Source organism: Photinus pyralis, unplaced genomic scaffold (genome assembly GCF_008802855.1).
Source record: "Photinus pyralis isolate 1611_PpyrPB1 unplaced genomic scaffold, Ppyr1.3 Ppyr1.4_LG2, whole genome shotgun sequence".
Classification (NCBI taxonomy): Eukaryota; Metazoa; Arthropoda; class Insecta; order Coleoptera; family Lampyridae; genus Photinus; species Photinus pyralis.
In genome coordinates, this window is record NW_022170403.1 from 5617752 (window position 1) to 5677895 (window position 60144).

General features: G+C 35.4%; 3 protein-coding genes across 11 annotated transcripts; all 3 read left to right on the forward strand.

Annotated features, from left to right (window-relative positions):
- Positions 1-18850: 18850 nt before the first annotated feature.
- On the forward strand, positions 18851-33007 carry LOC116162845 (girdin). Of its 2 annotated transcripts, none has more exons than XM_031476570.1 (15): positions 18851-18969; positions 19019-19193; positions 19248-19457; positions 21189-21398; positions 21449-21693; positions 21745-21826; positions 21877-22182; positions 22229-22978; positions 24824-25459; positions 25515-25802; positions 25849-26049; positions 26098-26336; positions 26384-26459; positions 28094-28325; positions 28379-33007. In XM_031476570.1, exons 2-15 carry the CDS (start codon positions 19137-19139, stop codon positions 28672-28674), a joined length of 3828 nt encoding a protein of 1275 aa, XP_031332430.1. In that variant the 5' UTR covers positions 18851-18969; positions 19019-19136; the 3' UTR covers positions 28675-33007. The 2 variants fall into 2 exon arrangements, with proteins under 2 accessions (XP_031332430.1, XP_031332431.1); XM_031476571.1 differs by having other exon boundaries at positions 18968-19072; positions 19124-19193.
- A 403-nt stretch (positions 33008-33410) lies between these two features.
- On the forward strand, positions 33411-34677 carry LOC116165089 (methylmalonic aciduria and homocystinuria type D homolog, mitochondrial). Of its 2 annotated transcripts, XM_031479383.1 has the most exons (6): positions 33411-33612; positions 33667-33722; positions 33772-33926; positions 33973-34167; positions 34221-34443; positions 34495-34677. In XM_031479383.1, exons 1-6 carry the CDS (start codon positions 33590-33592, stop codon positions 34557-34559), a joined length of 717 nt encoding a protein of 238 aa, XP_031335243.1. In that variant the 5' UTR covers positions 33411-33589; the 3' UTR covers positions 34560-34677. The 2 variants fall into 2 exon arrangements, with proteins under 2 accessions (XP_031335243.1, XP_031335242.1); XM_031479382.1 differs by having other exon boundaries at positions 33411-33722.
- A 1717-nt stretch (positions 34678-36394) lies between these two features.
- On the forward strand, positions 36395-54533 carry LOC116165088 (protein polybromo-1). 7 transcript variants are annotated; one of them, XM_031479374.1, is made up of 23 exons: positions 36395-36672; positions 36722-37032; positions 39781-40225; positions 40271-40450; positions 40497-40790; positions 44565-44660; positions 45026-45190; positions 45271-45587; positions 45639-45771; positions 45818-46191; positions 46238-46905; positions 46956-47185; positions 47233-47399; positions 49711-49883; positions 49936-50108; positions 50571-50639; positions 51980-52135; positions 52824-53105; positions 53299-53576; positions 53687-53754; positions 53946-54005; positions 54074-54179; positions 54228-54533. In XM_031479374.1, exons 1-23 carry the CDS (start codon positions 36550-36552, stop codon positions 54448-54450), a joined length of 5091 nt encoding a protein of 1696 aa, XP_031335234.1. In that variant the 5' UTR covers positions 36395-36549; the 3' UTR covers positions 54451-54533. The 7 variants fall into 7 exon arrangements, with proteins under 7 accessions (XP_031335234.1, XP_031335237.1, XP_031335235.1 ...); XM_031479377.1 differs by having other exon boundaries at positions 44565-44627; XM_031479375.1 differs by having other exon boundaries at positions 40500-40790.
- The last annotated feature ends 5611 nt before the right edge of the window (positions 54534-60144 follow it).

The following is a 60144-nucleotide window of genomic DNA, read 5'->3' on the forward strand; positions in this document are numbered from 1 at the left end:
TATACTATTTTTTTCACTACTAGCGTCTGATGACATGATTATTAACCTTTTTTCCACTTGTAAAGTAGGCTTTCTCGGCATTTGTTCAAAGTGGTTAATAATTTTTTATTATTAACTAGTAGTCAATAATGAGAACTGTCACGCTGTCACTTTTAGAAAACACAACCCGAAATTTCGCTCAATGAACGTTTAGACAAGTTCTCTAAAACGAATAATTGCCACCATTCGCAATTTCCAGAGAAATTACATACCTAAAATTATCACATTTTGAAAAAATTCGAACGAAATTACTCTTTGAAAATATCTCAATGACAGAACAAAATACGGCCTGTTTGACTTGTACTTCCACGTACTTGATTGACATGTTAAATTAAGAAACAAACAATTCTGTCCAACCGTTAACTCTCTTATCAATATAATATGTTAATTTAGAGGATTTCAAGTGCTAGTAGTGAAAAAAATAGTATATATACCACGGTAGAGAAGTCTATTATTGCCTTCGCACCTTACACCCCTCGGCGCAAGCGCCTCGAGATGTAATCTTGGTGCTCAGGCAATAATAGTTGACTTCTCTACCTTGATATATAATATACTATTTTATAAATTGCGACATTTTTCGTACGACGTTTGTAAGGAATTACGTCGTAGACAAGTTAAACGATTTGTGATACGATTTGTCGTATAAGCTGTACGACAAATCGTACCGTCTGTAGGGCGTTTTAGACATATTCCAAAGTTACTGATGGTACGAAACCTAATCAATAATAAATCAATTTATCATTATTTTAAATTGCACAAAACTCAATTTCATTTTTTGTTGATACATTTTACAGATAAAATCAAGGACGTTAAAACGTAACATATTCCGCGTACCTTATAGTATAGTATAGTATGATAATGTGTATGTATAGTATAATTTATGTAGGTATCAATCCGAATATTAGTAAACAACAATTTACAAAGAAGTTTACCTTGCGATTGGGACGCGCAAATACTTCTTTCTATATGAAATGGTACCTACCTACATATTTCTACCTCTTCAATGCATTTGCATTTGATTAGCATTTGTGTGTGTGTTTATGTAATACTGAACTAGAAAGTGAATATTCTATTAATTATGCTTCGTTTTTCTCTTATAATTTATATGTAGCAAGCAGGCACAAGCTGAATAATTCATTCTACATAATGTATCGATTGGTTTTCTGTGACCCTTACGAGTATCCACAACCAATTAAAAAAAAATGTATCAAAGAGTAATTCCCTCTGGTAAAAAAAAGGAAAAACATACCGAAGCTAACGAATTCAAACCATGCAATTGTCGTCCACCCCATAAAATTCAAACGCTACTTGACGGTATTTCAAAAAAATAAATTCGAAATTTTCGACGGACTATCATGCAAAGAACGCAGAACTAAGTTTGAAATTGGGACAAACTGGATTTCTTTAGGTATATTATGAGACAAGAGTCCACCACACATATTGTGTAGGATAAGACTTTTGATACCTACCTATTTCATAGCGGTACATCTAAACATGGCAACGCACACGCAAGTTGTGCAATGGTACTTACGTAAGCTGTTCTATTGAACTTTAGTTAAATGAGTAATCTAAAACCATAAAATAGACAGAACGCATTTTCCTAGTTTCAAATTATTGATATGGTTCAAATAAATAATGAATCCATTACCATAACCATTCCAGTCTATTGTCCTTAACATTAAGTATACTATAAATTGTCATCAATATTTAATTTTATGCTGTGCCAGTTGATGATTTTTGTAACTTGGCGCTATCTCTTGATAAGTTTTCATTTCATAGTTTTTACGATCATAAAGTATGCCTCAAATTTATGCATATAAGTATATAGGGAAAATTTCCTGGTCCATGCAGCGTAAGCGCTTAGCCAACTGCTACTGGACCACTGAAGGGATCTTGAATGAGCTCAAAATGACCACACCAAAAAAAAGCCATACATTAATAAAGGTAATGTAAATAGTATATTAAGATACAAGTGTATAATCAAGTCTTTAAAGCACGCGCAACGAGTTTAAGGGCACGACGCAAAGCGGAGTGCCTTTAATGTTGCAAGTGCTTTAAAGACCAATTATACACGTGTATCTTATAGTATTTTTTATTATACCTGCAGTATAATTTAAAAATAGGAAATTCAATGAAGTCATATTGACGTTATACTCGAATACATGTCTAATTAGGTGGGCTGGGTGTTCGTAATTTCACGATTGCCATGGAAATGTCACTTGACGTTTGCTTATAAAAATCGTCGTCTTTGTGAATAAAACGATTTTCGTTGAAAAAGATAATACACCGTCCATTAAATCGCTTATTGTAAAATCTAAACAAACGTTGGTAGGTGTAAAATCTCAATCCAGTAAAGCCTATTATCAAGCATATGAAAAGTTGTTTCCAAGGATGAATAGGAAGTTACTTACGAATAAAGTCTTAAATGCATCGATAATGCTGGCATATATGAAGGAAATGTCAAAGGTATTTAAATCTTCTATCTTTTGGTGCATTCATTCAAAACTTCACTTATTGCTGGGACTAAAAAGTGGAACAGATTTGGAAGCATTACGCGCGTTTGTAAAAGCTTCAACCAAAAGATAGGTACAAGCCAAAGAAATATTCTGCATTTACAGAAAGCGACTTAGGAAGATTTTTTATTTCACCCAGATGACAGTTTCAAAAGTCATGCTTGAAGTATCGTTACTTAGCAACTTTAAAGCACGTGTGTTTTAAAGGCCTTTTTTCTATTTCGATGTGGAAACAATACAGAAACCGTACTTGATTGGCCCTGTTTGCGTGCGTTTCTAGACAGAAATGATGCTGAAAGAAATAGAAACGTATTATTTTTTTTATTTTGTTGGATTGGTACCCCTCGCTTTTCTGCCGTCAACGGTATCCGTCAAATCAAAACTAAACATAACCTGTAAAGTGTACATAACGTACGAGGAACTTGACCGATTGTATTAATTCCGATTAATTTTGAATATATACTCCAAAGGGTAGAACTTTTTTATATTTACTTAGCGTAGTAAAATATGCCGCCAGTACATTCTTGCTTACTTTTTGAACTCCCTTCTCGGCTAGCCAGTTTTCAAAAATGTTGTACTCCTCGTACTTTACTTTCGATTTTACAGGCAGTAAATTTAACGTCGCTTCATTGGCAATCTCTTGGATCTCTGGTGAGGTACAAGAGACGTGTTTGTCATCTGTATTAATCATAACTGCCGCAAAATGGAATTATGACCAAATAATTAAAAGTTTGAAGTTTGAAAATACAGGAATCAGGTTAGCCAACGTGAAAATAAATTAACTGTGTCTATTACCAACCTACACTGAATGATAGTTTAAAATTACCTAACAACGCCTAAAGGCAATATTGTATTTATAATTTGTACCTATAATTTATTATTTAAAATAAAGTCGAAATAGAAAAAATAGTATAAAGCACACGTGTCATTTGTCTACTTGTCGCACTCGGCTTTTGCCGCATTCGCCGCTACGCGGCTTATGCGGCAAACTACCTCGTGCGACAATCTTCGTCAAATGACACTTGTACTTTAATATACTATTTTCGCACGCATTTGAGTGTTTAAAACGGAGATTGTGATTCAGGTATAATAAAAAAGCCTATTACAGAACTCCGGCCTACATAAGCGTTTAGTTTATACACAATTCATACATATGTGTGAACGTGAATGGTAAGTACCTCGGTAAGTACCACCATATGATAAATAACACTGCAATGCAATATTCGTTAAAATAAATAATAGAAGTCAGCTCAATAATATAGGAACTTAGAAGATTATAGTTCTTATTTGACACTTACAAAAATTGATGTCTCCCAGGGTTCCATTCTGAAACCCTTCCTTTTTTAACACATTTGTCAATGATTTGCCGATCTTTCAGAGAATAGTAGTTAATGACGGATAACTGAAAACGACACGAAATAAAACTAACGAAGTTGACATCTTTTGCACAAAGACGTGGTCTCTTTAATTCTTGTGCATTGACATGGTATTTCTTGATTTCTCCAACAAAATTGAAGATCGACGTGGCCGGTAAATGAGCTTTGTGAACATAATATATTAGTTTTAAAAATCATTTTGTGGTCATTATACCTTATACCTAATACGAAATAGATGTTGATAACTAGATACCATGGAGACTTTTTTGTTGTGTAATGGGGGCCCCCTCCAGCCTGTTTAAATTTCTGTGAGGTTGAAGATACTAAATGAAATGGTGGTTTGTATGTGGAAAGGATTGTCCCACTTTACCATTTGTGAGATCGCCCGCGGTCCTCGAAGGGGGTCGACGGTTCCTTTTGACGCTATAGCTAATATAAATCCTCCGGGAATTGCTGGTACTATGGAGGCGCTTCAAGCACTCTCTGTAGAGGAGATAAAATCCAAGATAAAACCCTGCCTCTACGAAGAGCCGGGGCGGAGGAGACAAATTCGATCGAGGGCATCGTGGAGACCCCACCGCCGCCTCCACCCGAGCCAATGGAAGACTCCCCACCCCCACCTCACCAACATGAAGAGACTAGCAGAACTCGTTTCAACTTCGCAGGTGGCAGATCAAGAGGGTTTCCAACAGGCGAAAAACATGAGAATGAAAAGAAGTCTCTGCCCTCCCCACTGTCCGCCGTCACTTGAGGTGAGCCCACTTTCAGTAAACTATCCCCATCTAAGAAAAGAGTTATCGATAAACAAACCAAATTAAGACCGGATCCAGCTTCTCTTAGTTAGCTGGAACAGGTATAGGAACCGTTTCACCAAAACAAAAGGGCGCAAAAACCCCAGTTAAGACGGTGCCGGAACCTCCTACTGAGACGTAATCGCATAAAAATCCTTGAAAATGGAGACAAAGAGGTAAATAAAACCCCGTCCGATTCTCTCCCACCGCCTTTTCCTTCTCAAGAAGGATTAATGGGTGGTGATAGACCAGCGCATAAACACGAAAAGACTGGTCTTTATGAAGGCCAAAATCTATCGAACGGCATCCAAGTCCAGCCCGCTACCTCTACTGACCATTTGGGAATCGCAAAACTCCTCGAGAAGTTGCAGCTGATTACCACACTTACCAACTACAAGAGGATAAACACACTTCAATGACGGACGATCCACCAGTAATCAACGATCTCGAGGATCTAGAAGCGGCGGCCGACGAGGAAAAAGCGTGCAGACTGCCCTGCAAGACGCCACCACTCACGAGGTCCTTTCGAGAGTGCAGAGACGATTACCGCCGGGTTAGATCCGAGACCTAATCCGATGGATTAGATTAGATCGACTCGAGTTCCGAAGACTTCAAGAGTAGGCGAAGACCGCCATCCGCGACTTCAGAAACGACGCCTGGGAAAACCGCCGGGAATCTTGTCTTGAGTGAAAAGGATTGCTCCTTCCGGAAGATGGCAACAGCACTACGTCGGACCCTACAGAGATCGTCCCCGCTGTACGGAGTCGGAGGGCTAGAATAATAGACCTTTGCGAAATGTGTGAAATGTTAGTTTTCTTCCGACTACAAGAACGTGGATTTAGACTTTAGCGACGCCGTCAACCGATTTCTGCATCAAAACGACGAAAAAGCGACTTACCAACCTCCCTCAACATATGGTAGGAGTCCTTTCTTTTGTTCTGAACCCGATACTAATACTGCGGCACTTTACATCTCGGTAGAAAAGTGCCGATGTAGAAACTGGAGCAGTCCACGACGGTCCCACAGAATTGTTGTTCGACCAGCCTGCTGTCGACGAACGCTAAAGTAGCGGAGGCGGTGATCCTGAGAAGGCTGTAGAACTTTCGGAGGCCGAACAATTCGGATTCCGAAAGGGTTACTCTACGGTCCACTAAGAGAGGTTAAGAGAGGTAGAATACGCGTCCCTAAAGCGTTCGACAATGTCTCTGTCACAACGAGCTGCTGTGGAAGGTGCTGGAGTCCGGTCTCCCCTTAGCCACGGTCCAAATAGTTGCATCATACCTCAAAGACAAACGTTTTCGCATCCGTTACAAGGGATGCAGGTCATGTGAGCACAGATCAACAGCCGGAGTACCCCAAGGATCACTGCTCTCGCCGTTGCTGTGTTCCCTATATACGTGCGAGACATGCCGAAGGAAACCACACCAACTTTGCGCGGACAACTTCGCCACCCCGACAAGATCGTGGCAACCCCGCGGCCATCATTAGGAGACTTCAGACTGCACTGGACAACCTAAAAGAATGAGACACCAGGTCGAGGATCGCGGTTAACGCCAAAAAAAGCTGGGTCGTCCTTTTCACGAAAAGAAGACACGAACCCGCGGGAAACCTAACCATCTTCCGTCGAGGACCGTGCAATTCTCACGTCAGTTATTACACTCCAAAGGAACACCCGAAAATATCGGCGTTTACTCTCTCCGTAACAGGAAAAGCGCACTAAATGTCGAGAACAAGGTACGGATGCGGTCGATCATCAGAAATTTTGAATTACAACCAATACACGGTAGAGGATATACGAAATGGTTGTTCTGTTGACGTTTAAATTGTATAAAATTTGAAGGTGCTAAGTTTGATAAATGTGTTATGTCCGCAGGTGTGATAAAAGGTAATGGGTTCGATAAGGGAAGAATTGATGACAATTTTGTTTACGTTTAATGTAACTTTTTTTAAGTTTCGTGTAAGTGCGGTTGTGGGTGGTGCACGATAACACGTCGTAATGAAAAGGGCTTCGAATATTGGGATTTCCACCATTTACAATATTGAAGTCATTGAAGTTTGATCATAGTTATTTGACGTTTGGAGGAAGTTTGTAGTTTATTCGTGATCTCTCTCGCGTTTTAGTGCAGAGTTTTTAAAGTTTACGTGGCATTTGTGAAATGTAGTAATATGTATATTGGTATCCAGTTTTGTTTAATGAACATTCTCGTTATACAAATTTAAGGTCGATCAAAAATCGTTTTTTTTTTCATGAAACAGGTACACCAACGCTTAAGGAGCCTTTGTAAATGTGTTTCAGAGTATATTATTGTAGTAGGTAATTTTGAGAACGTTAGGGTTGCATTTTAGAATTAAGATTTTTGTAATTTTTAAAAAATTTTATCACGTGTGTTTACTAGCCCAGAAAATCTCGAGTTTCGTGTTAATTTAGGCTAGCTGGGTGATTATTTGTGAAGTAAAATTTTAAAAAATGTTTGTGAAAATAAATCAATTAATTGTTGTATTTAAGTCCCGTGGTTTGTCCTTTTGAATTGATGATGAATGATGAACAACGAAGTGACAGTTCCACTTGTTTTGATAAGTAATTGCCCTAAAATTTTGGGGGACATTTACACCTTTTTGGTTCTTTTATAAATTTCATCACGATTGGCCGACCTTTTTTAATCAAAAGCTAATACGTTTCAATGAAAGGTATACAAAAATTACAAAAGAAAAAGTATTGAACCTTTTTCTGTATAAAAATCAGTGATGTAGAAATAATTTTAATGTCCACTACATTTGAAAATGATATCTACTATAGTAGGTACGTGTTCTGTAAGTAGAGACCGGTGGAGACGGTTCTTCATTATTGATCATATTATTAAATGAGGTATTTTTCGCTCCTAACAATAACGCTGAAATGAAATTTCCATTTTCCATTTTTATAAATTTTAAGTTTTGTGTTATTTCTCAAAAACTGTAATATAAAAAGAAATTGTACGAGTATCTAGTCAATGGGTGTTTCTACAACATACAAGAATTTTTTATATCTTCCAATATTTAATTGTTTGTTTGTTTAATTAATGTTATATTGACTTGTTCCATACAAATGTTATTTGTCGAAGGAATTAAATAAAAATGAATGAATGAATGAAATGTTTAATTATTGAAAAAGGAACGTAGGTACGATATTGCGTCCGAAATAAGTGGATCTCCGATAACTTTTTGCGTAATTTTTATTTCTGGGCCGATTTTCTCAACAGCTAACGACAATTAAACTACAACGAAATTCAATTATATTAAACCGCATGAATTTAAACTACGATTCCCAACACCAAAAAAATGCATATCGGTCATTACAGCGGAACTTAAAAACACCTGAAATTATAAACCACAAGGTTGTACATTTAACGTTTAAATACCTCGATAATTTATAAAAATGAGAAATAAATTACTGAAAGTGACATAGTCCCAATTTTTTATGGATAAAACAAGTAGTCCGTGAAATCGCAACGGATTATATTACATATTACAAATTTTAATAGTACCTACCAACTCTAGCTTTACTTAATACACTACCTACAAAACAAAAGTTATGTTACCATAAATAAATTAAATCTGTTCATTATTTTGTATAGTACGAAATTAATGAGGTAACGCGAAATGGGAAATTTCCCTTTTAAAATTTGCAGTGTTTTACGTAAGGATGAGCAGCTATATTGTAATAGACGTAGATACACGTGCAAGAATGGACATTATCAATCAAAGTGGGCTTATATAAAAACACATCTGGATCGATTGTTTTAGAGTCGCAATCGTTCGTTTCACCGGTAATTTAATATAACTTTCACTTACTCCACACAGGTAGGTATTCAGAAGCATTGAGCATTTAAAAATTCTTACGCACAAAACAGTTGACAAATGAGCGCATGTCAATAAAAGTTAGGCGCCTATGGTTTCAAAAACAATTGAAATGTATAACAAATTTTAAATAAACATTTTCTTACCTCATAAACAATATTAATTCCAAGGTAGAAATGAATAGGATTCTCCTTTACATGGCACTACACATATCGTCTTTCTAACACAACACTATGATTCATAATTAGTCATTTATCACAAAAACATCGCAGAAACTTACGAAAGGATTAGAGGAGGCAGAATTTGAAATGCCTCGCAACACAAGCGAATGGAAACTGAAATCGGGTTTTAGAAAACCTGAACGTTAGTGTAGGTGGAAACCTTTCTTCGTGGCGGGAATTATAGATGGCGACAGTAATTAAATGCGCAAACTGTACTTTAAAATGAATCGAGACTTCCATAAAGGAATTTATAATAAATTCAATTGTAATACGAATGTCGTCGGCAAAATTTTTACTTGGTAGAATCATGTAGAACGCGGTGAAAGTATTATGACGATTTCGGATTGTTAGGCGACCTATTATCGTAAATAAGTATGGAAATCAGTGGGTTTAAGAACCTGGAGTACTACCTATTCTTTCCTTTTAAATTTTGATATATTCCCATCACACACATTACCTAAATAGCAAAGCGCACCTTTATAATCAGCACAGTAGAATTAAAATTACTTCTCCAAGTATAAACATCTAAATGAAACGCAGGTACCTACAAGAGACATTCCGATTACCTACTAAAAAAACTAAATCTAAATAAGTACTTCCTAAACTTACCCAGAAGTATAACCCAAGTGTAATGTAAACTAGATCATAGATAATTAGTTTTGTGTTCAATAAATTATGAGCGATTATACAGTGTAGACTTGTAGAGTAATTTTTCACAACTATCTACGTACTTTTCTTTAGCGAAAACATTAGTCTAATTTTTCATTCTATGCGAAAACAGTTCAATTCTACATCATCTTATTATGAAATATGATGCAGTGAAGATAATATGATACTAGTGAACAATTTTTTTTCGTAATGTTATAATAACGATCCCCGAGATCGTTTATAATAATTATAAAATCTTCTTCTTAAGGATATCAGAAAGGTCGCTATTGTTTTCAACTATACGTAGGTATAGACGTATAGGTTGTAAACAAGTATAAATTGTGCACCTTGTGCAGATATAGCGCATTTTTTAATCGAAATAGCTTTTGTTTTGACATCTCCAATGGATATATTTCTTGCAGACGTCTCAATCGCCCTTTGTGAGTACCGTCTTCCGACAATCCTTTCTAAAGGTTTAAGGGAATATACCCAATCACGATAAGAGGTCGAGGAGGAGGGCTAAGTATGGTTGGTAGAAATTAATTCCTTTCGTTGAGACCTTTCATTAGAGTACCATGAAGGATAAAACTAGTTCCACCCCTAATAAGTTAATTTCACGGTTTTTTTTATACGAGGTCATAATATTATGCAAATTATATCCTTAATTTCCCCCTCCCCTATTCGATTCATTTGATAAGTATGAATAAATATTGTTGGATGAAATAACACTGACGGGGCTGGTTTAAAGTATAAGCAGAGTGTAGACTAAGCACGCGCTTAGAGCACCAATCAAATTTAAGGCACCAACCAAATTTGGACGCACGTAAAATTTGACGCGTGAGCGTGACAAAAGGACGTACCTATAGTTAACTTCCTTCACACTTCATTCAACCTTGAACTGTCAGTGGCGTCTTTAAAGATTTATGTGGTTGTGGAGGCCATTGTCACGTTTGTCACAGCAATCGGAAAACTACCTCAAGTAACAACTCATCTTCAATTTGAACTGACAAACGACGGAAAACGTCAAAACATGGTCCGCCCGCCGGAAAAATCGTATATATGAAAATTTAAGGCAACTGACTGTTACGTAGGTACGCTAAGTCAAAATGACCCGAAAATCGCCTCGTTAAATCGGTGCGCCAGCATTTCCTTATTTCAAAACTACACACCTGTGCCATCGCTTATCTCATTCACTTAAATTTTATTTTGATTAAGTCTCCTTATCAAGCATTTGTTAACTGATTTTCTGAAAGACGCAATACATTCTTTACCCACACATTGCTTATAGACAGAGAGCTGGCTACAAATATTAGTTATCGTTTACATGACCGATTTCTGATATCTTTTGTGTTCTTATGTGTTCTAATACATAGTCAAGTAGAAGTCGTCATGTCTGCCGGCGAGATCCCGTGTCTTAAGGCTTGAAGAGGCGGTCAAATATGTCAAATTTACTTACGACTTTCCAACTATAATTGCCTCTGGGGCGTTTATTTTAAAGCCAACAGAAAAGGTGTATTGGACTTTTTTGAACAGCTCATCAAGACACATCTTTTTTGTAATTAACATTTTTCGCTATGGGGCTTACTTTTCGAGAAAAGTGCAAATTAAAAAAAATTATAAAATTAATAGTTTAACTTTTCAATTTAAAATTACTCCAAAACTAAGAAACACAAAAAAAACTGTAATGGACTTTTTGTAGACTTTTTTATGCCACACTAGCCACTAGCCAGTGCATGCAACATGTTAAATAATAGGTGGTGCATGCGCAGTGCTAACTTTCTTAATGGGGCCATCCCGCCTTCATTTTTTATTTCTGATCCACAAAGTACATTAAAAATAAAAAGACCCGTGTGTCCTCAATTTTTATTTGCGAGTAAAATAAACCCAAAATAAATTATTGAAAAGCTGTGTTTTTAGTCCGAATTTGAAACGCTTCAGACTAAATACGTCACAAACCTACAACCAATCACGTAGAAGTGAGCTGGCAACCTTACGCGAGGGTCTGACGTTTGTCACATTTGACGTTTTGAGAGGGATGTTTAACTGCATCTAGCACGAAAGTGACAGATGACGCAAGTTATAAATGCCATTCTCCTGCAATATTGCCAAGTCGTTATGTCATCTGAATGGTTCTAGGAGCTGATTGGTCGGGCATATTACGTCACAGAGCCCGCCACAATCATATCGTTTTGAATAAACCTTTAAAACCGCACATGTTCATTATTTTTTTGCTAATCAGCCTCTATTTTTAAATAAACTTTTACTGTCCAAAAAAATGTTTTATGGTTTCAGGTACACGCTTATTAAATTAGAACTGTGGAATTCAACTATACTGTAAACCCCGAGGTAAACCCCCATTGTGGATGGATATTTCTGGAATTTCAAACGATCAAATATTACATTGTATGTACACATACGCCCACTACAAAATAAAGACAATAAAATGAAAAAAAAAGTGAAAACAATCATTGCGCATTCTTAGGCCCCCATTCGTTATTTGTGAACCAATCCTAAAAATTTGAGCGTGGGATTCTTCATATTAAATGAAATTGAAGTAGCACTAATCTTGTTTTCACTTGTGTAGTATTACAAACTTGCTATTTTATTATTATACCTATCTCAGTATTATAAGTTGTTACTTTTCTCGTTATGTATTTCTCATTATTTTATGAAAAATTCGGCAATAAATCCAATTAGTAAAATCATGTTAAGCCATGGAAATTTCCTAAAGAATTGAAATAGGTTTTCACACAGAAAGGGTCCATGGGCGGAAAACAAATACCGCGTACTACAGTAAATATTTCTGCTGTAAACGTTGTTTATTATAAATACTTTCCTCAGTGAACCGCATTTTACAAAAAAATTAATGCCAGTTGTCATAACTCATAAGCTAATATTGATTTCGATGTTTGAATCTGATGCTTTTTGTCTTACTAGTCGTATCGCGGGCTACCACATTCCCTTTGGCGGTACCCACTTCCGACGTCCCGTTCACCCGCAATTCGCGTTTGAAGATTTGACTCCACCATCAGGAAGATCGTGTCGGGGGCTACCACATTCCCTTTGACCGTACTTACTTCCGATTTCCCGTTCACCCGCAATTCGCGTTTGAAGATTTGACTCCATCATCAGGAAGATCGTGTCGGGGCTAACACATTCCCTTTGACGGTACCCACTTCCGACGTCCCGTTCGCCCGCAATTCGCGTTTGAAGATTTGACTCAACCATCAGGAAGATCGTGTCGGGGGCTACCACATTCCCTTTGACGGTACTTACTTCCGACTTCCCGTTCACCCGCAATTCGAGTTTGAAGTTTTCACTCCACCATTCGTTAGATCTTGTCGGAGGCTACCACATTTCCTTTTTCGCTAAAAACCTTCTACAAGATAGTACTTAATTTTTGGGGGCACTTCTCATTGGTCGAGCTTCTATTGGCGACACGAGAGACAGCGATTCGAGATTTACGAAACGTTAAACCGCGTGACAAAATTCGCAACGGAAGTTAAAAGGCGCCCGAAGTTGACTACCTCTCGAAGACGCGCGCGCGCCTTGCAAAAGATCGTTACTTTCGCCCCTAGGACAAAAAACAAAATTCCGCCACGCAAGAGTTGTGCGCCTTTACAACATCTTTTCGACGACACCAATTTAAAAGAATCGGACCAAAACTGTAGTAGAAAATAGGAAAAAACTGAAAAACTTTCACGTTAGTAAACTACGCTCGAGGATAACGCCCAAATGTCGCCAACCCCACATCATGTAGCCCTGTCCCTAGGGTTGACAAATTACACGGCCTTGTAGATTCACGTACACCCGGTTGCCTTTCTACAAGAGGTCTTCTACGCGCCCACATTTGCTGCCTGACAGCCAGCCAGCCAGCCAAAGTGAGATTAAAAGCTACTTTTTACAAATAAATTTGCAAAAATGCGCTAAAAACCTTTTTCCCATGTTAATTCCGTATGTTCGGTTTGGAAATATTCACCCGGTATAGGTACTCCATAAATCAAAAATATGATTAAATATGATGTATTAATTAATAAACAATGCAAATTATACATAACTATACATAATTTAGTGATTTATAATCTTTTTATTTACTAACACTTACAGTTGATCTTGCATTATGCTGTAAATACGTAAGCGTGGCGAGCTCTTCGCCCTATCTCTCAAAAACGATTGAGTATATAAAAAAATCTTCGGAACAAAAGTTGTAGAAAATGTTATTCCCTACAATTTTTATAATAAATGCAAATGGCATTAAAACCATAGGAAACGAGATATTTTAAAAAAACCGATTTTTGGGACCTTTAACCTTCAATCTCGCCTTCAATATATCTGGCTCATATTACATAATTAATTTCAATGTTGTCGTTTGGGCAACCGTACTTTCATTCTCGTTCGTGTGTGATGTATTTAACTAAAGAAAACGTTGATATTGTCAATTGGTATAATGGCGGAAGCAGAAAGAGCGTAAGGGATTTATTTTCTGCGAAGCTAAAGCAACAATATTCAAATTAATTAATATGACAGCCAGATCTTTATTTGTTAGTTATTTTGGTTGCATAACTTCAGAAGAGATTTTGTCATTTAAAATAGTCCAGTCAAATTATCATAATACCTTGCATCAGATGTGTCATTTCTATTTTTTTTTAATTGTTAGGCTGAGTATGGATGTCAAAAATCCAAGTTTTCGACATCCAAAGACCTGTGCGAGCAACGCAGCACTCGATAATACGCCATTTTTTCTATTATTTTTAGGGTTTGGTTAGTTTTAGTCGAGTTTTAGTTCGAAGGACAGATTTTAAAGCAATTACTGTTATATACTTTTTTAAACTAGACAAAATTTGTGACAATTCAAGCCCTTAACCGGCTCTGGAAGTCTAATAGTTTTGGAGATACAACGTTTCAAAAATTCGTAAATTCTTCAGTTTTAATCAAATTTGCCTTTTTTTCGCATAAAAACCTCATGAACATTTTTATATTTTTGCTCGTTTGGGGGGACTTTGTGGTGAGGAGTCTCCATAAATCTGGACAGAAAGAGTTAGAATGTTGATATCCTCTGGTCTCTGGATCTTCAGCTGCTCCCATGATAAGAAAGTTGTCATCTTCTTCCTCTTCAGCAAGATCCACTACCTGTTGCATAGATTGCAAAATCTGTGAATTTTTTGTTTTGCCTGACCTTGCTCGGCCATTCAAAAAGGATACCGAATATAGAAGATCTGTGACAGTAGCAGAATGCTTACTCACAACACTATGGTTTGAATGATCACTGAATAAGTAATCATATAAACATAGATATTTTTCCACTAAAAGACAACACTCGATATTTAATTTGCTTTCATTATCCGCAATTTTTAGCACTTCTTCCACAAGTTTATTACGACTCACGACTTACATTTCATCGTGCATATTTGGTAAATTTACTTTCTGCGAAGAAAGAACGCAAATTTTGATAAAACTTGTAATACTAATAAATTTACCAATATTTGAAACGCCGTATCTCGGAAATTATTAGATTTGCGGAGATAGTTAAGGGCTTAAATTGTCACAAGTTATGTCTAGTTTAAAAAAGTATACGACAATAATTGCATTAATATCGGTTCTTCATGAGTAAATTTTACAAAAACCAAAAAATGGTAAGAAAAATAACTTATTTTCAAGTGCTGTGTCGCTCGCACAGGTCTTTCAATGTCGAAAACTTGGATTTTTCACATCCATATTGATCCTAACAATTTAAGAAAAAAATTAGAGATGACATATCTGATGCACGGAATGCCCATTTTTTGTCTAATTTGACTGTACCAAAGAGTATACCTACTCTTTGACTGTACTAAAAGTAGACATAGGAAAAACAATACATGTAAATCTCTATGTCTACTTCTTAATATAAATAGCACTGTATATGTCGCCATGATTGGACCTGTGGTTTGTTTATGGGGGGCATTATCTGGTGGCATAGAACCAGGCACCAGCAATGCACTTTTGGAGCATGTACAAAAGACTAGCGCTTCCGGGAACCATGTAGACCACCTCCCACGGCCGTTATGAAAGTTCTTCTGGCTCAGTCTCTACTTATGGCTGGACAGTACCTACACCTGTTTCGTAGCCCGAAAACGCTTGATTTCGTTCCCCTATATCTGAATTCTGAGTGAAGATGAAGAAGGGGTCGAATATTCCTGTGAAAGGTGAATGCTTTAGCTAGACAATAACGCCGGGGTTTACTAAACTCTTTTAAAATAATCTTTTTTTTACGAGTAACGACAAGTGCCGTTAGGGTGCCATATTTTGGAAAGGAAAAAAGGAAATAAATTTTTATGGCGTTATTGCTTGGATATTAAGTTTACGAATTTATTTCAATTTTGGAAATTATTCCAACTTCATTTGTAGATGAGTTATCTTGGAAAAACAACTTAAAAGTTTTCCTCAAAAACGCGAAATAGCTTCTGCCGCCCCGTTTGGTGTATACAGATAGAAAATGTGCATTATAATTGGTCTAATATTGTTTCTGCCATCAATCACAAATAAATATTATAAATGGCCAAATTTGGCGATTTACACTAGGCAACTTTACATACTCCGTTCTATAGTACTGCCTCCCTATAGAAAGTTGGCAACACATCATACTTCCATAAATACCATGTAAAAAATGCCTTCAAATTTTATATAATGCCTTCATATTCGAGTATGAAAGTACTAAGTAGATAAACGCGTCAAATTTATCAACAAATATAACTATGGCTATATGGAAGTATAGGCTAAGCGATTCATAAAGAGCCTAGCAGTCAACGACTATAGGAACAGAACCCACTGGCCATCTTCCTCTAAAATACCTTCTTTACAAGATAGGTATACTAAAGTACTGAATATGTGTATGCTCTTTGGTAAGACTACAGCTTGAAACCATCTGAATTAAAAGTCATTAGATAATTTGCAAGCATCGACTTTTTAATTTTTCCTTTCAAAACACTTTTCAGCGCAATCATAAACACAAAACTGTTTTAGCTTAGTAGCTCTACCATTACAAACATAGAACATTGTTTTGGCATTATAAATAAATTCAATGGTACTTGGTGCTACCTTAGTGTAACTATTCTTTACACTATGGTGCTACATATGTCAAAGTAGGGATCGTGACATAAGAGCACAACTGTTACCGATAAGGTAGAGTTTTGCTAACTGTTGTCTTATGAACGAACCCAATTTGGTTCATTATAATCTAATTTACGTTTTTCATTTTGGCTACACCAACCAAGGTTCTTGATTAAGCTATTAAACAAAGCTAGTAATGATACAATGTCTACAAAAAATGTTATTTTAATTACCATAAATAGAATTACAAATATAATTCACATCTGTCATTTCTGACCCTAGTAAAATTATGCAATATGCAAATGCAACTAACTAACAACGACGCAATACTAGGGTTTAGCCTGTCCACACTTGTTAGTCGTGGAAATCTAGTTTCTAAACATTTAAATGTCTTCTCCACTACACACATGACTGAATTTTGGAGTATATTAAATTCTAAGTGACGTTCATTTATCTTTTGGGCCTTTGAGAATTCATACGGTGTTAATAAATTCTTTAATTTCGGATGTTCGGTGCCTCCCAATAATAAATAGTCATTCTTTACAATGGCTCCATCCGGATCTGTGATAAGCGAATGTAATGGGCTACCTTCTAAAATTTGCTTGATAGATTTTCCTCCTGGAGAACCAACACAAATGTCCCTCACTAAAAGGTTATTATCACAAACAACCTGCAAAACTATTGTATGCTTATGCATAATGTTGTTAAAATACTCTGCTTTGCCTGAAATACTTTCTGGATTTATCTCTATATGTAAACTACCAATCACACCGACCAATTTAGGAAATTTATAGTGGGTCATAAATCCCTTCTGTACCTCCGCTAACTCATTCTCCAATGGCCACACGATGTAAGTTGAGCCGAGGTTTAAGATTTTGGTGAAATACTCTTGCATTTTGCTTTCGATGTTTTCGATGCAAAAGAAAGTTTCCGCTTCTTTGAACGACCTTGTGTTTCCCAAAACCCAAATACACGCCAACAGAAGCTTATCGACTCTATCGATGAACAAATTTTCGGAGTGGTCTATTTCGGCTTGAAGATCTACTACGGTCTTTTTGTTCATGCGGAATACATCTTGAAATTCATCGTCATTTAATTGGTTCCACCAATCACCTGTTGTTGTTTCTTTCATTATTAATGGAATGTTACTGAAACTGTTTTTTTTAAATACAGCAACCAATGAATACAGCAACAATAACATAACCTAACTTTGAAATAAATGTATTGTTAGACAGCGTTGCCGGATGAATAGAAAATCGTATGAGATATGTCTAATTGTCTATGGCACAGTCTATGGCCATGGTTTAAGTACAGAGCGATCATTAATCATTGCCTATACCACTCTTTGAAATTACATTAAAATAAATATTCGAAGTGGTCACTCCCGTTAAGGAGACACAAATCCACTCTCTTCTTCATGTTTATGAACTGTGTGAAGTTGCTGTTTTTTAATGGCGTGTAAACGATTTCTACATCTACTTCGTAGTTCGTACTTCGAAATTGGTCAGTAGTAACAGGTCTTTTTGACAGGTGTAGAAAAATAAAATTTTAGACACTGCGCATGCGCAAAACCAAAAATATCGGTACGCAGGGAATCCTTGCGCCAAATCCTTTCTAATGAGGCCCATATCGCCTAAAGGCTTTAATCAGTTCAGTCGCGTAGAAGTAGTACGTGTGATGGGCGGACGAACAGATGGATGGACGGACGACAAAGTACAGCCAAGAGCGATTTTTCATTTTGAGGAAAATACGCTAAAACTGAATGGGGTAAACTCCCCGAAAGGGGTTGCACTCGCCCTCCTCGAGTATATTCGTTTATTAGGTCCTAACGAACACGTGTACAAATTTGGATACTTTTACAACATAGGTATACCATGTTTCGCCAGTGTATAGAGGTACCTGATGTGGTACACTGTCTGTAGTAAGAACTGTTACGCAATTAGACATCTTACGAACGAAACGATATAAAAGGAAAGGAATGTTCTACTAGATGACATTGATTTTACTTTCATAACTTAAAATTGTATCTACCTAAGTATCTAAGGCACATAGGCCCCTCCATGTCATGTTACCGATTTATTATTACATAGTATGTCTAAAATTTGACCCATATGATATTCAAAAAGAATTGTTGGCATTTTAAGGTTTTAATACGTCTGTAACTGGAAACAGTTACCTAAAAGAACTTGTTTTGTAGGTCAGTGATGAGGTATTTAAAAAAAATTTCGTGGGAGAACAACACAAATATTATAAATCAGTGACGTTCGTTAACACTTAAACTATAAACATAAAATGGGTATTATTAATTTTAACAGTAGGGTCAAAATAATTCACAAATTATTTTGATTGAATAAATATAAACGAGAAATTGGTATTATCTGGTTTATCATCGAAGGGTGGACAAAGCTACAAGGAAATGTCTTAAGCACGCCTATGGATTCGTGTACACAACAAAAGAGTATGTTTGACAGCATGGGAATTTAAAAATGAGTGCAAAGCATTTGCAGGAAAAATGGATGTGTAATGACTAACTGATAAAATACCTCGTTTGCAAGGAACAAGTAAATTATAAATACAAAAAGATGAGTGTTCCACCCCTGCCATAAAACAAGTGTTTCAGTGAAGATGGCAGCTAGTCAAGCAGATATTGAAGAGTTTTTAGGAGGACCTTTAGTTAGTTGGGTAACAAAGTTAATGTATTCAGTATTATTATTAGAAGTAATTCGTTTTGTACAGCTTGGAACGTGTGTCAAAAAGCCAGAGACTCTACAAGTGTACGAAACGTTCTTTGATGGAGGGCCTATAAGCGAAGTTTTACTTTTAATCGATCCTGAACCTGCCCAGCCGATTCCTTCGCCGCTTGCGTCATTGCAGAGCTTAAATATTACTACGAATCGTATTAGGACGTTTCACTGCATTGTTAAAAACATAAAATGCCTTTACGAGGTATGGTTTACATGAAAAAATAGGTGACATTAGTCAAAGATGTCATATTCTTAGATGGTTACATTCTGTGAATATTATTTGAATTTGGTATGATCTTAAATGATTTAAGCATGACTTGAGTTCATATAGCACCATCTTTTGAGCAGCAATAAATTGATGCATTTTAAAACATCACATTTAGGTACAAGACAGATTCATTAAAACTTTCTATTTTTATATCGCAATTTCCAACATAAATCTTGTACTTGATGTGCAGGTGCACTTACATTTCTCTCCACTTCTATCTTGTTATTAAGGCGAAATGAATCGCTAGGCCTTAATGATCATATGTAAGCTAAAATTGTTCCCTAGATATCAATGTCTCAGTAAACAAGTGTAGGTATACTATTATTAGTAATTTAAACATGAATGACTCCAGGAAGTACAAAGTGTTCAAGAAAACTCAGGATTTGTCATGTACTCATGGCGCCTTTTCTCAAATCCTAAGTCTTGGTATGGAACTGATAATATAAACAACATTTCTAAACAGAATTTTAGTTAGCACTGAAATTGCAAAACAGTGCCCTTTGAGCGTAAAATTTTGGATTTCACTGAAAGTTGTTCATGTGTATTACTGAATTATGAGGGAAAAAGATGCTTTGAGCCAATTTTTAGTCAACAATTTTTTTCTTAAAGATCATGATCATTTAAATGATCACCTAGTCTTTAATCCTGGTTCTGACAACAGAGGGAGCACCCACAATCAAGCACTTAAAGTCACTAGATATAGAAAGTACCGCAATCATCCGCCATTTTTGGGCAATTTTGCTGCCAACTTAAAAAAATTGACAAATAAAATCTGAATAGCTGTAATTTTTTATAACCTAACTTCATAGTACTGTCATGTTTTATAAAAATATATGCAGATATCTCCAAACAGGTGGAACAATCCCTAACATTAAAGTTACTAGAATCTGGTAACTTCCGCCATTTTTGGGCAAAAATCATGCGTTCTCTCTCTAACACACGGGCCCAATGGATTGCTGGACTTTCTATATTTAGTGACTTTACAAGCATTGTAACCGATCGGAACCAGTCTGCCGACAGGGCCCTCAGTGTCACTGCATGTGTATATATATGTTTATTACAGTAGTCTGTGTAGGTTCTCCTGTGCACAGGTCATGGTTGCTTAGGTAGGTACACAACTATTACCTTTCTCCAGCTTTCTGGGAGATACCCTAACGACAGGGTCCTCCATAGACTCGTCCTGAAACCAGGATTTTGCCTCTGGAGGCGCTTCAAGATGGTGGTCTTGTCACCTGGGAACCCATATAACACAGCCATCACCTTGGTTACCTTAGGGACGTGCCTCTGAACTTTCAGAGACGCGCCATCCCAGGGCCTAATAAGAGGGACGGTCCTCTCCAACCAGTCCAAGGTCTAATGGTCCTTGCATTTGACCACAATGAAGAAGATATTCCAGAAAAACCGAAATTTGTCTTTTGGCATTTTTTTCTGATGTTACTTGAACAGATACATAAAAAATAAACACTTTCTCATTACCGCTTTTTTAGCTCAACAAGACACTATTGAGAGATTTTTAATACGTTTCGTTCAGAAGTAATCAACTTTATTTTTTTATAAGGCCCCTAAAAAAAGTACATATTTTATTGAGTAGTATTTTTTATTGTGAATATAACGCACGCACTTTTTCACTTACACACATAATCAAAGACATAATTTGTATTCAAGGAAGAATTGGGCCAAGTCGTTGTAGCCCTACCGGACTGTATAACATTAGGCCGAACACCAGCTTCTCAAACTGCCTTAGAACAAATGCGTTTGTTACTTTTGTTGCTTCTTGGTTGCGCTGTGCAAGGGCCAACGAAGGAGTATTTTATTTCAAAAATAAAGGAACTCTCACTTGATACACAACATGACATTGTGGAATGCATTAAGCAGGTATTGTGGGTGATTGAAAACTGAACGAACCAGTAAAGCGTTTCCTGTAGGTAACCGAGGGACAAAATGTTGTGCTTACACTTGATTGGGCCGATCAGTCTGCGGAGCGCCTTTATACGCATGTCCGTTCTTTAGCCAGTGAAAGAGATAATTTGCTTCATAAGTGGATAACAGACTTGAACCAGGAACCAAATGTTAGCAACAGTAACATTACTTTTGAAGGTGTGGAGTCGAATCATAGAGCTGTGGAACTGGCTGACATGAAAGCGCGATTACGAAAACAAAGGCAGGAACTGTAGGAACTTTTAGTGGTATTTAATACAGTATAAAAATCCGAATTTTTTAGCGAAGAAAAATCTGAGATTCTGGCAGAATGTCGTGAAGAGCTGGAACACGCCAATATGCTTTTGAGCAAGTTAAAAATGGAGGTAAAGTTAAAAAAAATTGATTTTCCCGTTTATGCTTAGTTTTGTTTTAGAATTCTGATTTACTGGTAGAAATCAGAAAGGCGAAAGTGTACCGAGATGAGGCAGATGCAATGCGAGAAAAAGCAGAGAGAGCTGATAAATTGGAGAACGAGGCCATACGGTATAGGGAACGTTTGGCTGATGCGGATTTTTACAAAGTTAGAGTGGACGAACTGAGAGAAGATAACAGGGTTCTAATGGAAACACGGGAGATGTTAGAAGCCCAATTGGCGAGATCAAGACAAAGGACTGACCATGTGCTACAATTAGAAGCTGAACTTTTAACGTGCAAACAAAATATTAACGATTTTACTTTAGTTAGTGGCCTCCTTCAGTTTATATGGGAGTAATTTTAACTTTTAGGAAAGAGACGCGGCAAAAGAAAAAATTCAGGAATTAATAGAAGAAAATATTCAGTTACAACAGGTCACCAAATCAGCTTTGCAAGAAACTAGTTTGTCGAACATACAAATAGATTCCGATAAGGAGGAAACAAACTCGGGTGATAATAGTTTATCGGAGCAACTAACAAATAACGCTCAAGCTAGGGCGTTAAAGCTTGAATTGGAAAATCAAAAACTACTTTCAACTATTGACTCCCTTAAGGAACACAACTTTCATGACTCGTCAAATAAAATCTTAGATCTTGAAAAGGAAAAAAAGAGGCTAGCTTTAAAATGTAGTCAATTGCAAGATAATTGTGATCGATTAAATAGACAAAATACTGAATTGGAGGCACTTTTTAAAAACGCTTTGCAGGAAAACAGGAAACTACAAGACACAATGGATACTGGAAAAGTTATATCGGACAGACAATCTCAGGAGTTACAGCACGAACGGTTGAAAGTGCAAGAGCTGGAAAAAAATATGGATATTCTCACCAAAGAGAAACAAAGGGTTCACACTTTATGCGATACCATTCGCAAACGTGCCGATGATGCAGATAAATCTTTGAATCAAATGTTGGAGCAAGTGCAACATTTGCAGGCGGAGGTAAATCGTACGGCACTCTATGAAAAATTAAACAATGAGCAAAAGGAGAAGATAGTCTCGTTAGAAAAGGAAAATGCAAATATGCACAAAGATATTACCAAATTAAAACATACAATTGAGGTGAGTTTGATTTAGTGCATTTTATTATCTTCTGTTGGTAATATTCAATGCACCATATGTCCTTGTCAGAAGTTGGTTATTAGAACTTGAAGTGGGAATGAGAGGGAGGGAAGATGACCTGTGATTGTCTTTGCTTTTAAACAATGGCTGCGCGACTTCAACAGTATATCTGTTTTGAGGTCAGACAGGTTATAATGTAACATAGTGTTCTTCTGATTAGCAAATCAGAAAAAAGTTACCACCGTTTTTCAAAAGGGTTGCTAAATTGTGCTGTTCCTCTGATGCCACGGTCTAGGTCGAGGCCTAGGTTCAAATACCACTGTACGTCCGACTTACAGTGGTATTTACACCTCGGAGTGGTATTGGACTCAGGGGTTAATAACCTTCGAGGTTAATCCCCCCCCCCATTTTATCCCTAATTTGCCCGTTTTACGTAGGGCGAGAGGCTATACTAGTCGTATAAACTGCTTAGCAGCACCCAAAGGGGTAGACACTTACCCCTCATCCAATGTTTATTGAAGCAGCAATATTTTCAACTGCCACTGGAATAAAATTGCAGTTTATATTATGTTCAAATAATTGTTGCGCATCAATATCTATTTTTTATCAGCACAAAAGTAAGGTTAACATACAAGATCTATCAAATTAATTATACAGCTTAATTCTGCACACTCGTTTTGAATATCCTCGATAAGCGAACATGCTGTATCTAAATATAAATAAAAATACGTAGGTAAAATCTGCAAATGAAAGCGAGTTTGTCTATGAAGGAATGCAATGGAAAATGTTGACCAAAACGCAATGACAGGTTTGGGGTTTAGATATGTTAGTTTAGGAGTGGTTGCGTGTTACGGGTTTCATATATTCAATCAATAAAAAATGTTTATTTAAATGTGTCGGGAATTTTTTGAGAGGAGGCTCCTAGGGAGGAGCTTTCTGTTGGATGAATAGATAATAGTTATAAAAATAAATAAGACCCGACTATTTGTCACTGAAAATGACTTGAAAAGCTAAAATAACTAGAGTTTGAAACAAAATGTAATTATTTTATTAGCACAAACAGTATCAATTAATATTCACTTGAACACCTTAAATTTAAAACTAAACCCTAACTTTTCTTACCACTAACTACAAGGCCTGTTTTTTAAGTAAGAAAGGGTCATTTGAAAATAAAAAAACAAAAGAAATTTGCAAAAATTTTATCAACTTAAAATGTTTTATCAAATTAAATAAAAGCAATAATTTCGCATTTTTATCTAATTTGGCCCACAATCAATTTAAACAAAGCTCTGGCTACTTTATCAATTAATTTAATTTGAAATTACATGTTATATCTTCAAGTATAAGCCAGGTGTCTACCTCAAATTTACGAAAGTGAGCATGTTCAATAACATTTTCTTTCAGTATGCTTTTGGATTGAAGGGGTCCAAAATGGTAAGTAAGTAGGTAAGTAAAAATTTCATTTATGTTACTTGAGCATATGACAGTGTTCGCTTAAATTTAATGAATGAATGAATTTAATTATTTTGTTGTTGTTTAGTTATGTTAGGATTTTGAGTTTTTCTTTTGTTTCTTTCTTTTTTCTTATTACACTAAATAATTGTGCGTTAACTATTAAATATGTATTGTCCTGTAATTGGAATGTGTTCTGTTGGGTAATAAATCTCTATTATTATTATTATAAAGCGCCAATATGACCAACTTCTGACAAAAAACTTGGGTTTGGAGGTGATTTATATGGTCAATTCTATTCGTGTGTCCATACATTTTCAAAAATGTTAGTTCACTTGATTTTTTTACTTGCATGATATTAATTATTACTATAAGTATTTCAATATATTTTAGGAAAAAGATGTTACATTGGACCAATTTTCCGTAAATAGTGAAAAACAAGCAAAAGAAATAAGCGAGCTATGTAAAGAGAAAACAACTTCAACAGCACAAATTGAAAAGCTTCAAGAGTATGAGCAAAAAGCGCAGGAATTACTGTCACAAGCGGCCGTTTACACAGAAACTATTGCAACATTGCAAAAGGATTTAATATCTGAAAAAGTAACTAATGAAAAGTTTAAAGCAAATTTAGAACGATTAGGATTAAATATTGATATCTTGGATAACGACATCAATGTCATTGTAGAAAAAATGCTCTCTAATCCGGATTTATCTAAAAATATATATTCGCTGCTGCAACCCGAATCCGATGAAAAATGTAAAAATTGTTCCGAAACCTTACACATCGATGATGATGTCCTGAAGCAGGCTGAACAAGTTGTGTCCAGTATTAGTGCAGAGTGGAATCAGCAGTGTGAAAAATTAGTTGCCGAAGTGAGTAGTTTGCAACAGATCAATGAATCTCTGCAAACCGACAATGCCAAAATGCAAGTTGAAATTTCGACACTGGCGTCACAAGTAAATTCTCTGACCACACAGCAGACCGCATTGCAATTAGCCAATAGTCAACTGGTAGCCGAAAAAGAGGAGGTGATTAGAACAATGCCATACATCCTTAATCGCGTACTTTTATTAACTGTTCCAGATGTCCAAGCAACAAAAAGTTCAAAGTACTCAACACGACACTCTACTCTTAGATCAAGCAACCTTACGTTCACTTCATGAGCAGTTATATACGGAGTATGACGAAATGAAAAAGGAGCAAGACCAAATTAAGAAAGGAAATCGCGATTTACGATCGGAAATTCGCGTACTAAAAGACATCAACTCGACCCTTGAAAAGAAAATAACGTCGCTCGAATTGGAAAAGGATGCATTGAAAAATGAATCTAAAAGCTTGGGTAATCTGCGTGCAGAGCACTCGAAGTTAAAGGTGGGTAATTTCTAGTAGTTCTTGATAACCCTTTGTTACTTTTCAGGACGATTTTCGAAATTTATTCACTGCAAGTGAGAGGTTGAAGACAGAATACCGAGCCTTACAAGAGGAGTATAAATCGCTTCGTGCCGAGTCGGGTAAGCTACGATTGGGTAATACAGAAATGCAGGGCGAGCTTAGTTCGCGGTCGGATTTGGTTTCTGGTCTTCAGTTGGACAACGCCAAATTGCAGCAAAAATGTGATGTATGCATAAAAAGCGTGTGAAGTGTGCTTGTTGCACTGATATTTTAGATGTTGTTGGAAATGAACCATTCATTAGATACGGATCGTAGGGCACTCATGGACCATGTGTCGCAGCTGCTGTCACAGTATCATTCGTTATTAACACACTCTTTGGAAGATAAGCAACATTATCATTTGGAAGAGAAGCAATTTACTGATAAGCTGAACAACTTGTGTAGACAAAAGGAGAAGCTAGAAGAAAAAATAATGGAACATTATAGAAAGCTTGATAATGCATCTTCGAAAAAGTATTGATTGTTCTTTTTACATCATTGTACTTATGCATTGTTTGTAGGAAAGGTTTTGGTTCCACTTTAGTGAGACGCATGAGAAAGGCTGGTTCTGACATCATTAATAAAGTTCCTAGTAGAGTAAGTAAAGTACATCTTTTCAGATAAGTATAGGGTGGGTAAAAGTAGACTCTTTTTTGTGGAAACACATGTTTCTGTCAAGTATAGCATTTCTTTGCTAGAGGACATTATATGGTCTAAAAAATGCGTACAACTACACAGATCGTGTACGTTAAATGGCAATGTTTAGGGAGAGTTCTCTGATTTTTCTAAAATTGCAATTCTTTTTTACGTTTGTTCAGTTCTATAATAAAAAAAACGGAAAGTTAATGTTAGGTAGATACACTTTGTCTTTAAAATAGGTACCTACTTGGGGTAGCAAATTTGGGACATCATAGATTTAGTAGTGTAAATCCTATGGGGTGTTGCAAAAGGCATCGACCATATATGCACTATAGTAAAACAATTAGCTTCATGTCCAAAAGACGACGATCGCAATAGCAACCTAGCTCTAGCTATGAAGCTAAAAATCAATTATCTTTAATAACAACTATGTTAATAATAATAATAACTTCACTAGTGCAAGATATTCATATTGACAAAACACCCAACGTACTCCTGGTTAACAGCGGGGCAATTATTTCCCGAAACAGAAGCCTTTATTATGGCGATACAAGATCGAGTAATAGCAACAAGAAATTACAGAAAGTACATCATAAAAGAACATATCGACACAGATAGATGTAGAAAATGCCATGCATATCAAGAAACAATTGAACATATTACAGGAGTGTGTAAAGTAATTGCAGGCACCGACTACACGAATAGACAGCAGCAAAAATCATACATCAAGAACTCGCACTAAAACACCAACTGATTCAAACACGCACACCATACTACAAGTATACACTGTCAAACATACTAGAAAACAACAAATACAAATTATACTGGGACAGGACATTATATACGGACAAGACAATCGCACATAACAGACCGGACATGACACTAATTAATAAAGCCGCACACACAACACAGTTAATAGACATAGCCATCCCAAACGACGCTAATCTCGTACACAAAGAGCAAGAAAAGATCATAAAGTATACCCCACTAGCAATAGAACTCAAAGAACTCTGAAAGCAAGAACAAGTAACAATAGTACCGGTCGTACTCTCAGTCACAGGACTCACAACAAAAACATTTACACATCACTTACAAGCACTACAACTCAGCACGCATATACACACAAACATACAGAAGGCCATACTACTAAATACTGCAAATATGGTCAGAAAGTTTCTAAACCAATGACGACACTAAACGCCACACTATACCACATGATGACTTGGTCCCATCACCCATCTCATGTGAAACATACCACCATGAGTGAGTAAAAAACGATAATAATAATAATAATAATAATAATAATGCTTTATTTACCCAAGAGGAACACCCATTTCATTCAAGAGACGTTCCTTGTTGCCCAACGTTTTAAAATAGCAAAATTCTGTTGGCGCCAGTTACTTTCTCATAAAATTTGAGTCCAAGAAATACTTTATCAAAGACATGAGTTTTGATAAGAAAGTGTTTTCTTTTCTTCACTATGAAATGTTAAATTTTGAATACAAAAAGACTTTTTTCACTTTGTAATAAGTGAGCAAAGTTGATTCAATTTGTGGACAGACTATACGGATTAACGAATCTGATTTCCTTAGAATCGAAGATCTTGGCATGAAGAATCTAGACTGTCACAATCTCAGTTTACGTTAGGGGGCGGATCAGGGGAGTCTGGTGGGAATGATTCAGATAATAGTATTGACGAAAGTGGCAAGACCAACGAGCACTTCAAGAGATCGACAGGAAGCCTTCATGGTCACAAACCAAGAGACGAGGTTACTGTTAGGAGATCACACCGTGATTTAACTTCGCATCGTAATAGCATTGCCAGTAGTTATTATTGCTTCTTTAGGTAGCTAATTTACTAATGCCCATTGTTGCAGGTGATCAAGTGTATTCACAACGTGAGCAAGGTAGTGCGCTGAGCTTAGGATCAATTGGCACCAGAAGGACAGTTTACTTATCTGACGATGATCCCTCTGTTGCTACAGCAAATAAATCGCCCGCTCCACTACTAGTTTATAACAGAATATCTACAGTAATAGGCGATACGCAAAGTAGTAGTACGGGTCAAACAGCAAAAACTGTAGAGGAAAGCACATCAAAAGAAACAACTGAAAAGAAAAAAAGTGACAATCCGCGTGACAATGCAATTTGGTATGAATATGGATGTGTTTGAAACGCGTTTCAATAATTACAACCAATCTGTGATCATTTTGTAATAATTGACAAAACAGCTGCTTCCTATTTGTTGCATACATATGAATTGTACAGATAATCACGCCTTGGATTGGATAGATGTGATACGTAGCTTTTATGGAAAATCACAATCCCAGTAATTAAGTGCCACTTGTAAATCATCAAAGAAATACTTATGCCATCAGACACAGATTGATCATGAAAAATTGGCATTATTACCTGAAACAACATTATTGTCAACATTTTCTCTTGCCTTTTATCATTGTTAATCCAATGTTATTTACAACTGACTACCTACTACGATAAACACACCAAACTGCTGACTGTAGATGTCATCTTACACAATTCAAAAACGTTACTCTCTATTTCAGTTTTCTAATGGCTTTGAGGGACAGTCTGCATCAGGGTTGAGCAGTAAAACTGAGAGTTCAGTTTATTTTCACTGCATGTCAATTTAACTAGTGTCTGGTTTATTCTACAGTTTAAATCTTCCAAATTATTGTTCAATTAGTAACATGTGTCTTTTTGCTTTGAACATTCGTTGCAACGAAACAAAAATTACAGATTTCTACATTTGATTTTGGGGTTATACGCTATGCAGGGTTTGTCAATTTTCAGAATGAATGTTTTCATTCACATATACTGCGCATTTTCAACATTTTGCCTGTTAAAGGTTTAAGAGAGGTTGATATAATTAACAGTTACTATTACCAATTCGTCCAACAGAAATAGTTAAGCACCTTCAGAAAAATTCCCGGTACATTTGAATGAACATTTTTTATTGGTCGAAGTTTTAAACACGTAATACACGCAACCCCTTTCTTTCATTTGGGCTTGCCTACAGTGACTCCATGGCTTGCCATACCTGAGGCGCTTTCTTTCGGCTACTTTGCGATATTGATTTTAAGGATCACGTTTTACGAAAAAACCCGCGAATTTAAATCAAAGTATGGTAGTACACATTTGCATTTGAATTACGTATTTTTTGTTTGGATTATGAAAATAATTTGAATACAAGTAGAAGTACTTGCACAAATTTGTTCCTCTTCAGTTATAATTATTGACTAACCTAACATTTGAGCAAAAATATCTTTGCATTTATAGGTTAGGAATTCGTGATCAGTAAATGAATCATAAAACTTTTATGTTCAGTTTGTTCACGATTTTAGCAATCATGATCATAAGATTACACTTCGAAAGAACGTGATTTCACAATCCAAACGCGTTTGGATCACTGAAAGAAAGCGCCTCTGGATTCACATCCCTAACCTCAAATCTGTCATTGTATAGGCACGGAAATGCGCTCGGCTGAGCTGCCGTGCGCTTCGCGGCGCGTTGCTGCGCTTAGCTTTAGTGAGCTGTACCTTTTAAGGGTAAAAAAGACACCAAGTTTCCGTATGGGTCTCACAGCTGATATTGTAGATCGCAAAAGATACATGTGCATTATGTATATCAATTTTTATAATTTTGCTATTCCACACTTCATACATTCCTCACCATGACTATTGTGGTACTCTACCAATATAGGGACTATAGTGAAATTTGAGCAGCAGGACCTCAAAGAATTGCTTCTACACTTTTACTTATTAAGTTGACATGCGTGAAACCGCCTTGATCATTCAGTATTTCTATATCTATGTAGGTATCATAAGTATATATAAAACAAATATTAGCAGCACACTATATAACGCTCTCTGTATCATCCAGTGTAAAATAAGATGGGAGTATATGAACTGCTGTTTAAATGGTGCAAGCAATATTATGACCAAAGCAGTGTAAAAAAGGGACAGAAGGTTGTACTTGATTTATCCACTTCTGCTAGTGGAGTGGTATGGTGTTTCCTTACAGAAGACGCATTGGATTCAAAATCCAGGGAACACCAAAGTGAGTGTATTTCCGTGTTTACATCTGTAATTCCTTTGAATGTATATAAAATAACATGGTCTCTTTTTGAAAAAAAGTGTTTATGTCTCAGGTCATTATTACAGCATTTAAAAGTAATGGTCAGTGCAAAACAGAAATGGGTCAATGAAAAACATATAGGCTACAGCACTTATTTAAGCCATGCATTTAAAGGTTACCTGGAAAAACAAACATTTAATTGCTTATGATTTATAAAGAGTTCAAGATAATCGATAAACAAATAATAGTAATATATTTAACCCAAAGACTCTAAATGGATATAACGCAAGTTTAAAAGCTACATAAAATATTCATAAAAAAAGTTAAGGTTGTCAATGAACATCACCATACATAAATTCACTAACACTGTAGAAACAATTTGCATTATTATCTGCAGTGGTGGAGTTTTTTTGTGGGAAATTTTGTCCGCATCATTTATTTTCTATAAATTTCTTTTTAATCTCTTGATTTTCCCTGCGAGCAATGCGCGCGACCGTGAATTTCGTAAGAAGACACCATATAAGACTCCACCGGTGGATAAACTGCCCCCAAGCATGCCGTCTTACTTACACTGCATGGATTCACTTTGTGCTTAGAATAAAGATAGGGTGTTGATACATTTCTCTCTTATTGTGCATTTTGGCATCAAGTATTTGGTTATTGCCTTGCAAGTGTCGACTATTTATTTGCAGTATTCTCCTACAATAACATACATTTACAGTCTACTTGAATTCCAGAGACTTTCATGTCATTGCACAACTGATAATATTATACCAGTACAATTAGAACTTGCTAATAAGACCAGCACACCTGTTTTTTTGAACTGGAAGTGAATGGTCACTTATGATAAGTACATAATTGGTTGCCTTAAATTAATTAATAAAGGCCAAAGAATTTACATTAAATGTTGGACTGCATTGTCGATGCACGTGGTTCTGACAGTATTTATTTATTTATATTTATTTTGAAATTGTATTAAGATTTAATCTTACAGGGTAATTCACGTAAGTTTTATGCAGTTTAATCAATTTTCGGCAAATAAACCCATACATACAGTGTGTATCAGTCAAATGGAGCACATTTGATAATATATGTACGGGGCATGTTCAAAAAAACCCTGGGATGCGGCATTTTTTATTTTCAGTTGCGTATTTCTTCAACCGAAGCGTTTTGTACAGGTTATGTCATGTAACCGTGGCCTATACCACCCTGTATATTACTCAATTTTTGTATTAGTTGAAACATTGTACACATACTTCTGATACAATGCCCTATACCTGCCTTCATAGGTGGAATTGTAAATTTTCTCACAACTGACCAGACAATAATTTATTAAACCAGGGAAGTAAATAATGAACTTCTGTACTAAAATAATATTCTTTTTTTTTGTTAATTTTTGCAATAAATTGGACATTCGACAATTTGACATTTTCTTTAAAACAGTTGAAACTATAAGACATTTTATATGTCTGGAATGTTTTGACGAGTTCAAACAATATGTAGCGTGTTGTATGTTGTATTTAAAGAAGAAAACCACTGCCACATAACACCCTACAGAAACAGTTTTAGATGAAAAAAAATGTGCAGCTAGACATATCAATCGAGGTGTCCATGTCCCTAGGGTTTTTCAGCATTCCCCCACTTGAGGTCTTCCAAATATGCATAGAGATCCTTGTTAAGAGAATGCATACATACAATTTGCCTATGTATCTTTTAAATGGATAACACCATAGCATTAGAAACTTCAGATCGGATTTTAAAGAACTTAAATAGCACGTATTGGCCAATGCCACTCAGAATTTGCTTTAACACTTATGCAGATATACAAAAGGTATAATAAATGAAGCATTTATCACTGTGTAAATTGTCGATGCACTCATTTTCACAAGTTGACTGGTAATGCTAAATCATTATTGCACCACTTCAACATGTGAGCATCACTTATCATTATTGCCATTGAAATATCAAAGAAAATCATTTGTTAATACCTCCTTTGTTGTCTAATTCTTTAATACTTTGGTCCATTTAAAAGCATATAGGAGAATTGTATGCATGTATTTTTTTTAAAGTTTATCTGTAAAACAAAACAAAGTTCTAAATGTTAAAGTTATTGCAAAATTTTAAAAGATAAAAATTTTTATTATATTTAAGCTCATTGCAACATGCCCACCAAACTATTTGAACTAAAGCTAAATAACTGATAACTTACCTGAATTTCCCTGTGCACTGAATTTTTATCATCAAGTTTATACTGATGTTGCTGTTTATTGCAATGTGTGAAGATTAGTTATATAAACATTTATTTGTTGCTTGAAATATGAAGCGCAAACACTTTTCCTTTTTAGATGTAAGTTTTGTAAAATGATTTGTACTACTAGCGAAATTAGACAATAAATGTCATTATAAACGTATCGAATTATAAGTGTGCAGATTTTCATTTCTTTTGGCCATAAAAGTCTATATGGCACTGGTAATACTTGCTCGCCTACTCACGGGTAGTAATTGACCGACTAATATGTGCTTGGCACACTACCCGCACTGGACTTGAGTGGCCCTCATATACTGCTCGTATATAACATCATGGGTGATTATAAAAGCAAGTGTATTCCGATCAAAAATGAGTTGCTGTCGAGTCGCCTTTGGAAGTTCAAGTTAAGTACGATTTGCCATGTACACAAAAATTCCAGTCGCTCGACAGCAACTCATTTTTGATCGCATAGTATGTACATGCATAGTACTGATGATAGTGTATACAAGACTTTATTATAATCCAAATGGAAAGTAGTACCACTTGCTGTTAATAGATGTCTCAAGTTCATTTTGATTTGACAACTACGACCTTACCGTACCAAAAAATTAGAATTAAGTAATTTGTAAATTTCAAAATACGTCCTACATTTATCGTAAGAAAAACAAAAATTTACAGTGTTTTCTGAACAAATAAGACAAAATTGAGTGATTAACCTTTAATACATAAGACTGATTATGAAGATATGTCAGTGCATAATATATCAAGGTTATTCCCTAGAAATTGCACAATTAATTTAATTAGAACTTTGTCTCGTCGTAGTAATAGCAATGTAGATTCACCATACAAAGTTGTTAAATCCAGACAGTCTTCTAAAGGTGAGTATAAACATAGCCTACTATGACCGCCTTTTGCTTCACCTTACAGAGAGTAAATTGGCATGGAGAGATCCCAATTTTGAGCTGTTGGCTTCACCAAGTGGATTTCCTTTTTTCCTTCCAGGAAATGTGAGTCCCGCGTGGTATGATAGAAATACAACTGCACAAACTAATCATGTCTTCGTTATGGAACAGCTGGATGATGTAAACACCATTACTTTTACATTTTCATATTGATAACTACTTTTAGCCCCAAACCAATAATGGGGACATAATATGCAGAGTTCAGCAATGTCCTGCCGTACTCCGTCAGGCAGTATGTGATCTTTTTCCAAATAATAATCTCGAAATATCGGAACTTTCGGTAGTCACTATCAGCTTAAAGCCAAACATGAAATTATTCCATCACAACAAAGAAACTGAAACGGAGAAGTTGGCACAAACAGTGTAGTTATTTGTGAAACACACGTGAATCTATACTTATTGAAGTTGTTTTAGTTTGTTTTAACCGCTCACAACATTTGTGATAAACTGAAAAAAGCTGGATATTGGGCGGACTTTATAAATCCCTTTTCTGGTAGACCGTATTTATTTCCAAATGCAAATACTACTCTGTATGAAACTGATGAAAGGTTTCGATGTTTAGATTTCCAAATCATGGATGTAAACGAGTGTACCGTTGTTGCCAACGTACCTGACGAAGCTAAAAAAAGGTTCATTGGTGAGGAATTTTTCCCATTTAGTTCTTGTTCTTCTTAATATTTTTTTGCAGGAAGTCTTTTCACAAATGCACCATCAAATAAACGTCGTTTAAATAATATATTTACCGAAGAATAGGTGATACTGAGGTTTTAAGTCAAAAGACATTGAGTAAAATGTTGTATTAAATGATCAGTGATACATAAATGGATTGATGATAGTATAATATATATTACAGATGTTTTGCAAAGAACTACAGTTGATGTTTATTTTTATATTGTTGGCAGGAGTGATTACCATTATGTCAACTTACCTCAAGGTTGTTTGAAATAAAATAACCTTGAACTTACATATAATCATTCCTGGCGAGAATATCCAAAGTTTGTCTAGAAGAAAATATGACATTTTTATGGACATGACATTTTTGTACATAAAATATCAGACTGCATTGCTGTAGCACTTTTGTTCCATCATATATCTTTTGATCTACATTAGGTGCAAGAACTTAATACTGCTACATACAGGGTGTTTTTTTAAAGATGGGCCATAGAAAGCACATACCTAGCATACTTCATAACCGTAGGGGTGTGACAACAGACAATGTAAAGGCGTTGAGTTATTTAAAATGGGCCATAAGGAAATTTACATTGCACACAATTTAGAAATAGGAGAAATTATCTCTCCCTTTCAATGCATATGTGCAGGCGGGTTTGCGGGCTATTTAATCTCAAATTGCCCCTACCAAAGTACTCTACTGATCCATTATTATCAAACTAGTAGACAGACAGAAGAATTATGTGATCCCTTACCCTTACACCATACAGTACATGGACTGTTGTTAGCCCTTATGCATTCCCAAAGATAATTATTATTCCAGAAAAGATTACCTTAGGCTTTCTGTACAAAATGGGTGGTGCACCAACAAAGTAAAATCTCGTTGGTGGTCACGCTCACATTCAAGGGGTACTGTAGTGGGCATGACAATATTTCATTATATAGCATGGTGTTCATGGTAGGTATATATGCGTGACCCTCACCTCACTCGAAGTTTAGAGCATACTGGACTGCTAATTGCATCTAAAATATGGTTGTAGGAGTGTACCGGCCAAGTATATAAAGATAATCATGTAAGAAAGTTGCTGGTAAGATATTTATGTGGAAGATTTTAGCTGGATATAGGCAATATGGTCTTAAATTTGTGTATCAATTGTATATTTATTATTAATTCCAAAAGAATTTAAAAAAATCAGAAATAAGTAAGTATGATCTTGCAAAATTAGCATAAGAAAATAGATTAACCGGTTTTGCTTTCAATCAATTTTGCATTATCGATCAGAAAAAAATAGGGCAATAAAATTTACCAAAGGGTATTGATGGCATTTAAAATTATATTTAGTTTTTATTTCACTGTATAGGCATTTATTTGTTACTTTTGTGGAAATTTCTTTTAGTGAGTTGTCACTGCAGATCATGCCAGGCTTAGGGCTTAGCTATAGCATTGATTATGTATAATCAATCAATAGGCTATAGGGTAAAGTATGAATCTTCTGTGGCTGTTATTGAAATGGTGCACCTCTGACCTACAACTAACTACAAGGTTGAGTTACGTCGGAAGGGCTAAAGGGTAATAATATTTGCGTGTACAATATCATCCGTATAAAAATGTAACGAGACATGTTTAATTAAAAAAAAAATGGGATACAGATTGAGAAGAAGGTAGGACTTGAGAATTGAGCCTGACTTACTGCGAAGATATTGAAACTTTCGATGTATATTTTAGTTGTGTCAATTATACAATTGATAAATTCAATGATTATACACACTAACATCATTGTATATTCTACCATAATCAATGGTTATTATTCTTTTGTCAGAAATGTTCGTTGCCGCACCCTGTGTAATTAACATTTCAAATTCAAAAGTTTCCAACACAAGCCACGTGACGCAAGCGCACTGTTTTGTACAGTGAGTGTTGTGTTTTGTTTTGTATAAGGTTACGGTACCTCCATTTTGATTTTAATTGTGCATGTTTGTGAACTGAAATTTTTTATTTTGCATTTTTAAAAAGGCGCTGCGAGCGTAGGTAATTAAAGTATGAAATTAAGCATAATTTAATTTCACCTACAAAATGAGCAAAAGGCGACGTACTAGCTCTATTGCTAGTAGGCAAGAAGAAGACTCCCTTGATAGCATAGAAGCATCATCAAGCATAGGTCCTTCTATGCGTAAGCGGTTCAAAAAACAAGACCCTGTAAGTGCCCCAACCTCATAACATACTTTATTATTTTCTCGTATCGTAGAGCGAATTATGTCAGCATTTGTACGAATCGATACGCAATTATAAAAAAGAAGATGGAACTCTTCTCTGTGATGCATTTATCCGTGTACCAAAGCGCAGACAAGAACCAGGATATTACGAAGTTGTAAATAATCCAATTGATCTATTAAAGGTTCAACAAAAATTAAAAACTGACGAATATGACGACATTGAAGATCTGCAAGCTGATATAGAATTAATTGTTAGTAACACTAAAGCGTTCTATAAGAAAAACTCTACGGAATATCGAGATGCCTGTGATCTCTGGGAATTGTTTTTAGTAAATAAGAATAGGTAAGCATCTTAAAAAGTTAGTTTGGGACTACTGATCGTGTAGGTAGATAATATTAGTGTTGAGATATTTGAGTAATTTAAATCAACAATGGTCATAATTGAGGGGTTATCCACTGGTATTTGTGTATGCCTCGATGTATGCTTTACAGGCAGTAGCTACCTACTTGTGTTGCTGTGCATTATTCAGCAGTATAGGTGGGTATAACAAGAAATACTGGGAATCTTTACAGCACTAATTACCAGTATCAGCATTACGGCTGACAGCACGTTTATTTGATGCAGTTAATAAAAATGCAAAATAAACTAATAATTTTTTAATGCAAAACAATGGGAATGTGGAGGGATATAGGTTCTTTCAGAAAAACTGGAGCTAAGATATTCACTGGCTGGGGCAAATATGTGCTAACCAGATCCCTCTGGTTAGTTTAATTGAATTTTACGTTAGTGTGCGCTTTTAGCTTTTTCGAATGAAACCATCTTTGCACCATTCTTTTTACAAAAAGTTCAGTTGCATTAAAAAATATATTTTTAAGAGTTAAAAATGTAGTTTTTTTGATGTTTTAAAAAATAAGCGCAATAAAGACATTTTTTTCAAATTGCGCTCTTGCAACGTTATTATTTGAGATAGGTCAATATAGTCATATGGTAATGCCTCAGATAATCTGCACCAATACCAACAGATTACTCAGTTCCTGCGGTTTATGTTGACGTTGGGTTGGAAAGAATTTCTTTCTAATTAAAAAATCACCGGACCGGCAATGGCAAAGAGGGCAGATGTGCTTAGCGAGTTTTGTGTTTACTTTGTTTACTGTAGTAAAAAACATCACTAATAATCTTCAAAATATTAGAAGGTACTTTTCGTAATTTCGTTCTGATTTATGTAAAAAATATTTTGAATCACGTTTCAGCAATGTTGTATTTGGGTCAGTAAAGCAAGGGTAGCATTGAACTTCGGGAGATACAACGCACTTGCCGCATTTTATTTGAAAATTAATAATATAATAAGGTTACATCAATTTACGTGATATATTTTTAACATTATTTTGGGAAAAAGCCAAATTACAGTCTTTCATGTAGTTAGAGATAGACAATAGAAATGAAATCCTTTTTATCAATCAATGTATTTTCAAGTATTTATTATACATCAAAATGTCTTAAATGTATCAGCTATGATATTGTATGAAATTTATATTTAGGTCATATTTTAAAAGATAAATTGAAAATTATTAGTTTGAAAGTTAAAAAAAGGAGAAAAATTGACGCTTACGTAAAATAAAAATTTTTTCTCTATTTTTCAATTATTCCAAAAAAGTTAGCCCAAATACTATTTTTGTTAACCAAAGCTGCTGTACCAACCCAACCCACTATACATTTACAAATATCCATGCCCGAACCCGGATTCGAACCAGGGACCCTTAGTACATTTCCCTACATTTTGGTTTTAATTTTTGCAATCATCCAGTAGAGATGTGAAAAAATGACATTGTGTATATCGTAAAGCTTTTTTGGAATTTTTGAAAATGGGACGAGAACATTTTTAATTTTAGGTTTAGGAATTAGTGGGGGGGGGGGGCCCCTGGAAATTTTTTTTTGGGAAAATCCCTGTAGTAGACTCGACCATCAACCAAGGTACTGGCGGGGTAGTGAAAATGCAGGACTACTGGAAAGTCATCAATAATAGTTATTTATTATTGACAAAGGGATATTTTAACCATCAAGGGAAAGATGTCATTCTGTTGGTGTAGTGCTCCATTTTTTAATTTGTAATTTCATTTTATATTTCGAAAAGAAAATATATCTACATTATTTGAACGTGTTTTATTACATTCGTATATGAAAGATGTTAATTCACGAGGTGGTTGGTTTCGTCGTGTATAATACTTTATCTTATAGCAAAAGCCATAGATATTATAAAATTTTTGAAAATTCTGTAGGTATTTAATTTAGACGTCTAAAATAGCAAGCTGAGGTTATCCCGTCGTTTCCATGGAAACAATATTGTATTCTGTTCTGAACTCCATTTTATATCGCGTACCGCGTCCTATTTTTAATCAGAATGCCCGATGTCATTGGATTGCACTGTGATTTGTTCCACTTTATCTACCCTTGGCGATCATTTCTATCTTTATGGTTGAAAAGATATTTTAGCCTACTCATTCAAACTTATTAAAATGACATTTTAATATCTGATATAAAATAAAAACACTTAAAGTGTACAAAGCAAGTGTTTCATCATAGGTACTGTTACAACTAATAAGAGGAATTTTAGAATCAAAAATTACAACTGTCAAAAAAAACCTTTAATTTTTTTACAAAATCCAAAGCACGAAGTACTAGATTTTTAAACGGCTAAATAATAGTCGTGCGCGAAACCGTCCAACATTGAAAAATAAATGTTCTAGTGCAGTACCAAACTGAAATAAGAAATATAAACAGTATACACTGCTACTGAGCATTCCTAGTTCAGAGTTCTTTGTTTTCAGAAGTACCCTGTCAAAATACGCCGCAAAATACTGGAGTGCTGGATTATAGAGGGCCTACTGTAATTATAAATAGGGATCCAGTGTACAGTTTAAGGTAGTGGATGACCCCTTGGTTACAGTTTACATTTTCAATTACTGTTTACGTCTACAGGGTCTCAAAGGACTCTTAGTACAATATTTTAAAATTTTTTGGGATTAACATTAACATGCTACCTTTATGTGAGACATTTTTTGCAATTGTTAGAAGTAATAATGTACTTTGCAGATTATTCGATTGCAAAGATGGAGATGAGGAGCCAAAAGGTAAAATAATTCTAAAAGTAGGAAAACTGGCTCGTAAAGCAGCCGCTGCTGCCGAACGCAAGGTGGAAACCGATCAGTCCGAAGATAACTCAGAGACCTCAACCAATCCGGATGAAGATATGAACCCCTATGAAGAACTTTTCACTTCTGTTATGACTGCGACGGATACAGACAATAGGCCTCTCCATACAGCTTTCCAATTATTACCGTCGAAGAAAAAATATCCCGAGTACTATGAGATCATTGAAACTCCTGTTGATTTACGGACGGTTGCTATTAAAATTCAAAATGGGGATTATACACACTTGAATGAGCTTGAAAAGGATCTTTTGATAATGACAAAAAATGCCTGTTTGTTTAACGAACCCGGATCACAAATTTATAAAGATGCAAAAACAATGAAGAAGGTGAGGGTGTGTTGTGTACTTGTAAATGAAACGTGTTTTTTGTAGATAATTAGCACTAGAAAGATTGACATTGAGCATGGAAAATTTACCGGCGTAGGTACTAAAACTAGCGAACGCATTCGCAATAAAAGGTTACGTGGGAGCACTACTTTGTCGGCCGTTACCGCAGCTTTGAGAGATGAAGAATCCGAGTCAGATGATCAAGAGGAGGTAATGGAGGAAGAGGTAACATTTGCATTGGGAATGTAGTGCTTTTAATTACATTTTGTAGCAGGAAACTGTTGACCCAATTGATTCCGATAACCCGCAATGGCAACTGTTTGATGCAGTACAAAATGTTACAAGCAGTTCCGGTATGCCATTGCATGAACCTTTTTGGAAATTACCGTCGCGGAAATTTTATCCCGATTATTATAAAGAAATTAAAAATCCTGTATCTTTAACCCAAATACGACGAAAGCTTATCAAGTGTTCGTACGGCACAGTAAGCGAAGTTGCTGGTGATTTGACAATTATGTTTGAAAATGCGAAGAAGTACAATTTACCATCCTCGAAATTATACAAAGTAAGTATCTGTGAGGTCAAGTAATTTGGAGAAGTTCCAACATTTTACTGTACATCCTGTTAATTTTAGACCAAAACAAGTTCCAAAGGTCAAAATAATGATTTAGTTTATAACAGTAATTATCTATGTTTATTTACTTAACTCCCTTAACAACGACCTCAGGGATTAATTTAGATTACTGTAAAAACTTTTCTCTGTTCAGCTTTTTTATTGGACCATACTATACTATTTCTCTTTTGCTTTATTTTATTTTATGAGAATAAATACGGAGATTTATGTCATAGAATCACACATCATTTAAGAGAATTGGAGGAGTTGATGATAAAGAATCTTTCCTAACGTATCCTGTACTAACGTAAGAAAGTTTTGTTCATGTCCCCATTCTACTAGTGTATTATTTCCTCATCAGTCTTTTTGCTGCTTTTTTTCTATTTACCGGTTTATAGTTCTTTTTCAACAAAGGGCAGAGTTCAGCCTTAGTGTAAAGAATAGAATAGTGAGACAACCTCCATGTACGTTTTGGAAACCGCTTATTTAAGAGTTATAGATGTCGCGCGCGTGTCAATATTACCATCCACTAAAGATTGTCTGTAAAAAAATACAGATTCTTTTCTCGAAATGATTACGCTACTCAACGCTAGTACTGTACAGAAATCTGCAACATGAATGATAAATAAACTACCGCTCTTTTACAGCAAGGTACACAGGACAATGAAGCTATTGTTCATGAGCACATGCGATGATGTCATCCAGTATAAGATTACAATAAATTCTGTATATACACATTTGATTATTTTTGTTCACAGACTTTTAATCTCCTTTCCTGTGAACTTGATAGTTGTAATTTTTCTAAAAACTGGTTAAAATATTTCCCATTCAAATCTATGAAAAATTTCGCCAAATGATCTGAAATACGAAATTCCGATGTCAGAAAAACAGAAATTTCCCGATTTCGGTTTTATTTTTTTCTGATGGCATTTGAATAGATACAAAAAAATAACAAGCACTTTGTCATTGCCAGTGTTAACAAAAACTATTTCGGTTTAAAAAAAATGCGCTTTATCTGCACAAGAGTTGTGCACAATTTATACTTGTTTGTATCTGTTCAAATAACATCAGAAAAAAAGGAAACGAAATTGGGAAATTTGGGTTTGTCCGGCATATCTTTGGAACCGGAAGTAATAGGAATTTTCTGGTTTTCTTTAAAGCATGATAAATACCTGGTTTGTGCAACTTTTCCTCAAATTGACTATCGTCATACCTTCTATAGTTTCGTAGATCTCTATGATAAACATTTTTATCTTGGACACAGTGTATACTGTAGGTTTCTTATCGTTTGTGTCTGTCCTTTTTACCGCGCCATAATTCGGAAACATGGGCGAATTTTTGAATTCCGTGTTCGGAAACAGTTAACTAAGGGCTACAGTTTGTCGACATTAAACAGACAAATCGGTTAGCTCATGTCAAAGCAAGCGCGTACGCTCGGGCTACAAGTACGATACTTATGGAGGTTTATTACCACCCGCACGTTAGTGAGGGAGGTATTGCATTGGGATAAAAAAAACTACCTCTACTTTTTTGACGGAAATACACCAGAAATCCGAATCAAACAAAATCTCAATGATGTCGGTCTGTCTGTCGGTTCCGGCTGTATTCCCATTTCTGACTAAGTCCGAGGTAAGAATTTCCTTAGATCAGTTTCGAGTATTCTGCCGGCTACTCCGAATTAGGTTTTCCTGCAGTTTGTAAGGTCGGGAACATATAAATAATAAGAAAACTATGCAAAATTTTTGCTTTTGAAACTGAGGAATACGAAAAAAATCCGTATGTAGAGACGTATAGTTCACGTAGAATTTAAGTTCTGTGTAAAATATGGGGTGTCCCTTCAATGGCACTAAAGTTTTTTGTGATAAAGATTTGCAACTATCTTTAAAATAGGAAAATGACTATTTTAAGAACTTTTTCGGTAGTTTTGTTCTGAGCAGAGTGCAGGATCGCAGGCATATACCGGGATGGTGACTTGAACAACGCACCATAGGAAATTCAATAGTAATTTCTTCATTTCTGATTATTGGCTTCCCTAATTATTTTAGAGATAAAGTCTATTTAGGGTTTTTGTAGAGAAAAAAATTAGGAATACATGCATACTATGGCTTTTAATTTTTTGAACTTTAAAACCAAGAAATTGGATAACTAAAAACTGGCGCTTTTAAGCAAATCAGTGGTGCCATGGTAGTTTTGCGATCAAACAAAGCTCACTGATGGCGCTAATGGGAAATGCAGGCGCTTTTGTTTGATTTCATAATTCCATGGCATTACAGACTTTATAAACGCGTCAGTTTTTGATTTTTAAATTTTTACTGTTTCTGAATTTATAAAATAGAAAACAATAGTATCTACAGATTCGCAATTTTTTTCTCTACAAGAAACCTAAATAGACTTTATTTCTAAAATAATTACGGGAGCCAATAATCGGAAATTAAAAAATTACCATTGAAGTTCCTATGGTGCGTTCGTCAAGTCACCACCCCGTATAATAAGATTGAGCTATGTATAAATAATATTGGAGTAAGTTGTGATTTCATATTTGGCAATTCTTATTTTTGTATTAATTTTTGGGGGAGCTAATTTAATGATTAAGTAATAAGACTGTAGGATTACTGATGATATTCAGAAGAAGTTCACCTTTGGCACAAAGAGAACCGCCCTGGAACCGCCTAAAGAAGACCCTCCTCAAAAAACTCGTTCTAAGGTTTTGTTTGAACTTTGTGGGAGGCATCCAGATGCATAACTCGAAATAAAATTGTCAAGTTCAGAAGAGCCTACAGCTATTAAATTGTTCGCACATTGTAAATTAAATAACACGAATGAATTTTTTTGCGTGCGTTCATCAAAAAATTCTGTATTATTGTTTCACTAATAATGAGTAGGTACCTAAATTACAGTCTGTATTCTGCGAATTTCCCACAACGTGACTACCTAGTACCACAGATTTAAACACTCTAAATCTGTGCTAGTACCTATGCTAGTACATAGCATATCTAGATGATTTTGCCACGTGTAGAACTATAAATTATTAATTGCTTACTTCTAAACGTTCATATATTCGGAGGAAAAACATAAAATACATGCGCCAAAAATACGAATTTGTGGCCAGTGAACTTTTAAACGTAGTTTTACTATAAGTACTTATATGAGAGCGTATGCGATTTAAGTAGTGTACCTAACATTTGAAATATTAAGGTAGGTTATTTAAACGATCTGTAGAATGTGATGACTCAGTTGACGTACTCGAGAATGTAATAACAAAGGAGCATTATTGTCGGGATGTTTGCATGGATTAATTTACCTCTTTATTTTTCTTACGCATAAAAATGAGATAAAAGGAGGTATAATATTCCTTCTGTAATTCGCTTTGCAAAACGCGCCATCTATTCTAGTGTAGCGCCAAGTGGCAATTTATTGTTAAGAGTTTGTAACATCGGTTACTTTTAAAATCCACGACTTCTGCGCCCCCCTTGCAGATTGCCGCGTCCAGAACTAAAAAATCTCGATGTCCAAATCGGTTACCTTTTTTTTCCGTAAGGTTGTTTCACTATTCTATTCTTACACTATGGTTCAGCTTATACTGAAAATTACTCAGTTCTCTTCCACTGAACCTATAGTGAATGTTTAAATGGCAACATAATTACTATAAAATTAGTATGAAAAAAATGAAACAAATATGCAACTATTATAAAACTTTACTGACAGTAAGTAAACTTTGTGTTCCAGGATGCAGTAAAGCTTCAAAAAGTGATGCAAATGAAAGTTCAAGAACTACTTGACATAGATCAGGTAACACACAGAGTCACTAACAAAAATCGAAAGGTATGCTACTGCACAGCTTTATGTGTTGCTTTATTATTTGAAGCATGTTCCTATTAGAGATTGTAATTTGTTTCGTAGTTACGTTATATTTTACAGGTAAAACAAATTTGAATGGTTACATGAACATGATTAGGTGTGGTGGTGTACCTTTTTTCGCATTTAACTTAGTTTTTCTTTAAATCGCACTCATCTCATGTTCTACTATTCTTTCATTTACTTTAGAACATTTTCGATAATCGATATTTTTGTAGGTGGTTTTCTTTTATCATTTTACAGTATTTTTGATTTGTATTTATTAAGCATAGCTGCTTATATATCATTTGTGCCATGCCGTTTTGTTTTTCCAATTTCGTTTATACTCGTAGGATACAGACAGTGATGCAGATAATGAAGACAAGGTAAGAAGGAAACCTGGCGTGAAATCAAAATTATTAATGGGCATATCACCGGGCCGGGGACGTCCGCCAAAGGACTCCGTTCCTCTAAAAAGGCGCTTGCATAATCTTGCGAAGTTTATGTTAGACTATGTGGTATGTTTTATTAATCATTTATTTAATTCAAGTTAATTTGTTCATGTTCAGTATACATTATGTAAAATTTTTCTCGTTAGTGTGAGGATGGCAGAAAACCGATGTTGGCATTCATGGAGAAACCGTCGAAAAAGTTATATCCTGATTATTACGAGGTGATTGCAGAACCGATTGACTTTTTGGAAATAGAGGGAAAAATAAGAGCCGAACAGTACTCCAATGAAAGCGATTTGGTTAAGGATTTTAAACTCATGTTTGCAAATTGTCGTCAATACAATGAAGAAAATTCAACGATTTATGACGATGCCAATTTACTCGAGCGGGTCTTGACTGAAAAAATTGGTCAACCCATTCCAGTGGTAGTCGAAAAACATGAGAGGAAAACTGTACCTCGAATGTACGCATCTTATTTTACACAATTGTTGTTTACCTGATTCCCATGTTGCAGAGCACGTCCACGCAAGATTCAAACCCCAACTGAGAAAAACTGTAGAACATTATATGAAACTATTCGAGATTATAAAGAACCAAAACTAAATCGCCAACTGTCACAAATATTTATGAAATTACCATCGAAACTAGTAGGGCTGTACTTTATAATAACTTGTTACTATGATCTATTTTTAGGATTATCCGGATTATTATGAAGTAATAAAAAGTCCGATTGATATGGAGAAAATTTCGCAGAGGGTTAAAGCAAATTATTACGAAACTTTAGACGATTTAGTGAACGACTTTAATGTTATGTTCGACAATGGATGCAAGTATAATGAACCTGATTCACAGATTTATAAAGACGCATTAATTCTGCAACGTGTCTGTTTGCAAACAAAATTGCAACTCAAAGAGGACGATGATACCGTTCCTGATGTTCCTGCAGCAATTCAAGATCTATTACTGAATCTTTTTACTAACGTGTATAACCATCAGGATGCGGAGGAACGCTGCTACTCGGATTCAATGGCCGAACTTCCTGAGCATGACGAAGTCGATGGAAAAAAGTAAGACCACTCCTGTGTTTTTTTTGTTCTATAGCGCTTTTTGTAGGGTTCGAGCACTTTCGTTGGACTTAATAAAAAGAAGACTGGATAAGGGTTTGTATAGGCGTTTAGATACGTTTCAAGATGATATGTTTGCATGTTTCGATCGCGCACGCCTCTTATCAAGGTCCGATTCGCAAGTTTTTGAAGACTCCATCGAATTACAATCATATTTCATAAAGCAACGCGATGAAATATGTAAACATGCAGATCTTCTTCAAACTCCCGCAGCCAATTACTCGTTAATGCACTTGAGAGCTTCAATTGAATCTACACGTCACGCAAAAATGATGCAGGAGTCCTTAGAGGAGGAGAGTGAAACGCGCAGTTCTGACGACTCCTTTATTCGTGATCCTAACAGTAATGTGGGCGATTCGATGACTGTAAATCAGCAAACATTTAAAGTTGGTGAATATGTTTATATGGACTCCAAGGAGAAGGGCGTCGATCCACACATTTTATTCATAGAAAGATTGTGGACTAATAATGAAGGTCAAAAGATGCTGTATGGCAATTATTATTTAAGGCCTATAGAAACTTACCATGTGACAACGCGTAAATTTTTGGAAAAGGAGGTTTTTAAATCCGACACTCATATTGCCGTTCCATTAGAGGAGGTTCGAGAGAGGTGTTGCATAATGAATATCAAACATTATTTCACAATGAGACCTGAAGGTTCTTCATCGCAACTAGTTCAAACCCATTTTAAAAACTTTTATTTGTAGGGTTTGACGAAAAGGACGTATACGTTTGCGAGTCTCGGTATAGTACCAAAACTAGAAGCTTCAAAAAAATGAAGATATTCCCAGAAAATAATGAAATTACTCTTATTCCGCGTGAAGTTCCTTTGGAACCCAAAAGAGTTATGTCCGTATTTCGAGAAAGGGTAGAGAAGCATAAGGACGAACTGGCAGAGTTACAGGAACAGGAAAAGCTACTAGAAAAGGAAAAGCCGGTAAGTTGAAATGTAGGTGGAGCTTAGGTAGGTAAATTTTTTTTTAGAATGTTGTCGCATTCGCCAGCATGGAGGTTGATGATGGAAATACTTACTATGAACAGTACAACACAATTTGTAGTGGGGTGGTTAAAACCGGTGACTTTGTCTATGTCGCAGCTGATGGTGGCCGACAGACAATTGCCCAGATTGATACTATTTGGGATACAAAAGAGTAAGTGTGTACAAGTTCTAAACATATCCTGCCTAAATTTGAAATCAAAAAGTGACACGTGAGAAAACATCTAAGGCAGGGTCCTTTTACTTTAGTTGTAAACAACGCTATGACTTGGAAGTACCATTAGGAAGGAACGTAAAATAAAACACCGAAATAAATAATCGTTATTATTATCAGGATTGTGAAATTTAGTCGAAATAAATTATATTGCAAGAAAACTTTGGAAATGGTAGTTCATCGAATAAAAAAAGAAATAGACTGGGAAAAAAAGAACTTCCCAAGAAAAAACCAGCCCACAAATAAATATTAAATTGTGTAGCAAAATTAATTGTTTGTAATAATGTGAATGCAACATAAAATGATAACAATGTTAACAAGATATGTAGCGTACACGTTAAAAACAAGTTTTTGGAACAATGGGTCAGGTCAGCAGGTCACCAAGCTCCTGAGAAAGAGTGAAATGCACAGAATGTGTTCATCTTTGGTGCTATAAAATCCTTCTGTTAAGAGCAAGATGGAAAATTACATGGCCTTGTAGGGCAAATTCAATGTTATTACAAAATATGTGGAAATCACTGAATCACAACTGATATATCACACATAGATTCTAAACCGAAGAGTTTTTATTAGTCTAATCTCGCCCCCGAGATATATCACTCGCACGTCGTTCGGGGTCTACAGTTGATTGTCAAGATCAGTCCTCAAAATTGATTCGCCAGTTGGAATTATATCAAAATTATTTCGCATATTTTCCGGAAATTTTCTGCGCTTGGCGGCATCGTACGTCTCCAGATTTTTTATTTTCTCTCTGTGAATACTCTCTTTCGACCCCTGATTCTCGAGATATTCACACTTAAAGTAGATATGTCTTGTCCAGATGTTCCAATCGTCCTCTCTGAATAATATCCCCCATGGCATTTCGTTCTGTGTCTATCTGTACATTGCATTCTCACTTTGTGAGTACTCTTAGGTTCTCAAGATATGAGGAATTATAACTGATCTTGATCAGGAGTCTGAGAGGATAAGTTATGAGGAATTATAACACATAGTTGACCCTTACTTAAAAGTTGAACGAACGAAGAAAATTAAACTGTGGCACATTTTCTTTATTTCACTCATCCGGAAAGTACGTTCTGTTTTAAATTAAGTTTTGGTTATTTGCGACATTTTTAACTAACTTCAATTGGATGACTCACTAGTAGGCGGGGGACACTTTCTGACCTGAAGGATCAATCTTCAAACGAGTATAACTTTTCTTGAAAAGTGATTTTTAAAAACTGTTCGACAGTTTTATTCCATCACTCATCAAGTATGTACACAACAAATTTGGTGGAATTCTCTGCATTTTCGTTGTCCGGCCAAGAATTGCAGTGGAATTTTTTTTTTAATTTTCAAAAACTTTCAGTCTCGTGATTTTCATTTTGAAAAATCCCCAGATATCAAATTTCGTCGAAATCGGAATTATTGTTCCCAACCCTGTTTAGCGGTGCGCCCTTTCGTTGTAGGAACTTATATGTCACACCTTGTATAATAGTGTATTTATTATTGGTTTTATAATTGTTCTCCGTCTTTGGGAGAGTGGTTTTTCTCATGATATCTTGAAAACTTTTTTGTATTTCATTGGTCTATTACATCTGAATTAGGTATGTTTACATAGTATATCCAATTGATGCAACAGAGTAAGTATGTGGGAAACCATACGAACAGTGCTGCATTGTGGTTGGTAGACGGTAGCTGGTAGACATAGAGGATTCTTGGTGTAATGAGTATACTAACCACAATGTACTACTGTTCGTATGGTTTAGTACATACTTATTCTGTTCTATCGATTGTAGATACTAGGTAAACCTACCTAATTCAGATGTAATATACCTATGCCGTGTGTGAAAACGTCCGTTATGAGAAGATAGATTCGCAAGTTACAGCATGCAGGCTTACTTTCACTTGAGAGTAGTGGTTAGAGGATGACCACCCTTCTGCTAGTCATTACTCATATACCAGCTCTTGGAAATTACACCCGGTCATGAATCAAAGGTGTATTTAACTCAACCACCTAGTTAGGCTGACAGAAGTAGTGTCTTGAGATTAGCACTTCAGGTTGTCTGTGTCAAGTTAGTAGAAGATTGTGGAAATTACATTTTTATTCTACCTGATCTGTCAGATAAGCTAGTGCTGGAGTTTCTTCAGCATACTTATGAAAGTTTAAACATATATCACGTTTGCAACTAAACTTGTAATACATTTATCAAAATTGAAAATTATAGCACATTTTTTGTGCTAGAGTATAAGGTACACTTTTTTTTTACAGTGGAAAATGTTACTTTCGTGGGCCATGGTTTGTTACACCTCCAGAGATACCTCACTCACCAAACAGACTATTTTATAAACAAGAAGTATTTCTATCTAGTCTTGAAGACACAAATCCCCTCGTTAGTATTGTGGGCAAATGTTGTGTATTAGACTATAACGACTATATCTCTTGTAAGTGTTATCTTTGCGTCAAAATTAGGTGGACTAACACATTTCACCTTAGGTCGTATTACAGAAATTGCAGAAAGCGATGTTTACATCTGCACATCGATGTATGATGAAATAAATAGACAAGTTCGTAGACTACCCCCAGATGGATTAAAACGTTTTTTGCACAGCAGCGCCGTTACAGAGGATGAAATTTATTATTTCCCAAAACTGATTAATCCCCCGAAGGTATTTATTGTTGCATCCCACAGTAATAGTATTGCTTCTTGCTTTTTGTTTATAATATTGCATTTAACCATTACACTTTCATACTAAACTCAAATAGTAATTAATATGGAAGTAGACTAGTCAATTGAGAATTGATCGAGTTTTGATTGAACATAATTGTGAGCTTCATTATATTTGTGTTTGCATGTTGTAAAACATCTGAGATTATATCGGTAATAGTGAACTGTACATATTCTTATAATTTGGGTTACACTTATGGAGTAATTTAAATACATTTTCCTCTTGTTTAGTTGAGCTGCTTGAAGAGTCTTCTCATTTGGCGTTTAGTGCAAGTGAATTATTTTTTCTTCTTTGACAGAGCAAAATTTTGTAGTAGCTGTATAAATTGGTAGTTAGTGTACTGTTTGCACGTGTGTGATATTATGCTAACTGTGTGTCTGGTATGAAACTGCTGTGTTACAGGTGGGCAGCGATGTTGCCCAATTACAACCTGATATCATCAAACCGCAAAACTCTTCTGTAATTGAAGTTGTGAGTAATTTTTTTATACTACTTATTTAAAAGAGGAGCTTCATTAGTTACACTAATGGGTGGAATAATGGAGGTACGATAAATTTGTAATGTGACAAATTGGGTTTCTCTTGAGCATTTTTCACAGTACCTGTGATCACTTTACCATTTAGTCCCATGCACAGCAACAGGTACCGTCATGCAATAATGTCTTGTTTTTTCTGTGCATACACATACAATTTTCTTTGTTCTTAAGCATATTTTTCTGATGAGGAGTGCTACGTCACAAACTTAGGAACCTAGCTATCCAAAATTTTTATACTGAGAAAAACCGTAAATATGAAACCAATTGAACTACATGAATTTGATTAACGTAGTTCTTACCATATAAATAAAATAAATTTTTGCGGTCGCCATCTCTGAATATATTTTCTAATCAAACTGTGTTATTAAGCGGCAGAACAACGTGAGTCGATGGTGTCAATCTGTCCGTGAAGATGATAACGGTCAAATCCAATGATCCCTTAGAGTCACACCTAGGTGCCCTGCCGCTATTATAGATCCTCTTTAGGGGTTTATTATTATTTATTATCATAATATGTAATTTGATTTTTCATTTTTTTCAGGTATATAACTGTAAGTTATAACGTAACTGTAATCACTTCTGGCGGTTTATAACATATTCAGTAGGTTCTAAACAATGATCCAAATTCACCGGCATCATAATAATGTTAATATACACTTACAATCAACCAATATTGTTTCTCCAAAAATATTTAAATAAAATACAATTTACTTTCCAATGAAATATAGAAACGTTTTCAGTTATGTAATGTGTATTGGTTTTATATGACATTAAAACATTTTCCTCATAAATAACATGTCTTATCTGTACCAACCAGATGCGTTATCTACAACAGCTAAATCAAGCACATTTTTATCCATATTCCAACATTACATTCTTGGGTCATTTACAATTCATATTCAAAGAAAACTTTAAATGTTTTAGTACCTATGAAAACAAAAGCAGCACTCTCAACCTTATTTCACGACATATTACAAAAGTACACCAGCAGAACTGATACCACCCTTGGTTATTATGTCAATATTTCTGTGATGTGTATTTGAAACTCTTCTGAAGAAATAAGCCTTGACTTGTTTCCGTAAACTACAAATTAATTTTTGGTGAAGTTAATTTATTGTGTCTCCATTGTATTTGTTAACATATACATGTATCATTTCACCTACATTTTGAATCATTTTCGTCATGCAGTAGATAATGTGTTTTGGGTGCTATGTTTAAAGCTTTATTTTGCTGCCTTTATAGCTTACTCGAATAAACAAATTCGGAGTTATTTTAGGAGAGTTTGCCCACGGCTAAAATGACAGAAATGGAAGTGTTAATTGAAGATTCACTAGACGGAGGACCACCCTCGGTAGGTTCAGGTGAAATACCGACCACGGTTACGTCCGCACCCTCAAACGTTACAACGCCGTCAACGTCTTCTGCAAAAAAGGTAAGATGCCTAATATTACAACAAGCTATGTGCATGTGGTGTGTGTGTAAGCGACCTGTAGATATTGTTGTATTTTGTTTCGTTACTTTATTTTTAATTCTTTTTGTTTTATTGTGTATTATTGTATTTTTGATAATAAATTATTCCATGGGTGTAAAACTAGAGTGCTGATTTAACAATTTTTAGCCAAGCAATTTGTTTTAATCAACCAACAGCGTGATTGTTGCAATTGCCAGCTTGTTTACATAACAGCAGTCTTTGTTCTACTGAGATACAGTATAAATGAATGTAATTTTCATTGTTTCCTATATAATCTAATTAGGTTCTTTTATAATCAGAAAAACTCTTGGTCTATATACGCTTGAATGTTGTGACATACTGGGTAGAATTTTCTTCATACTTGGTTTGGGGATATGCCGCTTCTTCTTCGTCAGCATAGTGCATAAACATTAGACTAAATTACCTTTTACTTTGAAAGAACTTGTGGGATTTCACTATGTTTCAAAAAGTCAATATTCTTGATCCATTCTAATTGACTTTCTGAATCTAGTTTAGCATTGGAGTAAGACACAATTTGTTGATGGGTTTACTAACATTAAAAGTGGTTATAAAGAAAACTACAACATTTTGCAATAAATAACCTATTGAAGTCAGAATAACGAAAAGTAAAACCCCTTCTCACCTACAGAAGTCTAACAAGAATAAAATAGTGACGGGGTACATTCTATATTCTCGTGATGTTCGGAAACGAGTGGTACAAAATAATCCTGAATCTAATTTTGGGGGCATCAGTAGGATAGTAGGTAATGAATGGCGCTCATTACCCGCAAGTGAAAAACAAACATGGGAGGAAAAGGCTTCAAAACGAAATGAAGAAATCAAGGCTATACTTCGTGCGGAAGGACGTTTAAGTCCTCCACCTCCACCTGCTCCTGCTCCTGCCGCTCCGTCTGCTCCTCCTGCAGACTATGTGAGTTTAATTTGCATAATTAAGGATACATTGATGAGTGTTTATGGTAACGCATGATGTGTAGCATCCATGTTTTTAAAATTATCTTTTGGTTTTTTTTGTTAACTTTTTTTAATTTTTGATTAAAGAACGCTTTAGATATTAACTCTTAAGGTTTATTGTAGTTTACATTCAGATGATTATCTTGTTCCAGATTTATGAATGTATGTGGGATACTTGTGACTATCAATTTGAGGAAATTTCTGATTGTATTGAGCATTGTGTTAAGGATAAAGAATCACAGGGACATGTACAAAGTTATTTTCATGCAAATCCTGATGCGGAATTAAATTGTCAGTGGAGAAATTGCGGCAGACATAATAAGAAAAATGTACAACCGTTTCCAAATATATCACGTTTGATTAGACATGTTCGTGATATGCACATTAATAAGGGAAACGGTCGTGTGGTGCCCCCAGCGGAACGTAGCAGGTATATTTAACTTATATTGAGTTCAGGTTACAATATATCACATTGTTTGATTTAATACAATTTTTTAAATGTTGTGTAAGAAGATAAGTAAGCTATATTATTTCATGTAGAAACTTCAAGCCTTCAAGCAAACCAGCACCTATTGCTCGATCAGTGCCTTCCACTACTTCCAATACTCGTGAGTGCATTTTGGGATTTATTAAGTGCTTTTTTTCTTGATTGCTGATACTAATACATTTTTTGTGCCCAAATTTTCAATTTCATCATGCAACAATTATTATTTTATTATCTGCAATCAAGAACTTTTCATGATCATTCATATTTTGCACAATTAATAAATCATCTTCTTTTAACGCATTCCGACAACAGCAGTTAGTAATACGTTTAACTTGACATCTAACACATGCACCATATCTACTAATGCTACAGGTAAATCATTTCTCATTATAGGTTTTTCTTGAATTGTATATCAATATTTTAAAATTGCAAAATTTTAGCAACTGTTTCATCTACTGTAGCCGTTACTCAGAAGCCTCAAGAACCGATGTTTATTACTGTACCTCCGAGACCACAACGTGTTCTGCATTCTGAAGCATACATTAAGTAATAAGTGGTCTTAGAATTTCTTCAAATAAAGTGTGTGGGTTTTAGGTATATAGAAGGCCTGCAGTCAGATAACAAGTATATAACATCTTGGGAAAAAACTTTAAACGCCACTCAGGAAACTGTGACTAATCCTGATCCCGAAAAAATTAACAATGTTGCAACATGGTTGGGAAAAAAATACAATCAACAGGAGGACGTGGTCAATGCTTTGTGGGAATTAAGAAATCAACTATTGCGGGATTCTCTTGGGTTAAGTAAACATTATTAGCATTTTGCCTAAATTTAAGGAATTTATTTTACGTTTTTTTATTATTAAATGTAGTAATTGTAAGCAATAAAAGTTAATTTGAAGTTATTTTTTATTAGTCTTCAGTTACCGGAAGAACTTTTACAAAAGAAAGCAGCTACAAGTAAGTCCTGTTGGGAGAGTTGCTTTTCAACCAAATTTTCGAACAGAATATTTTACGGTTGTATTTTCTAAAAGGAAATAAGGAGAGATCAGAATTCCAACGTGATACAAATCGCAGGAATTAATTTGTTTCATCTCCTTGAAACAGTGTTTTTTTTCTTTGTCCTACATTCAAATGGGCCATAATGGGGTCATCCCGCCTTCATTTTTTATTTCTGATCCACAAAGTACATTAAAAATAAAAAGACCCGTGTGTCCTCAATTTTTATTTGCGAGTAAAATAAACCCAAAATTAATTATTGAAAAGCTGTGTTTTTAGTCCGAATTTGAAACGCTTCAGACTAAATACGTCACAAACCTACAACCAATCACGTAGAAGTGAGCTGGCAACCTTACGCGAGGGTCTGACGTTTGTCACATTTGACGTTTTGAGAGGGATGTTTAACTGAATCTAGCACGAAAGTGACAAGTGCCTGTGACAGATGACGCAAGTTATAAATGCCATTCTCCTGCAATATTGCCAAGTCGTTATGTCATCTGAATGGTTCTAGGAGCTGATTGGTCGGGCTTATTACGTCACAGAGCCCGCCACAATCATATCGTTTTGAATAAACCTTTAAAACCGCACATGTTCCTTATTTTTTTGCTAATCAGCCTCTATTTTTAAATAAACTTTTACTGTCCAAAAAAATGTTTTATGGTTTCAGGTACACGCTTATTACATTAGAACTGCGGAATTCAACTACACTGTAAACCCCCATTTACAACAAGTTAAAAAGTAATCGTAAACGATTTACATAAAGCGCATTTCCACTTGCATTCATTTCCCATTTGTAAGATGCAACTTCTATTAAAATCGTAAAAATCCGGCTACAAATATGAAAGATAGCGTTGCACATGGGCAATCCATTTTTGACGTGCTACTTCAATTTCAGTTTATGAGAAGAATTTCATTTCAATGCTTTTCTAAATAAGATATTGAATTTCATGCAATTCAGTTCATAACTAACGGAGATGTAAAAGCGATCGGACATTTCTAAACAAAGTTATCGTTCACACGGACAGATAGATGGACAGACAGACAAAGGAACAGACGGACAGTCCAATAGGCAGACGACAGATAGCAATGCAAAATTATAAACGATCTCTAGGATCGTTAATAAACGGCAAAAGTGTAAAATTATGGAACATGTAAAAAACGGTTTTTTGTTTTTTTTACAATAAGTATAACTTTTTTTGTAAGCGGTACAGAAAAAATTCCTTCCTTGGTACAAGACTCGACACCATAATGAACCAAATAGCGGAAAAAGTAGAACAATAGCTCTTAAGATAAAGAACTAGTAGCGTCGCAAAACGAGCGGACAGACGGACAAAGTGGCCACAATAGCGCATTTTTTTATAATTTTTGTGGAAATGCGCTAATATAAGTGCCAAAGATTATGCTATACGAGGGAAGTTAATGATCCATTGTATAATAGTATAGATTATTATTATGTAAAAAGTATCAAGTTACTTGTGTCTTGATGTTGTCATAATAATGTAATGACTTGCAGAAATAAATTATATTTAATTACAATACTTACAAGTAATACATGGTGTCAGGTAGCCAGTGAACCTGCGTAGTGAAGGCGTATAGGTATATGAATAGTAATTTTCAAGCTTGATTTTAGTCTGGGATTTTGCTTGACCTTGATAAAAAGTGCCGTTTATAGTGCCAAAATGGAAAATTATTTCAAACCACCCGACCCGCTTGTCTTAGATGGAAATATATCTGAGAATTGGAAGAGGTTTTCTCAGAAGTTTACGTTGTTTTCAAAGGCAACAAACCTAGACAGTAAAGATGAGGATGTGCAGATCGCATGTTTTTTGTCGTTAATTGGAGATGACGGACTGGATTTGTTTAATAGTTTTACGTTTGAGGCAGGCAAAGAAAAGATCCTAGCGGAAATCCAGAAGAAATTTGATGATCAGTGTGCGCCACAGCGAAATGTCATATTTGAAAGGGCAAAATTTAACACAATATGTCAAAAGGAGGGACAATCGTTTGATAGTTTTTTGACGGAACTTAGGAAAGCTGTCAAAACTACCGGATATAAAGATCAGGATGAAATGATTCGTGATAGAATTGTTATAGGATTGAGAGAGACGTCTAGTAAGGAGAGATTAATGCAAGTAGCTGACCTTACGTTAACAAAAGCAATTAATTTCTGTAGAGCGACAGAAACGAGCAAAGATCAAGTGAAAATCCTAGATAATGAAACTAAAGTAGATGCTGTACGAGCCACTACTACTTTAGGTAATCAGAAGAAAACGTGTAAAATGTGTGGATACTGGCACAAATTTCCCAATAGGTGTTCAGCTATAGGAAAAACATGTGCCAAATGTCAAGGCCGCGATCATTTCGCCAAAGTGTGTTCTAGTATGAGTGGAAAAAGGGATCCTGATCCTCCCACAAGTAAGAAATATAAGAAGAGAGTACATAATGTGTTGAAGGAAATTGAACAGAAGAATACAGAATCCGATATCAGTAGTGAAACCAGTAGCGAATTTGAGTTCTACGTAAGCTCAGTGTCTGGAAGGAAATCAGAACACCAGAACTCCGAAACAATGTGGACGAAAGAAGTGCTAGTTAATGGACAACCTGTTGTTTTTAAATTAGATACTGGGGCAGAGGTAAGCACATTACCTTTAAGTATTCTGAAGAAAGTTGCACCAAATTCCGTAATTAAGAAGAGTAATATTACGTTAATGTCATATGGCGACCCGAACTTTAAATTGAAAACTTTAGGTGAAGTTCAACTAGATTGTGTTGTAAAAAACTGTCACCAACAAGTAACATTTATAGTGGTGAAGGCTGCAGATCAAATTCCTCTTCTGGGAGTGCAAGAATGTTCAGACTTACAGTTACTAAAAAGACTAGATTCAGTAACAAATCAAAAGTTGTTTAGATCTATAGATGATGTGATTAGTAAGTATAAGCATGTTTTTGAAGGGTTAGGAAAGTTTCCTACACAACATCACATAACTTTGAAAGAAAATGCTAAGCCTAAAATAAATGCAATTAGGCGTGTCCCACATATTTTGTTAAAACCACTACAGAATAAGTTGTGTGATCTTGTGTCCAAGGGTATTATTGAAAAGGTTGATAAACCATCACAATGGGTACATCCGTTGGTGATTGTTGAAAAAACAAATGGTGACCTAAGATTGTGTCTTGACCCCAGGGACTTGAATCAGGCTATCCAGAGGGAACATTTTTTGATTCCTTCTTGTGATGACATTGCTGTAAACTTATCTAAAAAGAATGTCTTTACCGTACTAGATATGAAAGACGGTTATTGGCAAATTGAGCTAGATAACGATAGTTCTGATTTAATGACCTTTGGTACTCCTTTTGGGAGATACAAATTTAAGAGACTAGCATTTGGGCTGTGTTCAGCACCTGAGGTATTTCAAAAAAAAATATTGAGGTTTTTGGTGACTTACCCGGAGTGGGTTTATATTTTGATGATTTGATTGTTACTGGATCCACAGAAGCTGAACACGACCAAAATTTGAAGGGTGTTTTGGAAAGAGCATCTCAATATAATATAAAATTCAACAAAAGCAAAATACAGTTCAAAAAGGAGAGTATCAAATTTATGGGACAGATTTTTTCAAAGAAAGGCATAGAAACAAACAAAAAATACATTGAAGCAATTTTAAAAATGCCTCTTCCACAGTGCAAGGCTGATGTTTTAAGATTCTTAGGGATGGTAAAATACGTGGAAAAATTTATACCTAATCTTTCCAAATTGACTGCTCCTTTGAGAAATTTGACCAGAAATGATGTAACTTTTGAATGGAAAGATGAGCATAAAAATTCTTTCAATAATTTATTATATTTGCTCACTAGCGCTCCTGTGTTGTGCTATTTTAATTCACAATATCCAATCGAAATTGAAACTGATGCATCTAAAGATGGGCTGGGAGCCTGTCTATTGCAACAAGGTAGGCCAATAGCGTTTGCGTCTCGCAGCTTGACAAAAACTGAGCAAGCTTACGCTCAAATTGAAAAAGAGACTCTGGCTATTCTTTTTGCTGTAAAAAAATTTCATTATTTCATTTATGGCATGCCCACAAAAATACATAGTGATCATAAACCGTTAGAGGCAATATTTAAAAAAGACCTTCAGTCAGCATCACCGAGAATTTTAAGAATGCGATTGAAATTACTGAAATATGATCTTAACATACAATATAGGCCAGGAAAATATATGTATATCTCTGACGCTTTGTCTCGTGCATTTTTGAGACAAACATCACCCCGGACAGACAATGACATAGAGTTTGCGGTACACTCAGTTATCCGAACCCTACCTATGTCCAAAGACAGAATTCAACAATTTGCTAATGAAACAATGAAAGATAGACAACTAAGTCAAGTTCTTTACTTTATTAACAATAGTTGGCCTGATCAAAAATGTAAAATTCCAGATAATATCAGAGTCTATCATAAACTTAAGGAAAAATTGTTTGTGCCTGAAAATTTGTTATTCTTAGAAAATAAGTTAGTAGTTCCGCGTAAGCTAAGGTTAGAGATGATCAAATTACTGCATGAAGGCCATTTAGGTATGGAAAAAACAAAATCTCAAGCCAGAAAAGTTTTTTACTGGCCTGGAATTACAACAGATATTGAGACATATATTAAAAGTTGTAAAATATGTGAGAAATTTGCCAGAAAAAACCCTAAACAAAATATATTGTCATATCCAATCCCTGAAAGACCATGGGAACGTGTAGGTTCAGATATTTTTACTTATGCTAATCAAAGCTATTGTGTGTTGTTTGACGCATACTCAAACTGGTTAGAAGTTTTACCTATTAAGAATAAATGTGCAGAGTCTGTAATTTGTGAACTTAAAACAGTTTTTGCAAGGTTTGGTTCCCCTGATATACTTCTTACTGATAATGTGCCGTATAACAGTGAGAAATTCTTGGAATTTGCAAAAGATTGGAATTTTACTCTTGTTACACGTAGTCCAGAATATCCACGTTCAAACGGATTAGCAGAAAAAGCAGTATCGATTGCTAAGAATCTGCTTAAAAAATCTTTAGAGGAAGGCAAAGGCGAATTAAGTTGCGCTTTGTTGAACTATCGCAATTCATCATTAAAAGGGATGGGATATTCTCCATCACAGCTCTTAAATAGCAGGAATTGTAAGACTAAAGTTCCAATCACTTGTGATTTACGACAGCCTAAGTTGTGCGAAAGTGTTACTCAAAAAATGCTTAAGAAGCGAGAGCTCAATGAAAACTATTTCAATAGAACAGCTAAAACGTTAAAACCACTTAATGAAGGTAGTGATGTGACTGTGTTAAATCACAAACGCAAAATTTGGGAACCCGCCAAAATTGAAAGAATGCATGAGAATCCACGATCATATGTGTTACAGGATTATAAGGGCAACACTATACGAAGAAATCGCGTAGATATAAGATCGTCACAAAACGCATTTAAAGTGACTGACACATCATTTGAACCTGAATCTTGTTCAGGCACTGAATCTTCTG

Coding starts and splice junctions, on each gene's coding strand:
- LOC116165089 (XM_031479382.1), top strand. CDS start 33,590: ATGTCAGTGCATAATATATCAAGGTTATTCCCTAGAAATTGCACAATT. Junction 33,723..33,771: donor ATCCAGACAGTCTTCTAAAG/GTGAGTATAAAC, acceptor TTCACCTTACAG/AGAGTAAATTGGCATGGAGA. Junction 34,168..34,220: donor CGGAGAAGTTGGCACAAACA/GTGTAGTTATTT, acceptor AAGTTGTTTTAG/TTTGTTTTAACCGCTCACAA.
- LOC116162845 (XM_031476570.1), top strand. CDS start 19,137: ATGGCAGCTAGTCAAGCAGATATTGAAGAGTTTTTAGGAGGACCTTTA. Junction 19,194..19,247: donor GAGGACCTTTAGTTAGTTGG/GTAACAAAGTTA, acceptor CGTTTTGTACAG/CTTGGAACGTGTGTCAAAAA. Junction 25,803..25,848: donor CAGAGCACTCGAAGTTAAAG/GTGGGTAATTTC, acceptor GTTACTTTTCAG/GACGATTTTCGAAATTTATT.
- LOC116165088 (XM_031479374.1), top strand. CDS start 36,550: ATGAGCAAAAGGCGACGTACTAGCTCTATTGCTAGTAGGCAAGAAGAA. Junction 45,588..45,638: donor AGGAAAACTGTACCTCGAAT/GTACGCATCTTA, acceptor CCCATGTTGCAG/AGCACGTCCACGCAAGATTC. Junction 47,400..49,710: donor ACTATTTGGGATACAAAAGA/GTAAGTGTGTAC, acceptor TTTTTTTTACAG/TGGAAAATGTTACTTTCGTG.